The following is a 72,089-nucleotide window of genomic DNA, read 5'->3' as shown; positions in this document are numbered from 1 at the left end:
TGAGAGGAAATAAAAAACAGATAAGAAGGGCAAACCTCTGATTTTACCCGTCTAACAGTATAAGAAGAGATTGAAGATTGAGCTGAGATTAAGGCATCCACAGCAGAATTCTTCCAGACACGGGGATACAGTGTGGCATTAAGGTAATTAAGGTGATGTAATTAAGACGTGCTTGTGACTCAGAATGTAGAACGGCAGCTGTGCAGTGACACATAAGCCCCCCTTCACAGCTTATCACTGATTGTGGCAAGTCCTTGGTTGTGACCTTGCTGTCTCTCTTCCTGCCCACACTGTTGTGAGCTGAAGATGGTTGACAATCAATTCTAGCCATGTGCACTGCAGAGGAAGGCAGCATATGGCAAGACATGATTTACACACAGACACAAGCTCTCCCTGATCTGACCCCTTCAACTCACAAACAAGCACTTACATAAATTATCATGTTCTGCGCTGCTGCAGATATTTCTGGAGAATGTTGGATCCAGCTCTGGTTCACCACAATGATGAAAGCTGCAGTTAATAAAGCATTAGCATTAATAGATAGGTTAACATTTTTTAATCAAGTGTGTCTTCAAGGAATATACATGTAGTTTACAATAAAACAGTTTCTATTTTTTGTAATCATTCCATTGATTATTATTTATTATTTTACTCTAATCAGTAAATATTATTTTAAATATTATTATATAATTATATTATTATTTTAAATGTATTATGTAGAATTATTCTGAATGTAAATGCTAGAGGCCAAAATCCAACTTTCTTATATAAAAACAAAACGAAAAAAAAAAACCCCCAACAAAAAACAAAAAAAAGAGAAGCAACCAAAACCTATATAATCAAGCATACACTATATATTCAACTGCCAAAACCAAATGCATAGTTTCCAAAGTTATAGAGTTTTTTGCGCGTAATTCTTAGCATTTCCTGATTGTGCAGTAGCCCTCCACACATTATAAAGGAATTTTTTAATCAAATGGGGTAGCCAAACGCGTAGTGTACTCTTAGTGTTGGTCCCAAGCCCAGATAAATGGGGATGGTTGCATCAGGAAGGGCTGCTGGCTTAAAATCTTGGCCAAATCGAACTTGCAGATTATAAAGAATGAGATTTTCCACATTGGTTAATGTGGAACAGCAACCGCCTCTGGTGCTGTTGGTCAACTGGGTGCTTGTGAAAACTCTGCTGCTACTAGCCAAAGACTAAGGAAAAGGAGGCATGTTTGGAGGCAGAGAGATAGAAGAAAAAGTAGGAGTGTGGAAGTGAGAATGAGCACTTTAAATGTAGGGATTATGACTGTGATGAGCAAGAACTGGCTGAGATAGGAAGGTAGATGTTTTGCGTGTGTAGTAGACCAGGTGGAAGGAAAGTAAGGCTTCTGGCACCGAAGGTCGATTCAATCTTTTCTACTATGGTGTAGATACGAAAAGAAATGGAGTAGGGGTCATTTTCAAGGAAGAGTTTGTGAATAGTGTTGTGTACACGAAGACTGTCTGACAGGATTGCAAATTTGGAGCTGGGAATCAAAGAGGCGATGTTAAAAGTTGTCGATGTGTATGCCCCACAGGTTGGAAAGAGGACAGAAAGAGGAATTTCGGAGAAAGTTAGATGAAGTTGTAGAGAGTGTCCCTGGGGGGAGAGATTGACGATTGAAGCAGACTTCAATGGACATGTAGGTGAAGAAAGCAGAGGTGATAAGTTGTTGGTAAGTATGATGCTAAGGAAAGAAACCTGGAAGGACAGATAATGCTGGATGTTGTAAAAGGTGGTAAACCCTATGGTGAACATGCACTTTAAGGAGAGGGAGGAGCATAGGATGACGAATAGGAGTGGAGGAAGGTGCATAAAAGTCGACTACTATTTTATGCAGATAATGCATAAAATTGCAAGTTTGTGGCAGAGGAGAATGTAGCTAAGTAGCATCAGATGGTAGTCTGTAGGATGACTTTGGATGATGATTAAGGGGTGAACGTTGAAGAAGAAAGAATGTTGCTTAGAGTTCAGAAAGTTGAAACAGGCTCTGGGTGGTGGTAAAGATTTACCAGATGACTGGAAAAGTACAGCTGTAATGCTAAGGGAAACTTCCAAGAAGGTGTATCCTCATCCGACAGAGGAAAGAGGACAAGGACCAGGCCTTCTCATCCAACGTAAGTGTCTGACCTCACAAATGCACTTTTGGAAGAATGGTCTGACATTACCATAAACACACTCCTAAACCTTGTGGAAAGCCTGAAGAGTTGAAGCTGTTATAGCTGCAAATGGTGGGCTGAGATCATATTAAACCCCATGGATTAAGAAGGGGATATTACTGAAGTTCTTATGGCCTGCATTTGTGGCCTGCATTTGTATAGCGCTTTACTCAGTCCCTAAGGACCCCAAAGCACTTTACTCTACATTCAGTCATTCCAGTCAGTGATGTGCAAAACCGTAATAACAGCACAGGGATTGAGATATGGGAAAGAGTGTCTGAAGCTAGGTTAAGAAGAGAGTTGAAAATCAGTGAGCAGCAGTATGGCTTCTGAGAAAGACCACTACAGATGTGATGCTTTGAGAGCATTGATGGAAAAGTTATGAATATCAGAAGAAGCTGCAGTGTGTCTTTGTAGATCTAGAGCGATCGTTTGATAGAGTGTCAAAAGAGGAGGTATGCACTGGAGAGAAGAGTCAGTAGAAACAAGACAGAATACATGTGTGTGAATGAAAGGGAGACAAGTGTAACAGTGAAACTGCAAGGAGCAGAGGTAATGAAGGTGGATGAGTTTACATACCTGAGGTCAACCATGGAGCGGGTGAAGACAAGTGTAAGGGGTGATTTGTGACAGAAGGATAGGATTTTTAAGATGGTAGTGAGGCCTGTTATGATGTAGGATTTGGAGACAGAGGCAGTTCAGGTTGAGTGGATTGAAAACAAAGTTAGAGAGGCAAGGATGAGATGATTTGGACATGTGCCATGGAGGGATAGTGGATATAGGCCCATTGGACAACAGATGTTGAAGATGGCAGGCAGGAGGGAAAGAGGAAGACCTCAGAGAAGATTCATGGATGTAGTGAAAGAGGACATACAAAGGGTTGTTGTGACTGAAGAAGATACAGGGGATAGGAATGAGATTGAGGTAGATGATCTGCTGTGGTGACCCCTAAAGAGAGCAATCTAAAGAACCGTTTAACCGGTTTGAGACATTTAAATAATATCTTTGAGACTTGAGTTAATAGATGGATGTACTGATGCAGGACTGCATCAGTACAGAAAAAAATGACTGAAAAAAATGCAGAGATTTAATGTTTTGTATGCTGATAATGTGATATATACACTATATATCAGGACCACATTTTCAGTGTGTTATTGATGCCTACATTGATACTGAATCACAAAATCACATTGCAGCAGCTCAACCCCCTTCAACATGTAGACGTGTGGCATGGTTGGTGCAAAGCAGGTCAAACCGAGCATCAAAATGATGAAGAATTGTGGTATGGTTGTTGTGACAAAATGGGCTGGTCTGAATATTTCAGAAACTAATAATTTACTGGGATTTTCCTGCACAACCATCTCTAAAGTTTACAGGGAATAGTCGGAAATAGGAAAATGTATGTGTGGCAGTTCACTGGGTGAAAATACCAAATTGTTGATGTCAGAGGAGAAAGCTGATATCAAAGTATGCTGAACACATTGATCCTTGAAGGAGATGGGCTACAGCAGAAGACCACAGCAGGCGGCACACCTGTCACCTAAGAACAGGAAGCGGAGGCTTTTATGAGCATAGGCTCACCAACAACAGAAGACTGGAAAATGTTGCCATGTCTATTGAGTCTCGATTTCTCATGGAAAATTTAGATGGTAGCATCAGAATTTGGGGTAATCGACTAGAAAGCTTCTATCATACCCACTCAAATCCATTTTATGGCTCTTTGGCTGTTTTTTTTCCTCATCATATTGACTACAAAGGGGAAACAAAGCTTCACGGTCTTTTACAATACATAGTAATGCTTTTAAAGCATAACAAAGATAAAACTTCACAATTCTCCCACATTTTTAACCAACATTAACAAACTTAGTAAAGCTAAGCGTTTCACTACTTTTTTTTACCTTATTTAGTAATAAACACTGTATTTACTCATGATTACTACTGTGCAGGTTCCCTTCCTTAAATACAATTATATATAAAAAAAAATTCTTATTGATAAAATCCAACTAGAACAACTTAACAGAAATATTACCTACTACTAAAATGTAGAAACCTTAAATAATTAAATAATAATTAGTTATTGGTCATAATAATTAGTTGCTCACTGCAACAAAAGCCTTTTCAGGAAAATGATTAGATGCTTGCTTTCATGACCTACCATGAGATGTTGTTTTTTTTTTTTTTTAACTTTTGGTTATATTCTTCTTCCACAATACTCCATAAAGTTTAGTTTTCTAATACCCACAGCAGACCAAGCAAGAGAGCAGTTTAGTTAGTTTCCCATCACCCTTTCCGGCCTCTTGGAGACATTTCGTCTTTAATTCGAACACTTGGAAATAGTGGACGTTCAGCTCACTTTTCACAGAAAGCTTCACCATAATGATATTTTTATTTCCAGAGACATGGCCTAAATGATTTCCTGTGCTAATGCAATGGGCTTGGCCATCCCTAAGGCAACAGTGCTGTGCTCATTAGCGTTTCTTGTCATGAAAGTCGTGAAAAAGGAAAAGCACTGAATAGGGTCGTTAAATACATCATCAAAGAGGTGTGTCTCTGCTCTCGTTATAAGTTAAGATAATGCAAAAAAAATAATAAAAAAAATCCTCGATTGTGGTGGAAAGGAGGGGTTATATGCAGGGAAAACGCTGCTAGTGTTTTTGTGTATTTCTGTTTTTCTATCTAATTACCGAGTCGTAATGACTTTTCCATTTCTAAGGAGGGAATACATTTTTTGCAGCTAATAACACCAGTTGCGTTGGTTTTGTGTGTACAAAATAGTCATTAATCTCAGAGTTTAAAAGCTTTTTAGGTCATCTTTGCACTTTATTTACACTTTTTAAAAATTGATTTAATGAGAGAAATCCAAAAGAAAAAAAAGCCTTTACCTGGAAACACTTTATGACTCTGATTATTGAATACATGTATTTGTCACCATTAGTCACAGCCACATGGGACTAATGAGACACGTGTTCATTTATTACTATAAATGCATTTCTTTGTTGAAATAAATGCCGCAATAAATAAATGCTAATCAAAGGCAAGCTATAAATATTTAATGAATATTATTTCAGTATTCATGAGGGATAATAGCAGCATAAATTCTGTACTGCATCACTTTTACCTATGGCTTAAGTTTTATATACAGACATACATTAAATATCCACTAGAGGGCAATGTGTCCAATGCATTCAATCTGATGTCACAGGTTTCATAAGGGTGACAAACCACACAAAGAGAAATGACAATGAGTCAGTTATTACACCGCGTGCTGATTGGAAGAGTGAAGCACCAGCAAATCTGATCATTACCGTGATATAAATCCGTCTTTCCCTCCACCCCTCACCTCTGTACTTTGACTTGGAGCTATGAAAAAAAAAAAAAACATTATTCTTTTGCGATTTCTCTTTGCGTCACATTTTTGTGCAATTTGTGTGTTTTTTGTTTTTTATATCCTTACTGTTTAACCCCTGCAATGTCGTTTTCCAAATTAAATCCAGCAATGATGCAGCTTGCTGTTAAATATTATAAATAATCAAAATATAAGTGACAATTAAATCTTATTCTTGTTAGATTTCACTCAGTTTTTAGCAATTACCACAGAAAGAATGAATTCTACAGTACAGAAAATACAAAATAGCAATATTTTTTAATTGAGTAATAACCGATATAAAAATGTGTAATAGTGTTATGCTCAACATAAATTTTTTTGTTTGTTTCCAGTAAAAAGCAAGCTGCCTGCCTCCTCTCCCACTATATTTTCCCCCCCCTCTCTCTCTCTGTCCCCTCCATTCCCCCTCCTGCTATCTGTTCCCCCTCCTGTGGGATCATGGGAATTGTGCAAGTAGCGTGGCGTTCCACGCTCTGCCCGCGGCGCTCCAGGAGGAGGCGTGCAGTAATGACCTGCTCCTCAGCTCGCTCGCCATCATCGCCCTCACAATTAATTCCCGCCTCGCGTTCCTCTGTGACGGTGGGGGGTGAGAGTGTGGGCTCCCTCATTAGAGCTCCTTGTAATGTGTCTGGCAGCAGTTCCCATCCTGCCACTTCTGCCCTTCCACTGCTGCTACCATGTTTGTTTTATGGATGCCTGCCTCTGTGCTTTCCTGCCTCACGGAATGACTGATACAGAGTGTAAAAGTGTGCCTGCTCTGTGTTTTTATCCGTCAGTGCTGCAGGAACGTGCAAAGGTATATTTTCAGCAGGTTATTCCAGGTCCATCTATCACCAGAGCCTCTTTACATCACAGTCATGATAATACCTAATGCGCTGCCATACTGTAAGACCCACAGAAACAAGTGGTGACGTTTTCAACGATTGGTGACGCCACGATGGTCTGTAAACTGAACTTTTAAACTGAATGGAACAGAGTCTGACCGGAATTTCAACTCTTGACTATGACCAAGGATGTTTTACAGTTTCATCATACTATAGTCTGCTTCACATGGTTGGCCAGCCGGGATATTTTCCAGGTGGTAATTGTGAAAGTGTGGCAAGCACATAAGGCATAATAAGATGTTTTCACCTCATTCTGTATAGAAATTCAACCTTTGTTGATGAGTGGTTTCTTAACCACTCATCCAGTTCAGGGCCACAGGGTGGCTAGAGCCTATCTCAACTGTCATGGGGCAAAAGGTGAGGTACACCAGGGACAGGTCATCAAACTATCCCCTGACTAACACAGACAGAACAAACATCTACACCCATGCAGGCATACTCCTAAAAAAAACTGGTCTGTGGATTCAAACCCAAGACCTTGCGTTTTGGCAAAAGTGCCAAACGTTCACTTCTGTGCTGCTTCTGTAATGCAGTGTAATGTATAACGTACGTGATTTGTTTTTATTCATGTGCAAGCCACATTTTGATGGCACTAATCTCATGAAAAGTGTGTATTTTAACTGCTTTAACTGCATGAATGGTTTCACTGACAACTTGTTTCTGCCAGTTTAAAAGAAAAATGACAATGTAGAACACAGCCAAAATGTTTCCCTTTTTTAATCTAGAGAAGGACGAGTAAATTCAGAATTAATGAAGCATCCATTTACAAAACAGACAAGGAAAAGTTTAAAATATCTTAGATTTGTTTCATGTCTTAGTTTTAGAAAATATTGTCATCAATCACAGAAAGGCACTGGCGCACTACTTAGCTTAGCCATCTTAAGAGGTGTGGCATGGCAAGTTATTGTTAACGTCTTCATAAGTAAGGAGGCTATAAAACTCTAACCCTAAGCCACAATGTAAAACAATGAAAGAACTGTGCCCAATATCCTGAAAAAAGTTATTTACTTCACTGTTTCAATGTTTAGATTTATACTATATACAACACAAAACATAAAAATTTCAAACATTTATGCATGAAAACTCACTGAATCTCCCCAAATCTGAGGAGTATATAGGATAGAAAACAGGTGTGCTCAGTCCTTCAGACTGATAAGCTCCATCCTGAGCTATTCTACATGTGCATTGTTTCTAACAAGACCTTCGGTGGCGTTTTAACTAGTAGAAACCATTTAAAAATGACTTTCTGATACAATAGAGTTCATATTAAGAATGGATAGGCGACTGTTTGTACACACGCCCTTCTAAAGTAGCACAATCAAAGACGACTTCTCTACACTGTGTCAGGGATAGTTTGGTGAGTTGTGCTCCATGTTCCTTCAATACAGAGCCTATTCACTGTCACGGTTGTTCAAGACTGTTTTGCTGTATTACATTGATTTTTTTCACTGCTATTGTGCAGGAGACAGATTCAGCATCTGCCATTGTGGACTTTGTCAAAGCCAAGGCTGCGGCTCAGAGGTTGAGTCAACACGCAGATAAATAGTGGCTAGTTCTGGTTGACAGTGCTATGAAGTATAAAGAATGAAAGTTGTATTCATTTCACCTCATATAGATGAAATGATCACTGTAATAAGCGGGTTTGTGTGTATGTGTGTGCATGTGTAAGTGTGTCATGTCTCCCAGCGGAGCAATTTTCCTGTCTCTTTTTTGTTTGTTCATTTTTTATTTTAAGCAAAAACATTAACAGTTGTACTTACAGAACTGAGCACTGGGGAAAACTGTGTATGAAAATCTTATTATCCATCCAGATGATGCATGTTGGAGAACATTTAAATATTAACTTAGCAGATGGTAGAAAATCTTACTAGTGATCTATAAGACTGAGCGCACCTCAGTGTCACCCTTCTTATGTCTCCATGTGAACTCACACATCTAGAAAAACAAGCCAGTATTAAAGGTCTAGAAACTCAAAAATGTCATACACAAAGTAAATTTATGTAATTTTGTGTTAATTTTGACAGCATTTTTTTTTTAGTTTTCTAATTATGAGATTAAAAGAAAATTAGACTAAAGGTGGTTTAGTTGACTGAAATTTAAAGCGTACAAAGTTTATCAGGTTTTCACCTGTAAGATTTTCTCCACACAGTTTCCAAAGTGTCCCATTTTCCTTGACATCATATGCGAAATGTAAAGCTGTAGCATTTCTTGTGGAAAACTCAGATGTGCGCATCTAACATCACTGCACTCTTTCCAGAATATATTCATCTTTTTTTTCCCCCCACTTGTTGATATAAGTGTCATAGTTTCATCATAGTTTTTCTCCTAGTGAATTCGTTTTTATTTACTTATGGTCTTGTTTTTGTCGAAAAAAGGTGTTGACAAAAGCATTGGTCAACAAAATTAACACTGATATTCCCTTTTTCATATTCCCTCTCAGCAAGTTTGCTGCATCTGACTTTATGCACAAAACCATGACTACAGTGTTTACTTGCTTTTCAAATAATTAATTAATTTATTTATTGCTTAAAATGATGGATTTAGGAGACTCGGTTCTATAGATCTACTGCCATACTTTAGTTTAAAATGTTGTCGTAGCATTTTGGCCAGCTTTTTCCACTGTAAAGTATCACCAGTGTAATGCTTTTCTCAGCATTGCAGTTCAGTTTCAGTCTGCCCAAGTTCACATTTAAAACATCTCTTTTCTCTGCTCATGGAAATCAGTAATCCAGTGTCTTAAATTATTAGAAAATATTTTGTAAGATAAAAAACATTTTTTACTATACATAAATGTCAACTTTTGAATAGTATGTTCATTCACACTCAGTACTTGGCTCGAATTACTGCATCACTGGCATGGAGATGATCAGCTTGAGGCATTGCTGAGGTCTTATCCAAGTCCAGATTGCTTTGGTAGAAACCTTCAGCTCATTTGTATTTTAGGGACAGATGTTTCTCATCTTCCTCTTGACAATATATCTGTGACGTTCAAGGTTCAGGTTAGGCAAGGTGGCTGACCAAGCTGATCAAGTACAGTAATAATATGGCCAGAAAACCATTTGGTATTAGTTTTGGTTCTGTGGCCAGGTTCTAGGTCCTGCTGAAAAAGAAAATCAGCATCACCATAAAGCTTATCATCGGATGGTTGTGTTAATAGATGGCTGTGTTGACACTGAGCTTGATAAACACAGTGGACCAACTAACCAACACCAGCAAATGACATGGCACCCCAAATCATCACAGACTGCAGAAACTTGTACTGGACTTCAAACATTTTAAATTTTGGGCATCTGCCCTCTTCCTCTCGACTATAGGACCCTGAATTTCCAGTTCTTGTTCTCATTACCCTAGATCTTGCATGGGCTTTTGATGTTTTCTCCAATATCAATGCATTGATATTAGGAATGTGACAGGAATTGTAGCCCCTTAGCTGGAGATGTGTGATGACGCTTGAGGCACTGATTCAGTCCGTTCCTTGTGAAACTCTCTTGAGTTCTTGAATAGACTTTTCTTGACAATCCTTCCAAGGTTGCAGTCATCCCTATTGCTGCTGTACCTTCGCCTATAACTTTTTCCCCTTTCATTCAACTTTTCATTATTTGCTCTAATACAGCAATCTGTGATCAGGCAGCCTTTTCACCAGTGACCTTGTCCTCTAGCTTACGTTCCTTGCACAGGATGTCAGTGATCATCATCTAAACACCTGTCAATTAGCAGTCTTCTCCATGATTGTGGTTATGTGTACTGAACTACATGAAGAGATAAATGGCGTTTGTACAGTTTGACTAATAATTTACTCACCCATAAAATGAAATATTGTTATAATATAAGATTCTATATTTCTGATTTTCATGAGCTGCAAGCTGTAATAATGAAAATGAAAACAAAAAAAGGATTCAGATGTTTCCACTTATCTGTGACGAATAAGACGAATAAGTTGTTTCCATTTCATTAGAGATGCTGAAAAGCAATAAATCATTTTTAAAAAAGTTTATACTACAAAGACAACATATTTTTTTTATATCAAACTATGCTTATTCCTTTTCTTTGTAACAAATTTAAGTTCTAATAACAAATTAGTTACATTGGGTATTTACAAATGATATGTATGGAGATATCATATCTGGATGTATGGTAATTCGGGTGCACTAATGTTACTAGCCAGGTGTACCAGTTGTAATCTTCCAAATCGTGGATATAATTCACGACATACATAAACCAACAATATGACTAACAACACATCTGGTTTTATGATCACTCTACTTGTCTGGCTGGATATGTGGACATAATTAAACGGACAACAGATATAGACTTTATGTTAATAGCTGATGTAAATGTGGTCTTCATATCTATTAATACTTATTTAGGAACAAATACAATGTCAAAGCATTATTATTATTTTTAGAAATATTGTCATTTAATGGTAAAATCACTGCAGCAGTGGCGTCTGTGATATGACAGTGTCAACCAGATGTAGACACTTTAAAAAAGCAAAAAATCTGACAAGTGTGAGTGCACACAAACTGAGTCACATCCAGAATGTGACCTATGGGTTTAACTAGGTGTTTCTAAAAGATATTTGTGTTTGCTAAAGTTGTTTGTTCACCCACGCTGACAGATGAGCAAGGCAACAATGTTTACACACATTAACTCAAAAGTAAAGGCATCCTGACAATTCCTTTTTATGAAAGGCGAAACTCCAAATCACTTGTCAGTGAATGTATTTGTTAAATGTATGTAAGCATGTGCAGATATGAAGTTGGTTTGTTAGGTAGACAAGAAATGTATACATGTTCAGGGTCTGAGAGGGTCAGTGAGTCTGCGGTACTGTGCAAAAGTCTTGACTAGCCCTTCATTTCATTAAATTTTCCTAGGGAAATTTGGAAATGGCTTCAGCAGTTTATTGAAACATGCCAACATACATGGAAATATGGCATATAAAGCAAAAACATATGTTGTACAGTTCTAAGGACCTGAAAGGCAATATTTGGTATGGCCATCTTTACTGTTAAATGTTGTGTAGTCCCTCTTTCTTGTCTCTTTCAGGCTTTCTTGCATTTCTGCATTCATAATTCCATCAGTTTTGACAAGAACAACAACACTGACAACCTCAAACCATGACAGAGCCTCCACCGTGTTTACAAATAGCTATAGACACTGTTGTGCCTCTCTCCTGACCTCCTCGATACATACTGATGATGATTTCAACCAAAAATTTAAAATTCGGCGTCATCATCTTAATTTTCAGATCATTTCTTGTGTAATTTGGCATGCCTCAGTCTTTTCTCCCTATTTCCTTTTTTTAAGAATGGCTTCTTGACAGCCACCCTTCCATTGACACCATTTCTGATGGGCTTCTGAAAACTCAAGACTTTTGCACAATAATTCAATTCAGTTCAGTTCAATTCACTTTTATTTATACAGCGCCAAATCACAACATAAGTCGCCTCACTTTATATTGTAAGGTAGACCCTACAATAACACATACAGAGAAAACCTAACAATCAAATGACCAAGCACGAGCAAGGCAACAGTGGGAAGGAAAAACTCCCTTTTAATAGGAAGAAAACTCTGGCAGAACCAGGCTCAGGTAGAGGTGGCCATCTGCTGCAACCGGTTGGGGTGAGAGAAGCATGCTGTGGAAGACAGGCAGAGATTAATAACAAGTATGATTGAATGCAGAGAGGTCTATTAACACATGTTGACTGAGAAAGGTGACTGAAGAAGAAATACTCAATGCATCATGGGAATCCCCCACCTATTGCAGCATAACTAAGGGAGTATTCAGGGTCACCTGATCCAGCCCTAACTATATGCTTTAGCAAAAAGGAAAGTTTTAAGCTTAATCTTAAAAGTAGCGATAGTGCCTGTCTCCTGAATCCAAACTGGAAGCTAGTTCCATAGAAGAGGGGCCTGAAAACTGAAGGCTCTCCCTCCGATTCTACTTTTAAATACTCTAGGAACAACATGCAAGCCTGCAGTGTGAGAGCGAAGTGCTCTATTGGGGCGATATGGTACTATACCCCACATAGCAAAACTGGTATGGCCTGGATCTGGCCCACACAATGTGCTTACACATGACCCACATACCGCAAAGAATGACGGCCCTTTGGTTGCCCAGATCTGGTTTGCCAGAGGTGGCCCACACATGGGCCAGCACAAGGCCAGCTGCAGACACACTGGTGGTCCTGTGCTAGCCCATATGTGGATTACCTTTGGCAAACCTGATCTGGGCCACCAAAGGGCCGTCATTCTTTGCGGTATGTGGGCCATGTGTAAGTTGTGTGCAGCCACGGGCCAGTTGCAGACACACACCGCTGGCCCTGTGCTGGCCCTGTGCTCGCTTTTCTACTCTCCCGGATTACTTAAAGTGCTCTATACAACATTCCACATTCACCCAATCGCACACTTTCTCTAAACTGAGTGCTTCCTAACTACATTCACATTCTTGACATGCAGACTGGAGGAGCCCGGGATCGAACCACTAACCTTCCAATCAGTAGGTTACCTGCTCTAACTCCGCTTTACCTCCAGTAAACCCTCACTAGGTTTTGAATAAAGTGTACACTCACAAACCTGTCAAACCTGCATGTGAAACATTGGCTACCATAGTTGTATAGTATTGCAACGTGGCATTTGGGTCTTCTAACTAAAATAGGAAAATAGGAACATAAATAGTGGCATCATTGCCAGACCTGGCCCACATCTGGTTGATATGCACTCTGCATTGACAACAGTCAGTCAGAAGTGCCAGCTTGATGCTGGATCCGGGGAAGACCTGTTTTCTATGAGCCTGGGCCTAGAAGTAATAAATGCATAAACTAGTTTTTCAGCATTACTCTGAAACAGGATATTTCTAATTTTAGAGAGGAAGAAAGCAGTCCTCCATATTTGTTTAATATGTGTATTGAAGGACATATCCTGGTCCAAAATGACTCCAAGGTTCCTCACAGTAGAGCCCAAGGTAATGCCATTGAGAGTAAAAATTGTGTTACATACCATATTTCTAAGATTTTCAGGGCCAAGTACAAGAACCTCAGTTTTATCTGAATTTAGAAGCAGAAAATTAGAGGTCATCCAGTTCTTCATGCCTTGAAGACATTCTTGCAGTTTAACTATTTGGTGTGTGTTATCTGACTTCATGGACAGATAAAGTTGGGTGTCATTTGTATAGCAGTGAAACTGTATCCTATCTCTCTAACTTCAGGTCTCAGAACAGAATCGCCAATTACCAGAGTTTGATCCATAAACAGGTTAGACACATGAACAGGTTGGTGGTGTACCAGAGGCTTCTGTTTAGGACTACGCTTCGTCCTCACCGTCACCTAACCATCCTGTTTCCCCAGCTGCAAGGGACAGTCTGCTGGGAGACAGCTAGCGGGGCACCGGCTACAGGGACCAGGCTAGCTACGGGTTTTCGAGGGTGCAAAGCCAAGTCTCCAATTAGGTGATCCATGAAAGTGCAGGGGGGACAGGTGAAGAGGCCATGCTGCTAGCAAGTCGGCTACAAGCTAAGCTAAGATAGCAAAACCCTAAAGAAACAGTAAGTGAATACTTTGACTATACATTAGCGAGTGAATACACAGAGCGTGTGCTTTGGATGAAGCACGTGAAGATTACACAATGAAATAAGAAGTTATGTCTAAGTTTTTAATTAAATTGCTACGCAGATAAGATAAGCTACTCAAAAACACCACTGTGTGTTGGAACAGGAAGTGATACTCTACCGCAGAGAGAGCGAACACCAAGTGACAGCGCCACCTCAGGAAAGACCAGATAAGCAAATGCTAAGCAAAGTTAAAAAAAAGAGAAAATATTTGTATTTTTTTCAAAACTATTTCGCTGTTTCCTCAAAGCAACATCAAAGAGCCAAAGCAGTACATTAGACTGCCTCAAAACCAGTTGTTTTCCTATTTCCACCTCTGAAAATCTATGAAAGTTTCCTGTGGTATCTGGGACAGCATGATGCTTCTGAAGTGAGGCGGCGCTGTCACAAATAGGAACTTGTCATAAATCATAAACCCTATTTGGAAGTTTTGTGTTTTGAACTTGGTTTTTACTTGCTTATTTGTTTGCTTATTTGTTTTTTACTCTTTATTCTAGTTGCTGGCCTGGTTCAAACACTAAAAGCTACTTTGTTAGTTTTAGGAAAATATGTTTTGGGTAAAAAAACAAAAAAAAAAAAATGCTAATTCACAGCATTAAGCCTGCAATTTGAAAAATGGCACTTACCCTTGGGTTTAAAATGTGGTTCCAAGGGATCCTCTATAAACTTCCATATTTGACAAGTTGGGAATGAGAGACCCATCTCACTGTCACCAAAAAACCCCCCAGTGCATCATGGCACCGATGCCAAAGGACAGCTTGTGCTTAATTTGGAGATGCCAGAAGCTTTGACAAAGCTGCAGTATGCAGGAATGAGAACGGGCTGGTTGGAGTGGGTTAACACTGGCACTGGTCTGTAGCTATGCAGTCTCATATGCAGCTGCATGTGATGAACTACGTGTTGTAGCACTTTACGCTCATAACTATTGGTAAAGTATTCTGCAAGTTGTGTTCCTGTGGTTCCTGCCATTTTTAAGAAAGTTCTAAGCTCTAGCTCTAAAGATCTACAGCGTTGACCCCAAATTTTCATTCATGTAGGCTACATGAAGATATTTCTTTCCTCAGGTCTAAGCTGCGTTTTGTGTGGGAGTGATTGTGTGTAGATGCCATCACCTGTAGTAGACTGTGTGCTGGGAGTTTCTTTTCAGCACAATGAGGTGCGCTCTATACACTCCAATTAGCAGGTAATTGCAACGGGAGGTGGAATCGCTCAAATGCAACCCAAGGAAGCAGCGTAAAACAGTTAAATCACAGCAGAAGGCTAATGTGCAAAAGGTGAGGGCATCATATATTAAAGACTGCAGGAGGAAGTGAGGCTGCTTTCTGAATAAATGCTGCCAAGGTTGCTGCTACACTCTGGTGCATCACTGCCAAACCCATAATCTCACACTGTTTATTTTCCCAAGTTGCTCTAGCCCTCTTTTTCTCTTAGTCTCTCTTCACTCTCTTTCCATCTGTGTCTGCATCTTCATGCTTTGAAGGCCTCAAAGGAATGCTGTTTACCTTAACAGTCTGTGGGAGCCCATCAGAAACACCTCCAGAAGTTACAGTCAAGCTCCTCCCTCTTTCTGGTCAGATATTTTATTTCATCTGAGAAACAGTTGTGGCTCTGCTGTGCTGTCCTCACTTGCACACAAACATCATTACACCCTGAAAGCGTTTTGAGCCATCTAAAGCAAGACAGAAGTATAGTGCGTGTCTGAATTAACAAGCTCAGGTATGACGCAGTTACTCGCTTCCTATCATTATGTGGATCATTCCATGTCCACCAAAGCTTAATATTTTTCCTTTCTTGTGAAATATGTTTTGTTTGCATCATTTTCCTAATCTCGCGAGGCAAGAAAAGGAGGATGAATATGAGCGGGGTTCCTGTATGATCACTGCCTTTTTTCCCCCCCTCACAGATGTGAGCACGGAGCTCGGATCACATTGAAACGGATGAATCAATGGATACACACCATCAATCCTCAAACACCCATGTCTTACAACTTCACTCCTGCGTGATTCTGTTCCCATCGACCAAATGCAGGCTACATTTAAATCAGGGGGTCATGGTTATTAATTACTCCTCTGAGTTCAGTGGAAAGCTCAAGGAAACAGGGGGAGGAGCAGATGCATGGGAAGCAATGCCAGCAGCACACAGATAGGAACAAAGGCCTGCCACGAAGGTTCATGCCTCCCACTGCTAGAGACCCATACACTGCCGTGGCTCTGCAGACTGAGAGGTTAAGACCACCTAGGCAGATTTCCCTTGGGGGCTATTATCGCCAGGAAGATGAAATGATTTTCAGAGAGAGGAGCTTCCACACACAGATGCACAGTTTCTGATACCGATCTCACTTCAAGAGAGGTTCTTCTTCTTCTTCTTCTTTTTAAAAGTAACTGTCAATCAAGTCTCATGTCTAAGAACAAAAGCTCTGATTGATCATTATTTTAGGCAAATGTCAAGACAAATTTATTCAGGATTTATCCTTTGCAAAAAAACTAAAACTGTAAAATGCATTTTGTAGTCTCAAAACAGCATGTGGTACAGGGCGGTGTGAAAAGGACACCGCGCTACAGTGATCAAAACAAGGAAAAGAAAACGATTTATAGAAATTGCATAAAACACACATTACGATGAATATGAAGGAGGCTGTGGAAATCTTTTATTTCTTTAATTTTTTCGGTTGTATCTATCGCGGGGCTACACAAAGCCAGGCAGACCTTCAATGGTAGCGATCTATAAGTAAGCAAAGTGGGAAAAGAAACATAACAGCTGGTGTGATTTTTGTTGTGTGTGTTATGTCTCCAGTTTGAATTTGAAGTAATCATTTTTAAAGATTTTTGTGTTTTCTTCATTTACATAAGTTTAAAACTAATGTTACATGCAGAGTGTATTTGAGCATTTACATGGATTCATGATGATCTGTCTGTGAAGAACTCTGAAGCATTCATTTCCTTGGATTTCATTTCATGACTGCAAAGCCTTTACATGCAACATTTACATAACATAACATAACATTATGGCCACCTGCCTAGCATTGTGCTGGTTCCTATTTTTCCTGACCCATTGAGGCATGGACTCCACTAGACCCCCGAAGGTGTGCTGTGGTATCTGTAACAAGATCAACCACCAGATGCCTGATTGGATTGAGATTTGGGAAATTTGGAGGCCAAGTCAACACCTGGAACTTGTTGTTGTGCTCCTCAAACCATTTCTAAATCATTTTTTGCTTCGTGTCAGGGTTCATTATCTTGATGCTAACTGCTGCATCGTCTGTTGGATCGGACCATACAGGCCAGCTTCGCTCTCCATGTGCGTCAGTGAGTCTTGGTTGTCCATGACCCTGTCACTGGTTTGCCAGCGTTCCTTCCTTGGATCACTTCTGCTAAATACTGATCACTGCAGACCAGGAACACGTAACAAGATCTCCAGTTCTGGAGAGACCCAGTCGTCCAGCCATCACAATTTGGCCCTTGACAACTCAAATCCTTGACTTCACCTGTCAGTGGGCGTAATGTTTGTGTATATGAGCAAACATCTGAGTTTATTAATTTGTTGTGCAATAATAACTGACAGAGCAAACGTAGTGGTCAAATTTTTTTTTTCTATTTAGAGATGGAAAAGAGTGAACATATTGGAGGATTTTGATCCTCGTATAAAAGTAGCCTCAGCTTAAAGATGACAGTTGAGTGTGAGACTGTTGATACTAAACTTCACTACTCCAGACCCAAACAAACCAATCTCTGACTTCCTAATCACATATACACGCACACTTAACCACACATATTAACACTTTTGTTGATACACCTACCAATTTTCCTAAACATGCCCATGCACCACTGCTTCTACTCACTGCTGGGACATATTAAGTTTAATACAGTGCTCTGAGGAAGACAATCTCTTGCTTATGCTCCTTATTTACATTCTCTGTCTTCTTTCTCCTAACTCATCACATCAGCTGACTGAGAGTGCACTTTCCTCAGTTAAACCAATCAAATTTTGCCTTAACCTCTGACTGGGAGCCAGTAATTTTACAGCGCTCAGATTTTTTTTAAATGGTCTCTCTGCTGCTGTCAGCTGTTATTTCAGTGTAAGATCGATTCATCCCTCCTCTGTCACTTTTACCTCCAGTTTTTCACACACATGATGCCAAGTTCATAGGTAGTATATACGGTTCTATGTCAGATTAATCCTTCAGGTCTTCAGCATTGCTCCTTTCCCCCACACCACCAGCGCTGAGTGACTTCATCGGTGCATGACTGTATAGCTTGTGGCATAACAACCCCCTTAAAATGATGATGTCACAATAGGATTTTAATATTACAGCTCTCATAACTGTGCACGTCATGCCAAGGCTGTTTTCCTCCTCTAAGTGTGTCGGGAAAGCTCTGGTGCACATCCTTAGTTATTCCAAACAAATCATTGTGCCCATTATGACTGACCAGCAATGACTTCACAGAGGTGAAGGGTTAAAGGTGAAGGTGAAGGTTTGTCAGGTCAGACCTTTTTTAGGCACAAAGGGTTTCTTGTAGACAGAGAGGTTTGTCAGGTACAAAACAAAAACAAAGGAAAGACTTACACCCAAATCAGTTGTTACGTCACGGAGCTACATTAGTAAATTTCAGGTGAGGTGCTTTTATCGTTATAGTTTGTGTTGCATATTCACTGCAATTTCACATTAAACTACAGTAAAACACTCATCTTTACCTTTTTCCTGATCAGTACTTTAAAATGTTGGAATACTCTTAAAGAATTATGTTTGAATTTGAAGAAATGACTTTTATAATCCAAATATAATTTCTGAACAAAGTTTAAAAGATGTTTACATAAAATTGTACAACCCTTATCACAGAAGTTTTTGCTTCTTCCTCGTCCTCTCTATTGCCACCTCTAAACACAGTCATCAAAGCGTCGCCTTTAGCAGCCCATAGGCCTGCGCCGCACAGCTCACCTGGAAGATTATGGCTTAGAAATGTGTCAGTGCAGCTGTCACTGTGTTTACTCACACATAAGCGTGCTTTAAAAGTAGAAGCGACGCAGGGACTGTGTATTCCTCTGCGACATAATGCCATTTTGCAGCGGAGTTGAAATGATTGATCGTCTCACCGATTGACAGAAAATCAGCTGGTAGAAACTCAGATAATGAATCGTATCAACAAAAACACGAGAAAGTTGGTGGTTTGTTTTTCCATTTTTGTCTCAAGTATCAACATTTGTTGTTTTGTTTTTTCTAATGACTGTAAATTGAATATATTTGGGGTTTGGGATCTTTAGTGAAACAAAACAAGAAATAGATGCTGTCACATCAGTCTCTGAATTTCTGATGATTAACTCAGGAAATGTCGTGCAACTTAAGAGAACATGAAAAATGGTAAGATTTTGGCCCTATTATGAATTAAATGAGCGCAATGCACTATTATGGTCTTGCAAGTGATAAATAAGTATTAATAGTTAAAACTTAATTTACTAAAGATGTAAGGCAAGTAAGGCAAGAAAGTGCATATTTAAATTAATATGCACTTACTTATTGACAGCATAATATATTAAAACCTTTTATTAATGACATATTTATAATTGGAGCTGAAGAATTGGTGCCTTTTTAGAGTCTTATCTAGATGCTTGAAGGTATCATCATCAAGCATCTAGAACCAGTTTGTCAGCCTGATTTTCCACAACTTGTTAACTCAGATTTATTGTTATGATTGCCATATTCTATACTGAGTATTTGTTAATGACTTATAAGGAGCACTGTGATTGTAATGATTTTGAGGACCTGAATAAAATAAACTTAGCTGAAAAACTAAGGAAATGTGTGTTCAGTAGATTATTTCTTTGTTGTAACAAAGCTTCTTGGTAATAAATAATGTATTCATAAGATTGTATATAAAATTTATATTTATGTTTGTTTAAGTGTAATACTGAGGGCTTTGGGAGCACTGCAATTTCAAATTCCTGTGTATGATCTCTACATATTGTTTTTGACAATAAAGTTGACTTTGATATTATACTGTTGGCAAACCTGTTTATTTCCCCTTAAATGACATACTCACCCCTTAAATGCTCAACCCGAAAATGCATTTTCGGGTTGAGCAGCAGGGGTGAGTATGTCGCTTGCACCATGAAATACTTGCCAGGAGACCTGCCATGAATGCCCTTTATCATCAGACCTATTTGCTCTGATGTTGGTAACATGTCCGCTGGAACCTGAACATGTGGAGGAACATTATGTTAAGCGATGAGCCCAGAAGACTACCTCTAGTTTGGGAGTGGAGAGGACAGGTGACTGCCTGCATTCCTGAACTCAACCCCACTGACCTCTTGTTGGATCAGCCTGGGTGTGCAGTTCGAGCACAATTTACCAAAAAAAACCCACACTGGCTGATTTTTGCTACAAATGCTGGTGAATGTGATGCCATCCAACAGCAGTGTGTGACCAAGCTGGTGACCAGTATGGGGAGGAGGAGCCAGGCTGTTGTGGCTGTGTACGGTTCTTCCACATGCTGCTGAGGCTCCTGCTTGTTAAATGAATAAATTGTTAAATTCCTAATATGCTTCTGTTTCTTCAAACTTCAATTATCCAATCCAATAAACCAAACAAAAATCGATAGCAAAATAAGCTGTTTAGTAGCTACTGGCAGAGATGATCTGGCAAGTTTGTCATGAGCGTAACCCACAAATGCATTTTCCTTACAAAAAATCAACCAAACACAAATTTCCTAATTTTTGGTGATAAGTTTATATCTTATTCACCTTCTGTTTTATTGAAACAGTAAAGACAAACATTGTGTATTGTATTTGCTTTTTCTCTATAATGCAAAGTAACTTAAAACCAAGAATGTGCTTACAAAGGTGAAGGTCCCATCATAACCCAAGCATCAACATGATCGGACGGGACTGCCACACACTGGGACTCATGGTGTAAAATATGCCAGGCAAGATCCTGTTGTCAACGGGAAGTGTGTAGGCATGGGTGGTGAGCAGGCAGGACTTACAATGTGATGAATCCTGGAGGTCTTGGTAATTATGGCTGTCGATGGACGGGGGGAGGGTTGGTGGAGGCATTTTATCTTAATCACAGCTCAGCTCCATTCAAATTAATTTGACAAGTTACCCCAACTCTTATTAAAAGACGCGTACCCCCCCTCCCCCCTCTCTAAATGTGTCATTATTAAAGAAGTATATTAAAAATATTTTTGTCAAAATAAAGGGGTGAAAGAGGACACCACAAGGGTTGAAGACGCAGATATTTGCCGTAGATATTTTCTCCCTGTAGGGCGCCCTGAGCCATCCATCCCTCCCACCTCCCGAGTGTTTCTATAGTAATTTCCAGCCAATGATCAGTAGGTGTCCACATCCCTGCTTCCTCACCTCAGCACCAATCAGCCACACACAGCGACAGGAGACACGGGCTGAACTGAGACCAGGCAGACACACACAATACAGCCTCCGGATCAAGAAGAGAGGAAACACCTAACCACCTCTGCGATTTCCGCTTCCCCCTTCTCTCTCTTTTTCGTCCGACACCTTTTGGCTTATTTATGCACTTTTCAACCTTTTTTCCCCCCCTAGCGTGTCCAGAAAGTCGATAAAAATGATCCTTTTGTTTTGAGCGTTCTCAGCACACACACATACACACACACACACAGTCTCCCTGTTCTCCTCCGGCAGCCTATGTCTGTGCGTCTTCTCGCGTCTTTGCATTATTTCCCCCCCCGCGTATCCCTTCGCAGTGATGTGCCGTTACACGGTCTCCGGCTGGTAGCATCTTGGGAGCTCTTCTCAACAGGAACCTGGTAGGTGATGCTCTCTCCCTCTCTCCCTTCTTCTCTCTCTCTCGCTCTCTCTCTCAAGCTTTCCCTCTCGCTCCGAGTGTTTGTCCATCCTTATTTTGGCGTCCGGTTGCATGTGTTTTACCCTCCCGTTTTGCTGTCCCGATTTGTGTCCGTGTGGCTGCCAAGTGATCCGGCCAGTGTCAGATTATTTTTATGGGGCTTTTATTCGCACTGTTGCACCGCACTCCCTCTCCGGATTATCTATGCATGACCTTTGATCTGGATGTCTAGCTCAGACCAGGCTGGGTGTAATTAATGGCATCATTGTGCAGCACAGCAGAGGTACAGCTGCTGATCACCGGACGTGTTTTTTTAATTTTATTATTATTTTTTTTACTTTTCTTTCTTCGGTCTCCCTTTCGCACTCTCCACCTTTCTTTGGTTATCTTTCTCCTCTTCCCCTCTTTCTCTCTCTGTCTCTCCAGCTTCGAGTATTGAACATTTCTGTCTCTCTAAACTTTGTTTACAGGCTGAAAATCAATGTCCGTGACTTGATTGCCTTTGGGCTGCGTATTTCGCTCCAGGGGTGAATTGATTAAGTAATAATGACCCTGAGGAGGGCTGATCATTAAGCCAAGGAGGTTTTGTTTACGGGTGGCTGGCGGTTGTTTCAGATGCCACACTGACATTGAACTTCCAGATCTGGAGACTATGGTGGATAAAACTCGTCTTCTCACATTTGCTTCGTGAAAATTAAAAGTGTAAAGTGTACCGAGACCTCAAGAATTGCTGGAAAGAGAGAAAAAAAAAAATCTATATAAAACCCTATGGAACACTATTTAGATTTTATTCTCCTGATAATCTGGTGTCAGGTTAACGGGACAAATGCTTGACTCTTTGGGCATGTTTAGTAGTGGATACACTTTAGTATATTGAGGACTTTGATAATGCCACCCAGTGTGATACCTCTTGTTCTGTGTGTGCATATTTATAATTCATTCTTTTCAAGACAGCTGCTGGGTAGCACCATGGAAGTGATTTGAAATGCTTTAGTGTTCTAGCAATGGATCAGCTTTGGCAATTAAGAGAGAAAGCCCAGAAAAAGGTAATGGAAGTAGGGGAGATGTGTCTAATGGGCTTTTATCTGTGGAAACCAAATCCAGACAGACTGGGGGAGAGAGAGAGTGAGAGAGGAAATGGAGCACCCCCACCCCCCACAAACACACACACACACACACACATGGACGCGTCCCGTCCTGAGGCAGCTGACACTGTAGTTGGTCTGGTCCATGATCTGGTTGGAAATTCACCAGTGGCTATCACTGAGCGCTGTCACAGAGTAAATGTAATAGAGCTGGCCATGAATGAATACCACTTGCTGCTCAGGCTGGTCAGAGTCTTGTTTACAGGGATGGGCCAGCTTTGCAATTACGGCTACTACAGGCGAAAATCGAGAGATTTGAAAATGTTTAACTCTGTAAATCCTCACATCCAAGCCAGATTATTTTTAAGAACCTCCTGCAGGAATGCGATTTTGTGCATGTCTTCACATGACATGAGGCTCTCTTCTAACTTTTCCTAAATAATATGATTTTGGATAGAATATTTAAATTTTCACGTTTTTATTAAATGCACTGCTGCATATCCAGATGTTTGTGTTTATTCTGTGAAGCAGCAGATTGAGTTTTCTTGAAAATATGTAAGAAGACCCTGGCAAGAGAATTTTTTTAAATAAACATGCAAAAGTTTTTCTCTCAATAATAATAATGACATGTTGGTCTGTCACAGCCATCACGTTATTGTCACTTGATGACTTTTTGTGATTATACTGTCAGAGCATAAACACTGTGCCAGAGGATTCTTCACAATATCAGCCTCTCTTTTTCAGAGAAAAGTTGAAATTGAGAAGTGGAAAGTGATCAGGATGAAAGTATTTGTCTCTTTCGTGTGTAACTGTTGTTTTCTTCTCATTTGTTTTGTTTTCTTTTTCTTTTTAGCTCTGGAGGAGACAAACCAGGATGGTAACTCGTTGTTCGTAACCAGCTTCACTTTGACGAAGGCCGCTGTAACCTCAATCTCTTCTCCTAAACACTGACTACCGTTCCTCAGCCATGTCTAACATAAACAATGCACTTTGCATTGAAAATGGACAGAATGCAGATGTGTCTCTGCTACAAAAGGATAATCTTCAGGATGGTGGATTAAGCCAGCTTTTGGATTATAATGCAGAAATGGAAAGGTACAGGTCTTTTGCAAACTTTTATAAAACCAATGGGGCATTTCCACAGACTGCTAAGATTGCCCGCATCACGACGCCCATTTTTCCCAGTGCTAGAATTGGTATGTCCCCTTGGAACTGTGATAACGCCATGCTCTGGGGAAGGAAATCAGCGGCAATAAACCCTAATAGGACCAGCATGCATAGAAATGACTCCCAGAGGCCGGGGAAGCCTGGCGTGCCGCCAGAGACGCTGCAAATGGCAAATAATAATTTCCTCTCTACCTTATCCCCCGAACACTGCAGACCTTTAGCAGGAGAATGCATGAACAAGCTGAAATGCGGCGCTGCTGAAGCAGAGATAATGAATCTCCCAGAACGCGTTGGAACTTTTTCCGCTATTCCGGCTTTAGGGGGCATCTCATTACCTCCCGGGGTCATCGTCATGACAGCCCTTCACTCCCCCGCAGCCTCAGCAGCCGTTACAGACAGTGCGTTTCAAATTGCCAATCTGGCAGACTGCCCACAGAATAATTCCTCAGCATCCAGTGGAAACCCAGCAAAGAAGAAAAGGAAAAGGTGTGGGGTCTGTGCACCCTGCCGGCGGCTAATCAACTGTGGTGTCTGCAGCAGTTGTCGGAACCGCAAAACGGGCCACCAGATCTGCAAATTTAGGAAATGTGAGGAGCTGAAAAAGAAGCCAGGCTCATCGCTGGAGGTGAGAACCGGGGTTCTGCTTCCCCTTCTTTTGTTATTATCCCCTTGCACTCCAAAGCATTAACCTTTTCATCCAGTCACGTTCTAAGCCCTTGAAAATTGTTTCCATGCCCACCCATGCCTGAACATCCCCCCGGTTTCTCAAATCTGCCTACCCGCCTAGCCTAATTGGCAGTAATTAGGGGTGTTTGTGCGGAGCGCAAGCTGAGCTTGGCTCAGACACCCCTAATTGCTGCCAGTCAGGCTGGGGCTGGAACGCATCCGAACAACCCCGAGCTTGGCTCAGCTCCAAGCAGGGCTGGGAAATGGTTTTCAGCAGAGAGCCATCTCTCTCTGCACCCGGTCATTTTAACCAATTATGGAAACCGTCTCTGGATGGGGAGAATCAATATCTCACAAAGCCTCAGCCTCCGACCACCAAGAGATGGCGAGAGTGATGGTAGAGCTGCTGATGGCGTTTCTCAAAACATCCCCCAAGTTTTATTTGGGGAGGGGAATAAAGCACCCAGACTGATCCCTTCACACTTATCCTGTATGAATTGATTGTGCATATCACAGTGGGGTGGAGATAAAGTCATTTTACATTATATTTACGCCATTATGGGAAATTATGCATCAGTCTGGGGCATGATGCATAAAAAAATAATAATAATCTGGTCCACTTAGGAAAGGGAAAAACATATTAGGAATCGGCTTAACTGAGAGCTAGCAAGAGGCTTCATTAGGACACAGGGCTGAATTGTTTTTAAAGATTTGTTTTAATTGATCTATTTACCAGCTGACATTTGATTATCAGGTGCAAAGGCGGAATACGAATGTTGAGTTGCAAATATGGTTCTGATTATCCTGAGGTTATGACTTAACATGCGCCTGTATGGATGAGTTTCCACCAAATGCAGCCCGAGTGCCAGATAATTTGTTCTCTAATCAAGAGATTACACAGGGAGGATAACAAGGTTAATTCTGAAATATTACCTAATCTTTGAGGAAAAACACCATGTATGGATGTATGCTTTGCTAAATCTGAAGTCAAGTCAAGACATCAGTTTGTCTGATTCTTGTTTGGTTCTCACACGTGTTCAGTAATACAATGTTGACTCCACCAATGCCCAAGTCTGTGATGTAACGTTTTATTATTTATCATAAATGTCACTTTTGTTTGCCACATGGAGATTTTCCATCAATTCAGTCACAGCCTGGCAACATTAGCACCTTGTAATCAATTTCTCCAGTCCAGAGCCTCCAAAGCTTTGCTTCTTGGTCAACGACACAGTAATCTACATGTCTGTTTTACTCAACTTAATCCCTTAAACTGATCAGCTGTTACACGCAAGCTCTGAAGGCACACCATCAAAGTTTATTGTTTAAATTCTGCATTATTTCAGAAGTTATAAATTTATTGCATGGCATGTGTATGAAGTGCATGTTTGTGCATTCACCCTTTCTCACCGTTTTCTTTTAGAAAACAGGGTGAACGAATCTCTCAGTGAAGTGGGAGGATTTCAACCTTTTTGGAAGAGAAATCAAGATTTCAATAAATAAATAACTCCATCCATAACAACAGTGGGTGTCTATGAACTGAGATGGTTTGCTCTCAGACAAGTAGAAATATTGTCACAGTGGGGATAAAGACAATGATTTTAAAGGACAGACATTACAAATATATAAAGCGACTGTTTAGCAAAGAGACTTTCGAGGCTTGCATTTTAAATATTTTTTAAATGTTTGGTGGCGTCATGCAGAATCAAATGTGTCAGGTTTGGATGTTTCTCTTAAAACATGCTGAAGCTTAGATTTAGAAAACAGTAGTGGGATCATACTGCACGCATGACTTGTCATACAGTGTACAAGACTCTGCTATTAAGGGGCAAAAAAATTAAGGTTTAAGAGTTTAATTAAATGGGCCATTAAGGAGGTTATTGAGTATGAGCTGGATGTGGATATTGCCGAGGTGTCAGTCTGAAGCTCATCGGATGCTGACTCTATAGATGATGTACTAACAGGTGTTCCAAACAGGTGTCCAGGAAGCTGGGCCCGAGCTCATAATCCATGGGTAGCATCACTTTTTGGAAAACATCCATTTGCAAAGAAGGTTAGAATTACCGAGGGTGTGAAGCCCCACAAACAAATCCTAACTTGGATTTAAAAGCTTTTTCTCTTAGTTCAGTAATTCCTAGTATGGACTTCTCCAGCGCTAATTGTTATTTTTGACTCTGGAACTGTAATTACAGGTGCGCCTTCTGCAGTGTAAATGGGCTTGCATTTAAAGCCATCTCAGAGGTGTGAAGTTGTGCAGTTTTATGTACGTTGGCACTGAGTGGGTGTCTTTTCGCCTTGTTGATGACGCTCGGGGTTCGTTGGGATTTTATTAAAAAGTGTGAGGAGTCAAATGGTGCACGCAATATGTGCAGCATCACATGTTGTAACACGTAGTTGCACTCTGCGTGTCACCTTTTCTTCTTCTTCCTCTTTTTCTCTCGCACACACAAGATGTACGCAAACACACACGCACACACAATCTAGCATCTAACTACGCCGTCACAAACGCACACACTGAACATGAGCCAAGTCTACCTTTTGCCTTGGAAGAGACGATAAGCTACTGGCAGCCAGTTAGATTTGGCTGTCAGTGTTTTCCACATGGGAATCACCCTGAACTAATTATATCTTAAGCAGCGGTGGAAATGCAAATCAGAATTTTACTCACACCCCTGAAATCGGAGAGCCAATTTAATCTAATACCCCCTTTAATTTAGCGCGCTAATGCAAGGCCCTAGAGAATTGCCCTCTGTCACCGCTGTGCTGTTCTGCAGCAGATTCTGCTCTCTGTCTGCTTCGTCTCTGTGCTGCTCTCAGGCTCCAGGATGGATTAGTCTGGCAGAGGAATCTCATCTAACCTAACATTTCCTGAGCAGTTACCTTTGCATAGCTTTAGCTCAGATGGCTCAGAGGTCCTTCATTAACTTTCAAATGCTATACTTGTATGAGGGTAAGCTGCATCTTCACCTCTGTTTACCTCACCTGTCTGTCTCACTCCAGCTCTTATTTCTGCATAGTCTTATTTTAAATTTCTTAATGTTTGTCAGTGAAGATACAGTACAAACTGTGCTGCACCGAACAAAACAATTAAAGTACGTAAAAATGTATATGTATGTATCAATTTCACTCATTGTAGTTATGCTTACTCCCCCCCCCCCCCCCCCCCCCCCCCCCAAATACAGCGTTTGGCCTTGTAGTGAACATAGCTTCATCTTTCTGCTAATAGTTCAGAGTCTCAAAATTACCATTATGTTACCAGGATGCTGCTATAACTCACCTGCTTAGACTGTCAACCCAAACCAAAGGTGCTGCAGAGGCCTGGATGTCAAATAAAGGCCAAAAAAGGCCAAAATTACATCTTATATTACTTACTACTAGAATATTATGTTTGTACATATGTTGTGTATATTTTGGTGTTTTTTGTTTGCTTTCCATTTATTTTAACCCTTCGGGTTTATATCAGAACACTGAGCCCATGTTTGAGAAATATTATCTCTAAGGTGGCGTATAACAAGTGGTTCAAAGATCTAAATACATTCAGTTTATTGGGAATCGTTGGTGCTTCTGTTCAAGATCATGTGGATGTTCATAAACAATTCTGCGTGTGAACTGAATGTGTCTCAGAAAAGCTTTAAAACATTTATTTTTCTGAGAAATCTTTGGACTCTGTCCTTACACTTTATAATTTATCAGTTCAGTTGTCATAGATTTTATTATACATAGCATGGCACTAGACGGTGAAGCAATCCAGGCTGAATCATGACCATCCTGACCAGTTCCTGCGAGATATTCTAGCTATGCTACAAATTCAGCTGTTGAATTTTACATAATTGTTGACGCTGCATTTATAATGTATGGTTTTTTCCCAATGACTCTCACTATTAAAGACCGTAAATCAGTGATTTAATGCCTACCATGCCTTCTGCAAATATATAATTCAACAGAAACTTCCTTTTAATTCCAAATGGAAGTTCAGCTTATTGTGAAGCAGGAAGTATACTGGCAGGAACAATTTTACTTAAAGAGCGCTTCTGTAGGTTTTGTTTTTTTACATTAATAAAATAGTAATGACAAAGAAATCTACTTGAAATAACATCCTGAGAGGCTGCTATTTTAATAGCAACATAACACTGGAGAAAAAAAAGCAGGAAAGGACAAAGCCAAGTCCCGCTGAACAGATTCCTCTTTCAATTAACAAATGTCAAAGGGCAGCATCAAGTCATGTGCAGGAAAACAGCATCCCAGCGTACAGAGATGTTCGCTCGCTCGCTCTCTCCCTCGCTCCCTCCCTCCTTCTGTTCTTTGTGCTGTGTTGATACGACTACATGAAATGGGTGAGATGAAAAGGTGGCATGGCTGCCTGGAAACCTTTAGTATTGTGATAAAAGACAAGGCCCGAAATGGTAGGAAGCAGGACCTTGAGTAAAATAGCTTGGATTCAGCCCCTTAATGAGAGTGCGGGAGCCAAATAAGCAACGGTAGCCAGGTCTAATTTGTTTTAGGTGTGCTCAGAATAGATAAGGACAAATCTGTGGTCTTCAGCCCCCTCCCACCAACCTTTGCCTCCCTGGAGATAACACCGAGTGCTTCCAGTCAATCTCCATGGGCAAAGGAAAGGAGGGAATGAAAAAAAAGCATAGAAAGAAAAAGCCCGAGGGACGCGCAGCCTTTAGATCTGCAGATCTCTAACTTACTGGATTTATTCAAGCTTTAAAACTGCAGATTAATTTGGTCGCAGAGGTCTAAGGGGGGGTGCGAAAGAAAAAAAAGGGAAGGAAAAATGAGACCGTACGCTGCTGCGCATCTCCACCTAAAGGGCAACAGTAAGCTCCTGTCAAGACAATGGGATTTTGCCATCTGAACCACAACGCAGACCGCTTAATTATACACATCTTTCCTGCAAGGTACCCTCAGCTACTTAAGAGCCCGGGCCCCTTTAGTCATTGTCATGCCCTTTTTCCCCAAGATTGGTTGTGCCATGTGGCTTTTCTGTCAGCTTCCATTTGCAGAGAGTAGCTGTCCTCCTCAGGTCTTCGCTGCGCGCGGAAAGGCACAACCGCACAGGACTGTTAAAGAATTCATCGCCGCTGCCACTGTCACCAATTAAGGCCAAAGCGTAATTGGAGGCGTCCGGACGATGCCCTTACATTATGTGGTCTGTCGCCTCCTCTGCCCCTGCTTGATTTAACATCCCTAGTTTGGCGGTAAAAGAGAAGTCGTTGTCATTGTCTTTATTATAGTGAGAGGAGAGCGAGAGAAAGAGAGAGAGAGAGGGAGACGAGGATGGGGGTAAAACAGCGGCTCAGCAGAGGGTGGACAGCGTGAAAGAGCAGGTGCGGGAGGACGTTAATGTGTGGCACTTTAAATTTTAAACAGATGAGAATACATTATTGATGATGACTCTAGCTGAGAAGTTAAAAGGTATCTCGTCATTACTGAGAGCGTGTACCAAAAAGTGTGAGAGAAAAAGTCTTCAGTAATTGCATCAGGGGACTTCACTGAGCGGAGAGCAACAACGTGTTATTATGATGCCGTGTTCTTGACTATTTTTTGCTTTTTTTTGCATAATGCCCTAATTCAGTGGATAAAATGAATGATTAGACATGCTGTTCCTCTGTTCCAGTGAGCTATTCCTCAATACCTATAACCAGCTTCTTTGTGGTTATATCAAACATGTAATAGGTAGCTGTATTATTACATTGTCCTTATAAGGAGAGTGAACTACACAGGAAAATGATCATTTGTGGACTGGAACAGGAGTTCTAACTTAGTGGTTACCTTCTGACAAAAAACAAACCTCACCACATTTAATCACTTTAATCACTCGCCTATACTCTTCATTTTATTTCATTCATTATACATTTCAGTTGTAGTGCAGTTCTGGCCAATGTCACGGTTTCATACTGACTTTGACCTTTTTGTCATTTAAATCCAAATTAAGCACCTTGAAATAAATCTAAGTCAAAGCTAGCAATTTAAACAATTGAGGATGTGTGCAGAAGGAATAAAGATCTAATATTTCTGCAAAAAAAGTCTTTATGACCTTTATGACCAAAGACCTTCTTGCAGCAGAGTAGCCTAAACCTGTCCCTTCACTTTTTTTTCTTTTTTTTTTGAGGCTGAAAGAGCTGCAGCACTGACAAGTTGAAAAGTTGATTCAATCCGCTGTTATCCACTGTGACTTTACAGACATATATAAAATGATGACAAGGACATAGGTGATGATGGTAGCCTGTGACATTGTAAAATTATGTGGCACCACCACAAAAAAACAAAGCCAGTGGAGCTTTGCTTGAATCAGATGAAGGACTCATTCAGGAGATTTCAGTGTGAGATGTCTAGCATGTAGCATTGATCACGGTTACTTTCTTCTTATAACCAGCTTCATATAAAATCTCATTCTTTTTCAGAAAGAGGCATCATGCTGTATTTTAAGTGTACAATTTTGTGTGGTGCTGACCAGTCAGATATGCTAGTAAAAGTTGTGTGTGTAAAAAAGTAGTGTTGAGATACAGGTTAACTGTGTTTTGGCTCAAACCCAATCAGCATAGTCAGATATAACATGCACAAGAGTAGGCCTGAAGCATAAAAGCACTCTTTGAGTTGCATTAATCATCATCACATGACCCGTTACCTGTCTTTTGTTGACACAGAAAGTCTGCAGAATAAATGAGGAACTTGTTCAGTGCTGTGGGTGCAGGATGCACGAGTAAGTATCGCAGACACGCCATGTAACTGTCGTGTATGAGAAGAAGTGTGCTGTAACAAAGAGGTGTTAAAGTTTATGTGTAGTTGGCACAGTTGCACAAAGCTCCAGAAAACCAGACGCTTTCAAGAATTTTGTGTCAGAATTTGTATGAAAATGTATTATAGAGGAAAACGGCATTCAGTTTCCATAAATCTCAAACTTTATTCATAACTGAATATACTGTTACACAGTTTTCACTAACTGAGACTCAGGCTTGTAAGCTTACCTTGTATGTGTCCCTGTATCTAGTGGCTATCGCTAAACATCAGCTATGATAAAATTGTTATTTAATACTTTAATATAAAGTGACAATAACACAGACATGAGCCCTATGGCTGTCCACTTTGTTTGGGTTTCATAGAACATGTCAGTGAATCAGCTCTGTTCACATCCTAAACCTTTAACCATTTCATCTCTTCCCTGTGATCCGTTCATCATCCCTCTGAATACGCTGCACTGTCATTCCAAATACAACGTTCCTTCATTTCCTCAGGATAGAGTAGACAATTTAAATACTAAAGCTATTGACCACGTTACCCTGGTACAAAAACTAAAGACAAGCGACCGTGTAGGAAAAATGACTCCTCAATGGCCTGATCCATGCAAAATAAACTGCCATCTTTAAACCAGTAAATGGCTTGGTTCTATCATCTGTCCAGCATGGCTAACACATGGTAGATCAAACATTTTGACTTTTCCTGGCATCAAAGGCATAAGACACTAAGAGGCAGCCTTTATTAATTACCACTGTGGCTTTGGTTGCCATCCTGATATCAAGGGGTTTTTGTTTGTAGGCCAGTGAATGAGGATCCTGCAAAGAATTATTTCATCTGGAGTACAGATGCTTTCTGTGTAAACAGAGAAGAAGGAAAGTGATATGAATTCACTTAAATGTCGTCTAAGGAGCCTGGAAACAAAAGCATCCGGACTTCTTTTAGTTGCTTGAGGACGTTTCATCCGAGAAGCTTCTTCAGTTCTAGGGTCAAATGGTGGAGAGTCCCAGCTTTAAGCCTGTGGGAGTGTCCCCCCAAGAGGGACAATGGACCCCCCAATGATCCCCTACACGAGCCAAGGTGTGAAAATGAGTGTAGGTAACAATCAGCCAAGGTTTCGGGTGAGCTCACTGTGAAACCTAACCCCAACCTATCATGTCCTGAAGTCAGATGGCCCAGGATGTGAGTGGGCATTAAGGCGTCTTTATATGTCAAACAAATCATATAAGAAATTTCTTAAAGGATCTCTTCTACAATGCCCATCTCATTTGGCCTATACTTCCAGAAATGGAAGCACTACTACTACGGATGTGACCAGAACTGAAACTGCATGGTATTTACCTTTTAGTACCAAAATTCTAATGCAGCAAAAGCACACGAAACACAACAGAAGTGTTTCTGAGGAGACACTAATATGACAGAAACCAACGCATCACACAATTCATACAATATTGTATATACATATTTGGTATTAGCCGTTTACTGTTAGCTTGAAACTTCGTAGATGGTCCATCGCCTTACTGTATCCACATAAAATACTTCCCTTGTCTTGTGTGAGTTATATATTTATTTAATTTGTTTTTATGTGAGATTTTGTGGCATTTTTTTAAATATCCGTTTTGTTTTATTTAACTTCTGCTGTGCTTTGTGTGCGTTTAAAGCATTTTTTCTAGTTGCTAGTGTTTTATTAAGTTGCAGTGCATTTGCCACCGTACAGCTAAATTAGCTATGTTCCATAGGCTAAAATATTTCCAATGGCTAACATTATTTAAATGCTAACGCTAACATGGAAGTGCCTTGAACCCGCATTCTATATGAAGGCCACCAGATGGAAATCGTTGTGGTTGCAAACCAGATTTCTGGTGCTTTCCCGAGTTTTTGGGCTCAGTTACTCGTTTTGGTGTAAACGTTCACCTCAAAGGCTTCCAGTGGCGACACACAAAAACACTGTGTGGCAGTAAATACGTCCAACTTTTACACTTTCTGTGATTATTCCCCCTGGTGACATTAGTAGGTTATTTGGCAGTCATCCTAATATTTCAGTTTGTGTCCTGTCAGCAAACTCTGATGTTAACATTTTGCCACCACCACGTTAGTAATTTAAAATTACTTTTTAATAAAGGAGCTAATAAAGTAAATTGTATCAAATTGGGTATCAAGAATGTCGTAACTCTAACGAGATTCACGCCAACTGCTAAATTTCTGGTATCATAACATATCCAGCTACTGCTACCTTTTCATGCTCTGCGGCGCCTTTTATTTATAACAGTGTTATTTAATTAATCTTCGGCCTCCACAGGAAGTCATTTCCCCTCATTATAACCACTGTGATGTCATAACAGATACTAAAAACTTGTTTGACATAATTAATCCATGAACAGTATTATACTGTGTTCGGTTGTAGGGTTTGTTTCAAACATCGTCAGCTCAAAATCGATTATAGAGAATGGGACATCAAATAAGGTGCATGTTCTTGAGCTATCACGAAACAAACAGTAGGTAAAAACCATAAAAATAGTGTTCATTTGATCCTTTTTTTTATCTTCAATCAATTCAATTGAATTTTATTTATATTGTGCCAAATCACAACAGCATCCAAAAATATGAAGTATTTGAGTTTAATTGTAAGTGGGGGGTTTTGAGACACATTCACATTTTGGTTTGCTGAGTTTGTCTTTTATGATTTCTCTACCGAAAACACAAACCTCAGAATGTCCAGGTTATACAAGTATAGCTGTATGGCTTAAAGCATAAGGATCCAGGATGTTAAAAAAAAAAGCAATGCAGCTGGACAGATGCACTAAAGTGTTTATGCGTATAAGTTAAAAGGCATCAAATGACAGATGGCCTTGTGCCATTCATCCGAGAAAAACTGACGTGAAAGTGAATTTGTGAGTGACACCTTGTGATGGGAGAAATCGGTCAATGTGGTTTAAGCATCTCAGTTTCTGCAAGTCAAATCCGCGCATGCTGCCACCTCCTCTATTGTGGCTCTGCTCTCAGATTATGAATATTTCATGCCGAGCATCTGACACCGTGCCCAGAAAGATATTTCAAGTTTTTTTTCCCTGTCAGAAACCCTGGGGTTAGAGAGTGTCACAGAGGTGTGAAGTCAGTTTCTAGTCCCCAGGCAAAGGATAGGATTTATGATGCACTTGCTGATGACATCAGGTGGATTTTTTTTTTTACCGCTGAGCCCCTTTGTCCTCCATGACTGATAAACCATTGAGCTGTTGACGGTTTTGTGTCACTCCTTAAAAGATCTGTCTGTGGCGTGGTGTTGAGTAGAGAAATGATTTCAATCTGCTCAGAGTGCAAGCTGCGTTTTGACAAACTGTGACCAGTTGCACTGTCTGATCAGCACGGAGCTGGGATGACTAAGCCGGTGGGAGTGTGCTTGGATTAGCCCTGACTTATTACCTGCCCACTAATGATATCTGCCTTGTTTTTATCTTTGTCAACTTTCACAAATCCAGTTTTAACTAAAGCTTCCTTATATAATTCCTCATTTTAGGTTGCTTCAGGTGGAATATTAGTCATTGGACTCTTAACTAGATGACTTTAATCCTCAGAAGGGAGGTTTTCTCCACATGCAGAGACCATCAAACTTTTATTGTATGTGTGTCTCAGCTAAATTCAATTAAACCAAATTAAGTCTTCTTATACATGCAGCCTCGCTGTTTTTTTCAGCAGTATATATAAATGCAGCAGTGCAGCGGTTTCCAACCTTTGTGGCGTGTGACTTCTTAAGTTGGAATTATGCGAGCCCACGCAGAGAATCCTGTGATGGGTATGGCTCAACTCCCAAATCTCAAGCATGCATTGTGCAAACCTGTGCATTAAGGATTGGATTGGTTCTTTCAGCTGTAATGAGGAGGAAGGTTTTAAACAAATGTAAATGTCCTGCATACAGTTATGTAGAGGGAACAACCACAGAAATGCAACCCCTTTGTCTGTGGTTGGTTGAATGCGCCAAACCGAAGCTTGTTTTCTGCTTTCTAGCTTTTTCACAAGCAATAACGTGACTGAATGGAGAAGAAGTACATCGCTGGGTTTGCTTCTTACCACTGTTCCCTGGTTTTTTTGTAATAGCAGGCCTTCATGCGTGCTATGATCACCATTTGAAATTATTTTACCTTGTTTTGTTTTTTTTTCCTCATTCACTTTTGTTTGGAGGAGGCACGAATCAAAGCCGTTCCAAAGCTCTGCTGTCACAGTTCTTTAATCTGAAAAAATTTCAAACTAATACACACATTTTTGTGGCTGTGGCTGTTGTTGTTGTCGTCTGGATATTTCTAATGCAGATCAGTTCACACTAATGTCAACCTGAAATTTTCCACAGACAAAGTAAAAGGAATTTTTGCTTTTACCAAAAAAAAAAAGGATTGCTTTACTATTCACTTCAAATCCTTTGATCACCTCTTGTTGGTTTTTGGACACATTTTAAAATAACAGTAACTTTTCATGTGTTGACTTTTTTGATGCTGTACTAGTTACATTCACTCGGTGCCAACATCTTGCTTAAAAATGTGTAAAAAGAAAAAGCGAAAAAAGGCATGAGCAGCACATTTTACTTACGACAACTGATTATTAAAAAAAAATCAGATTTACTGAAGTGAAATGTATTTTTTCTCGCTGAATTGGATGAACAGATTGATTTGACTCCCAGTTACCTGAGCAAAATTAAAGATTCATCTTCAGCTGTCTGTATTTTCTAATCCTAACCTAAATATTATGTTGATTTGCTGTAAATATGCAGAGCTCTGCGTATGGACCTTCTAAGTTTAAGGGCTCCCACACAGATGCTGTGAAATCTGCTCAAAACAAGAAGGCCTGCTCCTACTTTGCATTTCAATTTAACATTTCAGAGAACTGGCAGCATGTTGCCTCGCTTAGCCCTCGCTTCGTTACACCCACATGGCTTCTCGTCGTGCTAGCTGACGTCTTTCGCTGTTCAAAGGGCTGCAACTTGGCTGAGAAATTGGGGATTTCCATACCAGATCCCTCAGGTATCCACACACTCAAAACGCGTGTCCTGTTCATCTTCTCCTCCTCCCCCGCTCCCATCCTTCAGCGCCTGCCCTTCTCGCTTCTCACACTGCCCTGATTTCCTGTCTTGGAGCTCAATTGACCTCGCCGCTGCATCTCTTTGTTTTGTTTTCCTGAAATCTCAGCAGCACCTGAAAGCCTGTTCACTGTCTCATATATAGGGGTATGCTCACAGACAGGAGTTGGCTTTGTTGGAGCCCTGTATGAAATTGACTTACTTGGGCGAGGGTGCTAAGGTAAAGCTAATTGAAATGGAAGCTAGCATACATAGCTGCGGGAAGTTGATCCTGGCTACGGATGCAGCCTCTGACCTTAAGGTGAGCCCTCGTTTTTTGCGCGGGGTTTTTCTCAGAGGGCTGGCTCAGCCTCCATCTGTGTGGGCATGAATTTTCAGTGCATGATGAAGGGAAGAGGCACGGCATCTGAGAAATGTTTCAGCAGCATAAAGTTGCTCCCGTTTTGCCCTAGATATCTCTCACACAGCATGAGTCCGTTGTGTGTGATGTATTCTGTGATGTAGCGTGAGAGGTTTTAGCAATGGAACAGGTGCTACTGGACAACGTCAGAATACCAAACCTAAATTTTTGGCTTGAAGGCTGAGTTTTTGCAGTCATCCTTATTCTGCATATTCTACAATGCTGACGTCTGAATGAAGAAAATACTGAACTAGCACAAGCTAGCACTTATTGAAGAATTGAAATGAAAAAGTATGGATATATCTAGCCATCATTTAAAGTAACAGATCTGATCAGAGAAACTTTATTAATCCCAGAGGGAAATTAAGTTGTCATAGCCACATATACACAACAGACAACAAAGCAACTGTATAAAACGAAGAGATAAATGCATAAACATAAAAAGACACAAGTATTAACACCAGTGTTTCTGGAATATTAACAGGTATAAGGTGCTGGTAGGTGTGCAAATATATGTCGTGCAGTGAGGTGTGTTTAGTCCGGTTCAGTACGTGTCGGCCTGATCTAATCAGATTAAGTAAAGAGTCTGAGAGCAGTGCCTCCTCTGTCGTTCCTTCAGACATCGAGGTTGAAAGAATCTGGTGCTGGAACTGCTCATCAAATTGTTCAGTGTGTTACAGAGGGGGATGTCTCCATCCATCTATATTCTTCAGTCCTTACCATGCTGTTTTATCCTATCCTTCTTGATATGCCTGTAGGGATGGGGCCCATCCCAGCTGAAATTAAGTAAGATGCGTGTTACACACTGGGCAGGTCACCAGCAGAGCTACCACAAAGACAACTATTCTCTCATCATATCTACACCAATTTAGAATCACCAGTTAATGTGGCCTGCCTGTCTTTGGACTGTAAGAAGATTCAGAAGGTTCAAACCAGCATAAAAGATAAACATTGCCTCTTGGTTTGAAAAGTGAGACCAAAGCAGAGGTTCTTTAAATCTGCATTCATTTTAAAGGCCATCAGATGGCCATAGCTGTGGTTGCAAAGGCTTCCAGTTTATACAAGTTTGTTGGAAATTGTTTTTTCTGACATGACCTCTGTAAATGCTTTCCTGTTATGGGCTCACTTATTTCAGGTCAAACTGTATAAAACATTAAGTTTATTTGGTAAATTTTGGTTATAAGTCTCAGAAAGATCATGATTCATTGATTGAGTGATAATACTTTATTCATCCCGAGGGAAATTGGGTTAATGCTGCCCAATTTCCCTCAGGAAAGTGTTAGGGTTAGACATATCTAGCATATGTTCACTGTCTACGAACTTGCGATTGACAAGTCAGTACACAAAAAGCCAAGATGGTGATGGTGAAAATACTTTTCTCAAGGCTTCAAACCAGAACTTGTGTGAAAGTGTGTGACATCACGACATCTACATCCATCTTTTTTTACTATCAAATCCAAAATCTTCTTTATGTGAAGAACATTGCTAACTACTGGGCCACTGTGCATTTACACAAAACTGATTCACCAATTTTTTCACCAAATTTATCATCAAGTATGAAATCTTGATATCGTGCAGAAATGGGATCAGGATATGTGTTTGAGCATCAAGTCATCAAATAAAGTTCTTGACAGTGATGTAAAATTTTCACTGTTCTTCAAAGCTCACGCCCAACACCACCAAGCACACTGCTCTCAAATGATTATGCCTGGTTGTGGCATGCTAGCTTTACATGGTTACATCAGCACTGGGCCCCATTTTGAGTCATTGTTTTGTTGATGCCATGCAACACTTTCATTACCGTATCAGCATCTAATTTCAACACACATTGCATGTTTTAATGGTCTGAACTCTTTTTATTGTTTTAATAGTCGTCATCAAATAACTTCTAAGTGCATTACAGCCAGAAATACCTTAATTCCTCGTAGCATGGATTCAACAAGAAATAATTGCATCGCAGTTGCTGCAGATTTGTTGGCTGTACATCCATGATCCAAATCTGCTGTTCCACCAAATCACAAAGGTGCTCTGTTGGATTGAGATCCAACAGAGGTGACTGTGGAGGTCATTTGAGTAAAGTGAACTTATTGTCATATTCAAGAAACTAGTTTGTGATCATTTGAGCTTCGTGACACAGCGCGTTGAAAACAGCCATTAGAAGATGGGTACACTCTGGTTTTAAGGGGTGCAGATTCAGACCCTATCATCCATATTTTGCACAGGAGTGACCCCAGGTGTTTTGTTTTGATGTGTTGTGCGTTCATAAATGCTCTTCTGCATACCTCAGCTGTAACAAATGGTTATTTGAGTTACCAGTGGCTTCAGCTTGAAGAAGTCTTGCCATTCACCTCTGTGTTCTGGCATCAACAGGGTATTTTCAGTCTGAGAACTGCCGTTCACTGGATATTTTCTCTTGATTGGCCTATTTTCTGTAACCCTTAGAAATGGTTGTATGGAAAAATCCCTGAAGATCAGCAGATTCTGAAATATTCACACCAGCCCATCTGGCCCAAACAGCCGTACCACATTTCTTCATCATGTTGCTCAGTTTGACCTTCAGAAAGTCATCTTGACATCTTGACCATGTCAACATGGCTAAATGCACTGAGTTGCTGCCATGTGATTGGCTAACTATATATTTGTGTTAATGAGCAGTTGAACAGGTGTACCTAATGAAGTGGTCATTGAGCGTGAACACTAACAGATAGCTATATACTGCTCAAAATAATGAAAAAAACTTAAATCAAACATTGGATTGTGACAAATATTGAAAATATTTGTCGATATATGAGGACAAAATGATGGAAAAACAGTCACTGGAAACAAGAATCATCAAACATTTGAGGGCCGGGTTCAAAACCACATAAAAAAATCAAAGTTCAAATTTGTTTGTGTGATCCTTTACATTTTTTGAGCATTATAAATTAGTTTTTAAAGAATTCAGTTTTTTAAATAACACAACCACTATTTGAATATTTAAAAATGCCACCAATCCGCAGTTTTTGACACTGAAGTTTTCATACTGCGTCTCGTGTGATTTTAGAGATACGTCTACTCACAAGGTGTAGCATGAGAAGCTCGTGAGCAGAGCAGCAGAAGCACATCCAGCCACTCTCTTAAGGCTAGAGAGAGATTGACGTTTTCGTAAATATTGAAATTCAACACTTCCCATCTGTTGTTTTGCCATTGATTGGCAGGAGGACATTTTAAAGGGAAAAACAGGTGAAATGAGTTGAACATTTGCGATTGTGTTTTTAAAACACAATAAATACTGTATATAAACATTTACAAACATATACGGTAAATTTAAACATGTCCTTGTTATACTGATTTTTAAAAAAAGTAGAAGTATTAGCAAAAATCATTTTTTGCAATAGTATTTGTGACAAATCTTAAAAGCGTTGCAAAAAAGACATTTACAGCTGGCTTATCCTTTAAAAGTCAAGGTAGTTATTTGATTTTCATACACTATCAAATAGTGTATGAAAACCTTAGATCCTCTATGTTTATATCAGCTATGGATACTAGTACATCCAAAGATATTTGTTAATTATTGAAGACATGTGATGCCATTAAACTTAAGGCTGAACACCCACTTAAAGAAAAGTCAAGTTGTATCTCTCTTACCATATTTCACAGCTGTTTCTAACTGCCCGTTTCAAAAGAAGGCACGGAAAAAAAATGTAAATTCTCCACTGTGCACTTCACATTGCTTCCTTCATTCTCACATATTCTCGTGAGAATGAAGGAAGTGCTTGAGTTCTGTTTCTGTATCCAAAGTTGACTAACATCTCAAGATTTAAAGGGCGAAATCAGAGTTTCTTTGCTTCGCTACCATCTCTGGTTTGCATCGTTTGAAGCATCCTTTGCTTCCAGTCAAGCCTCCGTCAGCGACGTCACTGGCTCAGCAGGTGTTTTGCCGTTGGCAGCTGATTGAAAACATCTGCCGTGACATCGCTGACTGGGGAGCTTTCAGAGGAGAGCCGCAGTCTCAAGTTCCGCAAACTCTCCTTCGATTTACCTGTTTGACTGTGGGCGTTTTTCATTTTCATCAACATACACTGACTTCCTCGTAAAGAGACACATCGCTGTGCCGCCTCGGGAGCGGTGGGCCTGTTCCATTTCGCTGTCCACTCAATGGCTCCTTCACAGTTTGATAAAAGAAAGGCGTTTTTCTGTTGTTTATTTCCTGAAGCCACTGAGGCCTGGCCTGTCTCTCAGGGCTCGTAAAATATACATCCTACAGGAATACTGCACTGTAATTACATTCGCCCATTAGCATACGGAGGTTTGGAGTCACACTGCACTCAGCCTCCAGCAGCACTTTGCCATATGGTCCGTCTGTGCTTCTCGGGCGATATTTGGCAAGACTCGCGCAGAAGGTCAAATATCAAGTCAGAGGACTGTGCCAGAATTGCATCTATGCTAATTGCTCTCTCTCTTTCCCTGCTTCCTCATCCATCTCATGCTCCTCTGCTCCGCTCCTTCTCTTTCATCCCTCTCTTCCTCTCCCACTGAAGTAAGTAATCTGCTTTAGGATGTTTCTGAGATGGAGATGGATTTGGTTTTCCTTCGTTGCCCCTCAGCCTAATCTCCCCCCTGTGACCACCCCGCCTCTCGCAGGCACAGCTCTTAAGCACACCATCATACATCCCCCTCCACCGCCCCCCCTTTGCCCCCAGTCCATACACGCCTAGTCAGCGAAAAACTCCCAAATTCCTCATTACTCACAAACATCCGCAATACACTTAGCCTGATTTGCTCGAATGGATGCCTAGTGCAAGGCTGGACCTTGAGTTAAAAGATTGTAGCCGCATTTCTGTGTTGGAGTGCTATCACCATTCTGGTGTACTCTGGTTCTTTGTCTGTGTGCCATGAGCATATTCAAGTAGGGTGGTCAACTGAAAACATATGCTGTTTAGAGAGGGAAAAAGGTTATACCATTCTACTTAATTTGCTTCTCTAATTTTGAGCCCTCCTCGTATAATCACGTAAACTGTAGCGCTGAAATGTCTGTGACCAGAAACATTTTTTGATAAACGTCTGCAGGTGGGGACAGCATACCACAGAATTCACAGTTAATCTTTTCTTCTGTTGGTGCATCAATATAAAGGTCCCCGCTCAAGGGTTAGTTTGCACCTGTATGGTCCTATGATAGTCATATAACCAAACATATACGCAAAATTCATAAAACAATGACAGCTGAAATGACAGCTTAACATCCTGAACAAAAATAAGGGCATTTCCTAGCCTGCATTAAAATATTATGTTTTGATGTAACTTATTGAACAACATCTGCAAAACCCAGATTTATGCGTGATGTATTCACATTATTCATGTTATTTTATTATAGTCCCAACTTCTCTGCTTATTGCCGCCGATGCTGAATATAAGAAAGTATTTGTAATATTTGAGGTCTAAGCTCTGTGCCTGCTCATGTTGCAGCGTGGCGATGCGGCACCGGGCGCAGCGGTGTGTGGATACCTAGATGAGTGGTCTGTCCGTGATAGCGGCCTTGGAGAGGTAGTTTTTATAAGCAGCACTGGGTGGCTAGAATATTGGCTACAAGCCCTAAGATGAGATTTCAGCCCCCACCTTCCTAACAGCGGTAACGTTGCAGGTGATGGATTGCTATACCTTCCAGGTCTGAGCTTGGCAACGCCCCAATATTTCTCCAGAATAAAGTGACAGGCAATATATAACACATCAGTTAAGGCTGACTGGATTCCTGAAACCCCACCAACATCACCACCACCACCCAGCCTGGAGATGGTTCTGAGTGTTTTGGATGGATCTCAAAGTCGTCCTTCCTCGACTCTGATGAAAGGACATTTCTTTTGGTTTTAGCCCACCTCACTACCGGGGTTAAAATAATCAAAGCAGACTGTTGTTTTATTTTGAAAGGTTTGTTTTTTCTGACTGTAGTTTGGAGGTGTTAGATGTATTTGGAGCTTGCAAAGGTGCGAGGTGTTTGTAGGTATGAGAAAGACGAGTGTTTGCAATTATACATCTGAATGGATCTGAAAAGTCAGTGTGAAGGAAAAATAAAGCAGAATTAAGAAAAGTTTGTATATTTGTATATGTTTTGTTTGCAGCCTGTTAGAGCTCCATGCGAAGGATTGTGGTCATGAAGTACGGCCTGGTTCCCGGCCCGTATCTTAATAAATAATGGGTATTGTCAGGGTAACATATGGGCCGTGTGTTATAATGAGCATTTGGAAACACATCAGCACACTCCCACAACCTGCCCGATGCCTCTACCTGAAATTCCCTCTTCCCCTCTGTCTTTCTGTCTCCCACATATCTCCATCTCTCTTCCCCCTTTCTATTCATTCTACCTCTTCTCTGATTTTTCTCTCCCTGCCTTTTTTAAAATCTTTCTTGTTCTCTGCTCTGTCATCTGTAGAGTACAAGCAGATTCTTGAGATTTCCTAGAAAGAAAAAGTGAGGGCGGGAAGGCGAGTTTATAGTTGGAGAAAAAAAAAATCCACCCGTAATTGCGGTGAATTAAAAGTTTTATGATGTTGCGCGCGCCTGTGTGTGTGTGAGCCTTGAATGTGTGTTGGTGGGAGTGAGAGGAGTGAAGCGGTCGTGGTGGTGGCGGTGGTGGTGGGGCAGGGGGGGCCTCTGTGACAAGGCTGGCTGGGAGCAGAGAGCTGAGGGTTAGTGCCAGACATGTCTCAAGAGAAACCGGGGCACATTTGCAATCACCCCGAGTTCAAAAGGGTAATTTATTCACAGTCTGTGGTTAAAGTAGGGCTGCTCAGAATGCCAGTGGAATAGTGCTCGGAAGCAGAGCAGTAAAGACACATTATTTTAATTTTTCTCTCTCCTCTTCTCCTCTTTCTTTCTTTCTCTCACTATCTCTCTCCCCTCCTCTTGCTTCCCCCCCCCTCATCGTCCTCTTCATCTCCTGTTGTTGTTTCTGCGAGCCCTGTGTGGCGTCTTTTAACACACGCCGGCGAGCATATTTCACTTTTACACTCATCCGCATTGACGTCTGGGCGCTGATTGAATTTTGAGGCGCTGTGGCGTCTGCCATTATCATCCTCATCGTCTTGAGTGGTTTATCTCTGCCCCCAGCTCAGTGTGACGCCAAGGCTGCAGGGGAGAGGAGGAGCAGCGCAGGGGTGGGCTTGGGGGTGGGGGGGGGGGAGTATTTGTGTGGAAAAGATAGGAATCCTGGATTTTTAACATTCCGGATGGAGATTTTTGTCGCCTTTGCACACATGTGGCTCTGCAGAGGTCGGAGTTCGGCTTGGTTTGGTCCAACTGGTTTGATTTCCACCACCTTGTTTTAATCAGCTGACGATGTGGCTTCAACGTTTACTGCACCTGCCAGGTTCAGTTAAGATCACATGCTGCCCTGAGACCTTACTCTGCCTCACCAGAATCAGCAGAGAATTATTCCACCACATGTCAGTTTTACTGTGTTGTTATCACCCAAAGCCACCAGCAGACAGTCAGAATACCCTGCCTACTGTGCTGGTGTGGTGGGGTTAATTTGAGGTCTGGAGAAACGTCTCTCTCCTCCTTCAGCCAGTTCAATACTCTGTTGTGTGCATTCATTGCCGGAGCGGGAAATTGTCTTTCCCTTCAGTCTGTCGTTGCAGCCAGGTTGTTATGTATGCTCTGCTGCAGAGGCAGCAGCGTTGATGCGAGCTGAGCTGCTGCCACAGCGTCTTGATTTGAGGTGAAACCTTGGCGTTGCTCCCTTGTCCCTGGTGTAGCACTATCAGCTCGTACCTTCTCCTCACCCTGTCTTTATCGCCCTCTCTTTCTCTTGTCTCCATATTCTTGTGTCTCCCCCCCCCCAGCTCTTCCTGCCAGTCGACTTTGAAGGCACATGCAGGTGGGGGACCAGACGACACAGAGCTGTACTAATTGAGCCTTCTTTGTGCCTGGTCACTGCAGTGTGCCGAGGCACGGAGGCCTGGGAGGGAATCCAAGCAGCACTCGAGAGCCCAACTGGATCGATAACGTGGGAACTTAACAAAACAGAGACATGCCGAGTGCCCAGATTAGGGTCATTATTGTCTCTGGTGAGCCGCACTTCCACCAGGGATTAATCAATGTGAGAATATGGGTCAAGATAAACATTCTCACCTCCCGTCTTTTCTTCAGCTCCAAGAGCATCACAGTATAGGCAGAGAGAAAGAACGGGACATGAATGTCCTCCTGTGGATGCGCAGATGTGTTCACAACATCCACAGCATTGTAAAGTTTGTTCAGTCCTCTGAAAGAAATGTTGATATTGTCCAGTCGAGTCACAGAGATCTGTGTTTGTTGTTAAAGTCTGGTGATACGACAGCTGTTAGCAATTAGACGACAGCCACATAAGCGGTCTGCTAAGTTGTCATTAAGCTAATGAAGCCGTAATAATTATTTGTGTCTAAAAGGTTGTTTTTCTTAAAGTCCAGATTGAAGCTGAGAAAACTCTACGAACTACTAGACAGAAACACTAGCAACAAACTTTACCAACTCTGATTAGCAATGGAAACATAAGGCCTGAAGCACGGCACTATGGCGCTTTTGTTTTTTTGTATGTTTGCATTACCGAAGAGAATCTTAAAATATATACTTTTTTTTTTTTTTTTTACATTTTTATCTTTTTTATATAAAAATGGTACTAAGTGTTGAGTATTTTCCTGGTCATCTGTAAAAAAAAATTTTGGGGGGGGGCATTTATGTAGCATTGTGATATTCTTTTTGTCCACTCAGATGTTACACTGCAAGCCACAAAAATTAAGTTCTTTACTTCCATCCTTTTGTCTCAAACGGAAATTTAAAGCAAAACATTGGCTGTAAGTGATGAATGTTCATATCAAGAAAACTAGGAAAAGTACTAATTACTGAGAAGTGTTTATGTCTTGTCTTTTTGGATTTTTTTTTCAAGGGAATGGTTTAGGGAAATCAATCATTTATACTCTCAAATGTTGAACCTATGTTCACATTGCACAGAATCCCAATATAGTGTAAATAAACACTAAATTGATTTTCTACTATATTTTCCAGGGGACTTTTATGCTCAGCGTTACTTTGATTAAACCTTTCATTGTTCTCTAAAAATACATTTTGAAACAAAAATCACATAAAAAAACATGCATTTTTATAAACAGCAAAACTGCTTTCAAAAAATGAAAAAGTGCAATTAATGGACTGCAGCGATACAACAATCAGCTCGTGGCAATTAGGTAAAAAAAAACTAGATGTGTGAACACATCTTGACCCTTAAAAACATGATCACATTTCATTTCCTCCACGTTTAAATTGGTGATGATGGTATCCTGCTGCTCTGGGTTCCACCATTACTCACTCAGAAGGATAATAGTAATTGCTTAATGTGGTGTGAAAAAACGGTAAATGGTTGCTACAGACGAGGAATGCATGCATCTAAATCAGGTGGGGTGATGAGCCAGTACCTGTACGGCTGACTCTGTTTAGGAGATCATAGGAAGAATATCCTAAAATGTAGGAAAAGCCACATCTACTGCATTACACCTGATGAGTGAATATTTGTGATTCACAGCTAGTGTGAATGAGAGCCCAGAGATGTGTTGCACTGGTGTTAATCAATTAGTTCTCACCCCAGCCAGTCAGGGCAGATGGCTATTCTCTATATGCCGGCCCTGTCAGAGGTTTCTTACTATTAAGTTTGGCACCAATACTGCAATGTGTTTGCACAAAGGAAATATATCTGTACCTTACTCTGTACATTGTTTAAAATGCCTTGTGCCAGACATGTCTCAAGAAAACCCAGAGCACATTTGCAATCACCCCGAGTTATTTGGCGCTATATAAATAAACTTTAATTTAATAACATAGGTGGCTCTGAAAAGCCTCATCAGATGATGGGTTTGCAGACTCATCTGTTTATGGCATGTTTATTCATTTTTCATTATAAAGATTATTTATGTGGGTTTCTAAATAAAGTTTGTCTTTTAATTCTAAACTTGTCATAGCAGAAGACATTAAAGTCCTTATTGCAGTGTCAGTGTAGCCATCGTAAGCACTAGTTAAAAAGTTGGGCTTATGACCTTCTCATTGATGTCAGTCAAGTAATAGTTTTGGTTACTTGAAAGTGAAAAGGCTATAATTCGTGCTGGACACACATTGTACACATACATATAAAAAGGATGTCACAGTACAGTACAGTAAATTAGCAGTGAGTACCAATGGAAGTACATGACTCACAATACCAAATTCATACCAAAACAAAATAATTATCTCCTGTACTTAAACATAAAATCCTTTATTATAAAGTTGTTTTAAATCACTGACATTGTGGTGGTAGACAGTTTATTTTAAAAATGTTATGATTACATTTTATTGACAGAACACTGAAAAATGAGGGTGGTTGTCAAGTAGCATGCTACTTTTACTACAAGGTATCGATTATGTACATTAGCTTATGCATGTAAATCACTTTAGCTATTGCTAACATTTTAGCCTACAATGTATCGCTGATTTCACAACAGTGGTCTCAAACAACATGGAAATGTGTATTTCAGGATAATATAGCAACTATAACACTTCAGATATTATCAGTTTGAACCAAAACCAAACCAAACCAACTTGAATTCTTTGAACAGTCTTTAAGGTGCTTCGCTAAACTGGAAGTATTTTCTTGCTTGGTCGGAACAGTGTTGCCAACTTAGCGACTTTGTCGCTATATTTAGCGAGTTTTCAGACCCCCTTAGCGACTTATTTTCTAAAAAGCGACTAGCGACAAATCTGGCGACTTTTTCTGGTATTATTGGAGACTTATTTATGACGACTTTTTGACGTGAAAACGCGTATCGCTCTTACTCTCAACAAGCACCTCACCCGTGCCAAAGCACTCACAGGCGGAGGATAGTCTTCCCCCAGCTGCTATCAGGGCATGAGACGTTCACACCTGTGCATCCAAACGGCAAATGAATCGCGCATGAGCGAAGCCGCTGCTCCCGCACTGACTGTAACGCAGTCAGTTCTTCTTTTACTGTTATGCTGTTTTGTGGATCACAAGGTTTAAAACTACTTATAAACACACACTCTCACGCACAAAGTAACTCCATCAGAGTGCCAATTTCGGGTCACTTTTGCCGGTCCAGGCCTGGATAAAGGAGCAGGGTTGGAATTGTGACATTAAAAAAAATAATTGCTAAAAGAAATTTAATTTGTAGTTCTAAATAATTCTAACTGCATTTAGGACGATTTTTACTCACTTTATGTGTCTCCCACGATGTTATTTCTCTCTCCAACAGTGTAGGTTAGAATTACATTAGCAGAACCAATTATGCAAATTAGGCGATGACGTCATTTGGCGACTTCTAGCGACTTTTAGGACAGCCAATAGCGATTTTCCTTACTGAGGAGTTGGCAACACTGGGTTGGAAAAGCACGATAGCATCATTTGCATGTTGCTTTTTGTGAATTCGTTACCACAGTTTGGAGACTCCCCTTCAAACAGTACTTTCATGCTTGACTTTGCCATTTTCACCAATGAGCGATTAACTCTTTGTTCCACATGTAGTTTTTCTTGTGCGTTATGCCGCCCCCTTCAGTTCTGGAAGAACTGGTGCAAGTACTATCACATTTTCAGAATTTAGGTATGAAAAGAAACCACAAGTGTGGGCTCAGGTGACCTCCCTGCATATATGGGGACTGATATCTGATAATTAAGAAATCTATTGTCTTAGCTCTATTGTTACACATAATGTTGGACAGTGCACTCTACACACATTTAAATGATGTAATTTCTTGTTTATTCTGATATGAAACAAATTGCCAATGTATTGCACTTGTTCTTCAGTCTGATACTAGTGCAACTGGAGTTTTCTTGAATGAAAAATCACTACAGACCAGCATATGCATGCAGTGTCTAATGACATTAAAAGTCAATGTAAACACACTGGCTTTGGTTTTAGTTTAATAAGTTAAGTGAAGTAAAAGCTGTTCAGCTTGTTACTCCACTTGTCACTGAGCAGCCTCTTTGGTGGAGAAAACAAGCTAATTTAGGCTGCTTAAATATCCATTTTGCAATGCACTGCATGACAAATAACAACAGCATTAATCCCGCCTACTGCATTGACTGCATAAATGTTACTCCTCCTGCAGCACTTATCAGGCAAATTCATTGTTTATCGAAAAAAGGAAAAAAAACAGTGTTTTGTGTCATGATGCCAGACAATTAATAATTACAAATGCTTGGAATCCTTTTGGGTAATACAATTTAAATATAAACTATTATCAGCGCCCGTTGTACACTGTAGGTTTTACATGTGGTCAATAACCGGTATAAGCTTGAGAGCATGCGCCTGTCTGGTGCTAACATACTCATCAGCATGCCTTTAAGAAGCTGCCAATGACACTTGGTATTAAAATGTCAAATTGCTCTCCACTCAGACTAAAGTGATTTTAGTTGTGATTATGCACCATTTCCCCCGTCAACAGGGGAAAAAAAAAATCAAAAAAATGTGCTAATTGGTCATGGGGATTGGTTGGAGACTCCAGTATTTTATGTCTCTGACTTCCAAATGAGTTTCGGAAAGAAGAGGCTGTCACTCTGGCGTAGAGGTTTCGGGGAGAAGAAGGAGGGGCGGCTGCTGGCGCGGGCTCAAATTGAAATGATGCACTGTTCCCCCTCACTGCGGCTAGAGCTCACAGTAATTAAATGCCTCATTGTTGCTTCTTGGGAATTTGTATTGAATATTTCATACAGCGTAATGATTATTTGGGTGTGGGTGGGACGTGGATGTAATCACCTTGGCTGGCTCTTTGATGAAATACTTGATTTGGCGGTTGTGCTTTCTGGCCATTTTAAGTGCCCTTCTGGGATTTTTACTTTACTTAATGTCCATGCTGTTTCTAGCCAATTCTACCCAACTGCTCCTTACATTGCGGGTTATTGCCATCTGTGATTTTTGAACATGAATTTTGTTTTGTTTTATTTTCAAGAGGTTGCCAGTGACATCACCATGAAACCTGTGAAATAAAATGTGTCCTTCACATTTTGTCTCCCACAGAGGACGCCGGTCAACAATGGCGAAGCTTTTCGGTGGTTCTTTTAGAAAGAAAGCCGTGGCCACCCCATCCACCAGTTAGGAGGGCAGGTGGGACTCTTGACTCTCTGCCAGGAGCACTTCATGGGTTCACAGAACCCATCACGCCCAAAACATTTGGAGAGGATGAAAGAAGACAACGTGGACAGACAAAAAGATAAATGATAACATAATGGTGTTGTTTTAACTCTGTAATTTCCTTTTCTGTGTAATTATTGTACCTTTTGACAGTATCATAATGTATATTTTTGGTGTCTATGAATGTGTTTTCAGTGTCGTGGCTGTAGGTTCACAGCCAATCCTGTGTAAAGGACTCAAACAGACAATCATACAGTCACCCTGAATCCGTCAAACAGGAAGAGGCCACAAGGATCGAGGATATACAAACCCAACACACTTCACCGCGGAGCAATAATCTATTCTTATGATTATTCTTCAACCTTTTATATATTTTTTTTTACTTCAATTATTATATCAAACTGAGTCCTATTCAGTTTTTTGTTCTTTTTTAATGTAATCCACAATCCACATGCTCATGTTTAGACCGTTGCTGGCAGTGTGATATGTTTGCGAACGATAGCAGCAGCGCTCCCGTGATGGGTTTGTTGATGTGCTTCCTGGTTTGAGTGGACATAGAGCAGAACGGCCCAAATTGTCCTGTGTGGTGAGCTACACTTCTTTAAGCTCTAATTGGGCGTCATTTGATTGTGGCAGCGCCAGATGTTTGAGTCAGACTGCTGTCTGAAGGGTCATATTCTCAAAGAAAATCCTTTTTTTTTCCCTTACAGAACTACATAGGTCATTGTGTCTTTTTCTTTTTCTCCTTTCAGTTTGGATCACTAAAGGTTGTAACTGTCAAAAAGGTAGAAAGTAATGCCAGTAAAGAGTTGTAGGTCATGTTGAAAACATTCAAATTTTGAATTAATTACAGACCACTACACATATTTGACATGCCAGATGTTGTTCTGGAGAGAAGAGATCGATGAAACTCCTCCTTCAGCGTAAACGGCAGTCCCTCCAGCAAAATAACGTTGAGACATTCCAAAAACACGATTATTCAATAAGTTACTCATTGTCTTAAACCCTATTGTTGCATGTATAAATGTGTTTTGGTTTTAAAGATTACTAAGAATTTGTATATTGTTGTTGTGATGCTTTTATGTGTTAAAATAAAAAAAAAAATGACTTCAGTAAAAGAAATGCTGGTAGAACCGTTTTTGTGCAGAAACCATGGACAGAGAGAAAAATAAATGCCCCAATATACAAACATATATAAAAAAGGGAAAAATCAGTAATCACTTTTGATCACCTGATAAGTATTACCTTTCTTGCCTGTTTTTAAAGCCTCAACAGAAATAACAACCTGGAGGAGATGGGAGACATATAACTGCATTGGTTGCCTCCCCGGTCACGTATTCCCTAGAATACTAAAATGTTGCATGAAGAAGAGTGGTTCCCAGAGGCAGCAGACTTTAAAGGACTAGTGAAATCCCATGTGGTTTGTCATGCTGGAATGCACTGGGGGGGAGCACAGGGGTGGAGGGATGCAGGCAAGTAGAAGAAGGGAGGATGGGGAGGTTGGAGGGGGGGAGGCGAAGCGAGACAGGCTCCTGAGATAACTTGAGCAACTGAATGATTGCCGGGTCTTTTGGTTTCTGGGGTAGGTAGGGCGCGGGAATAGGAATGCTGCGGAGGTGGGTGGGGGGCAGACAGCGGGAGGCAAAGGGAGGACATAGGCGCATTTGGACGATAGCTGAGATGGGGGAAGAGGGGTGTCAGTGCAGAGGAGAACGAGCAGAAAAAGGAGGAAATCATCCGGGACTGACTTCTCCCCTGACTGAGCACGCTTGCCATCACCCAAATTGAGCTGCTGACTGTTTAGGGATGGCCTGGAAGATGGCTTGAAGTGCTCTGCAGCAGCAGTGTTGGCGGCAATGTGGCATCTAAGGCGCCCGTTCCCCCCTCACCCGCCCTCGCTGGTCATCAGAGGTTGATAATGTGCACTGGGAGTGCGCCGGCTCGCTCACTCCCTGGACGGTGAGATTAAATAACATCAGAGACACTTCTCTCTAATCCTTCTTTCCCTCCACCTCCTACTCTGCTCGGGAACTAGGATTTAAAGTCTTCAGGCCCAAGTAGGAGCATGTTAGCAAGATAGCAGGGTGGTGGCGATATGTGACAAGCTATCCCATTCTCAGTCATGGGCCGCTTCGTCAGAGCCGCCGACGTCCAAGAGACAGAAGGTGTCCTTGGGTGTCAGTGCTCTGTCTCATGGCAGTGATGAGACTGGGCTGAGTCTTAACAGGTCACATATAGACTCCAGACAAAAACTCTTTGGTGTCACATTTAAACACAGTGGATAGCCTCAAATGTCATTTTTCAACATGTTAAAGGTACTCAATGTAACACAAGCCAACTTAAACCATAACAAGTACCTTTGCTGCCACTCTCACTGTCACCAAACGCATCAAAATGCAAGTGAAGCAAAAGAAAAATCATCTTTAAAAAATCAGTGAGTGAAAACATACAAAACCCCAAAACTTGCAAATAGGACTGAGAAACCTCTGACATCAAGCATCCACCACTCCTTCAGATTTTATTTCTCCAAAAAACAGGGCCATTAGTGTCTCTATCAAACCTTGCCTGTGATGCCAGCAGCTTATTAAAACATGATAGCATTTTTATAGCACATTAGCCTTCGGTCCCCAGTGTAGCACCACATTCTTAAGGAGTGTTAAGACTGGAAGAAACTAACAGCCATAAACCATGGAAAGTCAGCCGACTGAAGTGAAGTACACGCCTGACGTCTCACGGAGGGGACTTCTTCCTCATCTGTTCTGGTTGAAAACACTTTTAAACTGAAAAGAAAGTTCGATCATGTATAGCAAGCAACAGCTTAATCAGATGCCTGTAGCTAACGAGCAAGTTGTTTCATGTCAGATATATTCAATCTGTTTTAAAACAGTAACAATAAGAGGCACAGCACTCACATCCCCCAATGGACGTGATGTGAAGGTTATCATCCTGTTAATACAGGAAAATTAAATCATTCATTGTGAAACATCACATTCTTCTTTTTCTGTATGTTTTGCATCCACATTGTTGGAGAATTATCAATACAACAGTTAACCAGATCCTCTTTAAATAACACTTTCAGTTCATATTGTGCATCAAGATATACTGTAAAAAAGAAAAAAAGAACGATAAAAATCTGTAAAAGCAATACAGTACAATGAATGTTTTAAAATGAATTTCCTTATTTTCTTAACCATCCAAAACCACCCATTTACTATTTATTCAAACGTGCTTTAAAATGGAGAGAACAAAGGATTAATAAATTACCATTTTCCATTTTTTATAGAATTTTCTTTTTACAGTGTAAAGTTTAATGTTTTACAGGAGGCGACCATTTAGGCAGTGCTTGGACCTTGCAGCGCAATCTGAAACAGCAGAAGATGCAATTTCTTCTTAAAAGAAAACTAGAAGTTCACGCTCTTGAAAAGCATTTCACGGTATACAAGTTTCCAGTTTTGCGTAGTCAGACTTAACACGACTTAGCACCGTGAAAAGTGTAAGATCATTTCAGTAAGAAGAAGACAATAAACGTCTGGTTTACATTAATTGACGGTCCCTTAAAGCTTTGGTTCTGATTTATTTCAACTTGGCCATCAAAGTTTAAGCTTTGGCGTTTGTTTCTATTAGCAGTACACAATGTACAAGATCTGCACTTGTGTGAATTTAAAACTAAGGTCTGTTTAATTCTTTCTGACCACCGGAGTCAATGTGAGCATGTGCACATGCACATGAGGTCTAGAAGGAATGCCGGCTGAGTTACACATGTGAAGCGGGTGATGCAAGGAACACAAAAAGGGGTCTTACATGCAACAGCGGTCTCTTTTTCAACTTGCCTTCATGCACAGGATGCATGCATGTTGCAAGCGAGGCCACTGCTTACTGCTTATGTGCAATCCTCCAGATGCTGAACAGCCTCTGCTTGACCAAGAAGCATTAAACCTTTCCAGGTAAGTAGCAACCTGTAATTTCCAGGTACCTGTTGTGTTCTTACCTTGTTAAAGCAGCAGCTATTTCATGAAACCATTTTTCAAAAGCTGGAAATACAAGCTAGTAAAGCTTTAAAAGTTTACTTTCAGTATTTAGTAGCCTTATTTTTCTTAGATTTTTAATATTCTATAAATTTCCTTCTGTGAAACACTTTGTAACCTTGTTAGGAAAAGTGCCTTATAAATCCAATATATAATTTCCAAAATGACAACTAAACCTAACCTAATGCATTAGTGTCTAAAACTACCTAAGCAGTGCAAGCAAAAAAGACAAAACACAAAAAAGAAGCAAAAAAACTTCCTAAAAACTTCCAAATGGGACAAAAGTCAGAAGTTTGTCTCCTGCCAGACAAACTTCTGACTTCACCACCACCTCCCCAACCTTCTAATGCAGACTTTCTTGTTCCTTAACACTTTCCCCGCCAGAGTATTGTTCTGAACTTCCCGGTGACTCATGAATCATTAATCACTCAAGACCTCCAGGATAATTTTTAGAGTTTTACATTTTTAATGCTATTGCATGATGTGAAAAAGGCGATTGCTGGAATATTTCGTCATTGGCAGGGATAGTGTTAAACTGTTCTCTCGCTTTCTATGTATGCAGCGACATCTGGCAAAACATGCTGTGCGTACATGCAGGATGCTTCTTTCTTCTCCTTTCAGCTGCTCCCTTTAGGGGCCGCCGCAGTAATCATTCGTCTCCATCTCATCCTATCCCTTGAATCCTCCTCTGTCACACCAACCTTTTGCATGTCCTTCTTCACTACATCCGCAAATCTTCTCTGAGGTCTTCCTCTTTTTCCCCTGCCTGGCAGCTCCATCCTCGACATCCTGTTGTTCAGTATATCTAGTGTCCCTCCTCTGCACGTGCTCAATCAGCCTTTCCGCTCTAACTTTTTTTTTTTTAAGTTAAACACTGAGGTTTGATTTAAAACCCATAGTAGGCAAACTAAATGAAACATCAGCCATCAGTCTATAATATTTTGTTGTCTGTTCTTCAGACGCAGATCAACTACGCTTTTATGTCCACCAACTCCTGTCAAAGACATCTGGGTCATTGAAGATGATTTTAAATGTGACTTCCTTTAATAGTGTGTCTTCCATCATTGTTGGGAAGAATCATTGAAATTAGCTTCTATTTGTGTTGAAAATGATATCATAGACTTCTCAATTTCACCCGATTGCTTAATTTTTGTTTCCTAATGCTGATAACAGTGGGAAGGCTGGCCTGCAACAATGGGCATTTTACTTCTTCATATTTATTTTTTCGAAGCATGAATTAAAAACCCAATTGCAAAACATTATCCAAGACAAACGCTGCAGCATATGTGGAACTGAAGTCATTTGATAAACTGGATGGCATGAATGTTTAGACAACTAAATATTAATTAAGTGTGGATGTCATTACAGCATCAACATAAACGTTTTACGGGACTGGAGTGATGAAGGGATGAAGATGTAGGATATTCTCACAAGGGCTGCATGGTTGCTGAACTGTACCCGGAATGCTATGAGTGAAGAGGGAGACTGTAAATCACCTGCCATCTAAATAAATACTGACATGTATGCGGGCCCCTCTGATGCCAGTCTTGCCACTGGGTACCGGGGGTTAGTGGGCCAATCAGATGTGCTTACCCTCTCTGTGTCCTCCACAGAAATGCAGAGTGTCTGTGATAATTCCTTCAGGGATTTTGACTGAAAATGCTCCTGCGCTGCACTACTGGCATACTTACATCTTGCCACCAGGAAGAAAAACTTCCAAAGACCTTCCTGAGGTGAGGAAGTGCTAAGAAAGGGCAGCCCTGATTGGAATACTGGATAATAGAAATGAATATGCTATTTCAAGGAAGTCAAAATGAATGCTCTTGATGTTCTAATTTCAAGGTTAGTGCCATCTTTAAAAGCTTTATGGCAGTCGTCAGTGCCTTCAAACATTTCAGGAGTGTTTGTGTAATAAATCCTATAATTTTATTTCCGTCTCCGACTTAAAAGGAAAACTGTACGGCTGCAGATGCTTGCGATGCACGTAGGTACCTTCGCACAATGCACACAGCACTTTCCCACAGTGAGTCACTCGCACGCACACACAGAGGACAGAGAAAGAGACCAAGAGAGAACGACACAAGAGAGCCCCCACCCTTCCTCCTCCTCCTCCCTACCTTGTCTTTCATTATTTATTTACTGTCTGCAGTTTTTCCATCGCACGCATATTGATGCAGAGAAAGCAGGGTGTGAGTGCGTGTCAGAATCATTTCCTGACGAGGGAGACAAGGTGGAAGTAATCAGCAGTGCGCTGATGCAATATGACAGCCCCTAGAACCGCTGGTACACTGTTAAGAGCAGGAGGGAGGAGAAGAAGAAGAAGAAGAAGGAAGGAAAAAAAATCTTCCCCACTGAAGGAAGCGGCAAGATTTGCACAAGCAACATTTGGGTGGAAAGTAGATTTGCAAAGTTCTGAAAGTTTAGGGGAGAAGGAAATCAGATTATGGGGCTGTTTTGTCTCAGTTCATCTCTGAAAATTTCTGCTGAAGTATTACCCAAAAAAAAAAAAAAAATGCAGCAAAAAGGTGGCATTTTGTTTTAAAAACATATTTCACTATAAGCTAAATAAGCTATCCGTTTAAAATAATTTCACTGCCTCCACTTGACTTCACTGCTCTGGTTGCACCCCCAAGGAATTTGAGCAATTGGGAAAAATATGAAGTGACTAAGTGTTGGGTTCTACAAGCATGACTAATATCCGTGTTTTTTTTAGACACACACACACACAATGAAAAGCGTCATAAATAGTTTTATTTCCCTTTTCCAAGGAAATGTAATCAAACGTATTAATACATAAGTTTATCTTAAAAGCCTGGAAAAAATAGCACACAAACAGGATCTGCAGTGAAGCCAGCAGTGTGCACGGCTGACATGATCTCTCTCCGCTAATCTTGTCTGAGTGTTCCTTCTCCTCCCCGCTCTCTCCCTCTCTGAGGCAGGTACAGATTGATTAGTTATCCTGCAGCCATCACCAGGCGCAGTGAGACGGTCGAGCACGCCGGTCCTCCCCCCGTGTAACACACCTGTGCATATCTCCCTCACACATCTGTACATCTCTGTCTCATACATTTCTATCTCTGTCTCTGTCATCACCTTTCTCTGTTTCTCACATGCGTACCGACACCTTCACCCTGCCTTACTCACCCACAGACGCACACTCGCACACCATCTGCTCCTCCTGACAGACACAACACACCCGCGTGCGGTAATTGATGAATGTGAAAGGCGATGCTTTCAGGGTCTCTGTGCGTCTCTTTTTTTACATGCTGACCTGGAAGAGCAAACGGGTGAATACTGTGCTCAAACACACACACACACACACACTGCTGATTGATTGATTGATTGATTGATTGATTGATTGCTACAATCTGTATCATGATTGGTTGGTGACATTTCTCCACATCATGTCAAACCTGTACTGGATTGAGAATGTTGCTGGTGACTGTGGAGGCCATCTGAGTACAGTGAATTCAATTAAACCAGTTTGAGATGATCTGAGCTTTGTGACATTGTGTGTTATCCTGCTGGACGCAGCCATTAGAACATGACAAGGATGCACTTGGTCAGGAGCAATACTCAGGTAGGCTGTGGAGCTAAACAGATACTAAGGGGCCCGAAAGATGTCAAGAAAATATCCCCCACACTGCAACACCACTACCAGCCTTGATACGGGACAAAATGAAGCCATGCTTTTATATTCTAATTCGGTTTTGATCATACTGTCTGAATGCTGCAGAAGAATTCGAGTCTCATCAGACCATCAACATTTTTCCAATCTTCTACCGTTAATTTTGGTGAGTCTGTGCAAATTGTAGCCTTAGTTTCCCGTTCTTACCTGACAGGGCTGGCACTTAGTGTGCTCTTCTGCTGACAGAGCAAATCTGCTTTAAGGTTTAACATGTTATGCATTCAGAGATGCTCTTCTGTATACCTTGGTTGCAACGAAGGTTATTTGAGTTACTGTTACCATACCATCACTTGGAAGCAGCCTAGCCCCACCAGCAACAATGCCTCATTCAGAGTCACTTAAATCATCTTTCTTTCCCATTCTGACACTCAGTTTGAACTTCAGCAGGTCCTCTTAATCATGTGTATACGCCTAAATGTGTTGAGCTGCTGCTGTGTGATTGGCTGAGTAGATATTTGTGTTAAAAAGCAGTTGCTTCTAATAAAGTGTGTTGGTGAGTTTATATACTAGCAGACATACGACCGTACATATTCTGCTAAAAAAAAATAATAAGAAAGACTTAAATCACACACTGGATCTAAATGAATGAAATATCCAAAGTGTTCTCGGATTTATCATTGTAACAGAATTTAGTGTAGTGTAGTGTAGTATATCAATACTTTTGATGACTGCTTTTGCATGCTAGCAAGACCTTGATGATGAAGATGGGACATCAACTCCTGCCATGTCTGGTTTACTAAAACAGGCAGGTTGAACAGATACAGGCTCCAGTAGCACTTTCAGGTTAGCATCTATGCGAAATAACTTTCTCATAGATGCTAACTTTTAATTCAGTTATAACTGCTTTTGTTAAGTTACCTAATATGCTTTTTTTTTTTTTAATTAAGCTGTTTTACTGAGCCCATTTAAAGCTTTAATACAAAAATGTGTATAGTAGGATTTCAACTTCGGTAATGAAAGAATTTCCCAGATATGAGAAAAGGAATCTCTCAACATCTAATTTCATCATCTTCATCTTCATCTTATTGGGACTTACTTGCTTTTTTAGGGAACCCCTAGTGGCCATATAAGGAGCTGCAGGTTTGGGCAAGAGTTGTTTTAACTGTCTTAAAATAAAGTCGATGTTAGCACAGAGCGCTAGCCTTATCAGCTGCTTCTCAGTTAATCCAGAGGATCTTTAGTTCCTCAGATACTAGTACTAGATACTAGAGTGCACGAAATAGACCTCCACTAGTGCTGAAATTTGAAGCAGGGACCAGCACAAAAGGTGTGCTAACTGCTAAAACTACTTGAAGACTCTTGGCTGAGGATTTTGTTTGTTTGTTTGTTTGTTTGTTTGTTTGTTTTGCCTGTTTCTTTGGGGGTTTTTTTTTGGTAACTTTAGTAAACTTGCTGTGTCAGTTATTTTAGTTTAGCTGATGACAGCATAGCTGCTCTTCAGTGTGGACACATGAGAGTTCGAGGTGTAGCCAGCCATTGCATGTCTATATCATTATACAAAGTTTCACAAAATTAAACATTATTTTGAAAAAGTTTTTCGGTAGTTTATTTTCTGACCTTGACCCTTTTCTGCATAAAAGTATGCAATATTTTCCTGTCTCCACATCAGGCTTTTCTTCTTGACCCTAACCCTGACTAAATAAATTTGTTAAATAGATATTCTATTCATATTGTTAATAGACTCATGTAGCGCAGCTTAGTTGTATGGATGATAAAAGGTTATAAGAATCAAGGAAGAAGCATGTCATCAGGATAAAAGGAAATTACCAGTGCACTTTATCTCTAAAGTGGCTTTCATTCTCTTATCTCCCATGTATCACTCATCTTTCAATCCATCCACCGAGGTTTTCATCCATGCATCGACCCCTCTATTCATCATCTACCCATCCATCTATCAGCTGCAGCACCAGTCCTGCCATACATCCGCCTGCCTAGTTTAACCAAGTGATTCAATGAACCCATTACTTCCTCTCAAAAAAACAAAGATGCCACTTGGCCAAAGAGTCATCGCTGCAACATCACACTGTGCAGACACCATAAGCATGTTGCTGCACGAGCCCAATATTGGGAAGAGGAGATGGACAAATGAGGAGAAAGGACAGGGAGGGTCCAAATGTCAGGTCCCATTGAGGTCAGACGGTAGCGGCTACATTTACCATAGCAAACAGAACAGAGGAGCAGAGTACTTCACCTGTCGGTGGGGATTACTCCATTATCACATTTGCCAGTCCCACAGTGTCCCATTCCAACCACTCACAATTCAAAATTCATACACCATGCAGAATAGTGGGTGCTATTAAATGTTAAACTACGGGAAGGTTACAATTATCAGAAAGGTATTGAGTTATTGAGAACTTAACTCTCTGAGTAATCACATGTGAAACTACTGTAGAAGAAGACGACCTGGAACAGAGAAGCACGATTTTTTTCACAATATATTTAAATATATGAGCGAATCTTTAAGGTTTACTTACAGCTTTCATATGAGTTGTATGCATGTAAAGAAATATTTGCTAAAACAACTCATGCAAATATGTTTACAATATTTAATATAAATGGGAAATAAATGAGTAGCTTCTTTGATGGAGGTTCACATCCAACCCCACAATTTTTCCTGATATTTGTCTATATATGAAAATTTATGTGTACACAGAAAACTGTGTACACATAAATAAAGGACAAAACTAAACTGAAACTGATGGGCCAAAGAAAAAATTAAAATAATAATAATAGAGCATCAATTACTGATGATAAAATATAAAAATTCTTAAATATTAATGCAATATAGTGAGAATTAGAATTAAAATTAGCTTTGCATACATAACAATTTCTGTTACTGTTCTTCTCTTGCTAATAAATAAGTTAAGGAAAACAAGGTCAATTACTAGTAAGGTATGTGGAACAGATTCTTAACAGAACAGCGAAGTTTAAAGCAGTTTTTACATTTTTAATGGATGAAGAAATTTTTAACAATATTTTTCCAATCAAAATGTTGTTGAAATGAAATGCCTGCAATACATATTCAAGCAAAATCAGTTATGTGAATTATTAGTTTTAGTAATTGGGTCACCTAGCTTTTTAACACTCCATTGTCATTCACTGTAAAAAGCATGTACTGGTAACCACATCTGATATTTGTCCTTGCAAAAAGGTAAAAAGTAGTCAAAATGGCTACTCGACTAGTTTGCACGTGATTCCATATTTCTTTTCCTAATGACCCACCGTGTATGGCAAAATTAGTTCTTCTGCATTTCAGCACAATTTCTGGACTGTAGCCCTGCAGGTATTGACTGGAGGTGAACTTCGTTGCACTGTACTTTTACCCTGCAGCAATACAGAATGCCAAGGCACTTATAATACCTCTGTGGTTTAGCTAGGCAGCAAATAGAACACTGAAAATGGCACAAAAGACATATCCAGGGTAAAGAGCCATCCCTGGAGAGAAGAGTGACACCAAGGAGTCCCTCTTCTCCTTCTCAGCAGAGTGATTAATAACCTCTGTGCCCCATAATCTCTCCATCATCTATCTATGTAAATGCTCCCGGACCTGCAGCGCCAACACACTTTGACTGATGGCTGTTCCGCAGCACTGGGCTCTCTGAGCTTGTATGTCAGAGCGCATGTGTGTGTGTGTGTGTGTGTGTGTGTGTGTGTGTCGGGGGGGCTTTTTTTTTTGTGCATATACAGGCAGGCATGTGTCTATGTGTGTGAGGTGCTGTGCAGGTTTTTGTGACGGGAATGAAAAAGATGAGCAGACCAGCTCAGCTATAAGCTTACCTCCTGTTTTATCTGCTACAAACACACAAATAAGAAACGAGAGATCAAATTAGATTTGGGCAAACAGTTTAATAAAGTCTTGTTTTAGCTCATTTTTTGGCCGTGGCAGCTTCAATAAATGTGTTAAATTGGATTCATTTGGCGTCTCAAGGTAACATATTACATTTTTACATAAATTATTAGCGTATATTGTTTTAACAAATAAAGGTGTGTCTCAGACGTAAGTGAGTGCTGCCACTGCCCCACTGAAACCAACCAAGAAGTATTTGAGCACCAAGGAAATGAAAACAGGACAATGTCTCTTCATTTCCCAAATATTTCTCAGTGCTGATGATGGTTCACGTGGGAGTTTCAATAACCTATTTTTCACTGACACGTTGCCAGTTCTGCTTTGGTGTCTTTTGAGACTCACCCCACATGTGGAAACAGTTTGGGAACAAACTGTTATGTAGTGTTACTCGCAGAAGTTGGGGTGAGTTTCAAGAGAAGAAAATAATGCACGGAACTGGTTCTAGATCAGGCAGCAGCACCACGTAACTGAAAAAGGGATAAACGTATGCCTTTTTGGAAAACTTTTGGGAAGAACCACTACCTGTCCTTTTCCCCATCGTGTCCGTGCCACCTGTATAGTCACATGCAGCTTTTAATTGCAGAGAAATGAGAGCACAGAGTAGAAAAGCTTTTAGTCTTTGCTTAAACTTATCTTTGTGAAATAAACACTGATTGCATAATCTCTTGTTTGTAGAATAAAGAAACCAAGAATTTAGATTTGCTAAATACAGTCTTTGTTTTCAATGTGCGATTCTGTCTGACACTGAGTACAAAATCTGGCTCCCTGCAAACAAAGGGGCTTGTTTTCCTGTGGAGATGTACACTGCCACTTTAATCATTAGGCATGATGTAAACTCTGTAAACTGTAAGTCCAAGGCACTCCCAGAATTTCACCTCTTTGCAGCAACTTGGTGTTAGATATTTGCACTGCGGTACTTGAAATCACATCATTTTGTCTCTTTCTGGCCAACTTTGTGATTCCGATGCTGTTTTACAAAAGATAAATAGCATTGCAACCACTCCCTGCAACTCCTCCCACTATTACAGTGCTTACACTTCAACTTTGTCAGTACTTTTTGGACTAAAAACAAGCCACTAACGTATCATCCATGCAAAAATAGCTCCACAAATGTCAGTGCAGATCTTTATTTGATACATTTTTTTAATGACTGCTATTTTACAACCCCTAATGTAACAGTTGTGTAAGCCATTTTATTTGATTACATATAATTCCATTAAATATTTTTTGATTGATAATTTTCAATTCAAATAATGAAAGGGAACAAATTTTAACAGCTGCTAAGCTTTGGGCTGTTGAACTAATGATTTTTTACCATTTAAATTTAACAAACGGCTGCTTTAAGGTAATAAGCCAATCCATACTTTCACAAAGTTATTTTGGGATATTGATTTAAAAATGCAGAACCATCAACGTGATTGGCTACAGAGACGTCATGCTCCATTAGAAACAGCATATGACTGAAAATTGGGAGACGAGATTTAAGACTTTTGCATGTGTATTTTTTTAAACGGCTGTCCTGACAATGGGGGATGGTGAGCTCTGATGCAGACCAGGAGGATGCTCTGTGTTTTTTAACCGTCATATCCCTCAGGCTGTTCTGGGCACAAAGACCAATAACAAGAGAGTTATGAAAAGGTCAAAGAGTTACACTGTGTTAATGGGCAACTCACTCTGGGGACAGATGAGGAAAATCAGAGGGGAAATCTGACTTGGCTGCGGTGATTTTTGGGGGCGGTAATGTGTTTATATTTTCTTAAATATATCACTAAATCTCCATATCTTTGCCTCATGTCTCAACTACTGACCTATAAACAACACATCACATTTTGTTTCCTGTTTATTCATAGATAAAATATCTGCACCATCAAAAGATGTTGTGGACCGCTTTCCTTTGCTTCCATTATTATTTCAGCCCACTTGCAGATGTTTGTTGGATGATGCACACATGTGGATTTCTGAGGTTGTTATTGCAACTAACAAGAACCTAACATCTTGACCTAATTCTGGCTTTAAAACTCAATCTCAATAAAAACTCAATAAAGCCATCTCGACTTTGTAATTGATAATTACAGTTGACTTATTGCTGGATAATTACAATGCAACTCCAATGAAAATAGGCATCTATTGATTATATGGCATCATCTGTTACTTTCATAGCATCACACCATCTGCAGTGTATTGGTAAATCTGAGGTGTTATATAAAAAATTATCTTGAGGTCTAGAATATTATTTAAAAATTCAAACTCTTCAATTTTTCTATCACCCATCATCTCTGGGTTTGATGTGGATGCTTTTGGGGAAACTGTAGTTTTAAGAGCTACTTCCTGCAATTAAATTGTAATTTGCTACCACGTGCCCTACTGCACATCTGCCTTTGAGTGTACTGGCTCTACCTCTGCTACCCTCATGACAGCTTTATTATTCACAAATGGCAAACATTCGCAACAGTTGCCAATCTTCCCCGAAATGGACAACCCAGGAAATTTATCTCAAGACCACACCTTGCAATCATTAGAGAGACTAGAAAAAAAACCCCAAAGTGGTACATCTTAGGCTCTACAGGCCACAGTTAGGACGTCAAATGTTAAAGTTAGTGATGGATTTAGCCTTAACACGTATGGCTTGTTTGGAAGGGCTACCAAGAAAAAATCAAAACACAAGACTTCTGGAACAATAACCTTTGAGCAGGTGAGACCAAAGTGGAGATGTTTGGCCATAATGCACAGCACCCTGTTTGACAAAAACAAACACCTCATCACAAATGTCAAGCATGGTGGTGGAGGAGTGACGCACGAGAAAAAGAGGAAGAAAGGCTTGGGGAAAGAGAGACAGGGAGAGAGACTTTGACTTCAGTCAAGCTGAAGTCAAAGTCCAGACTTCAGCTTGACTGAAATGCTGTGGTAGGACCTTAGTGTGTACAATATGTCACGTGTTGTTTTATTCTAAGATTGTATTTACCTAATTTTAAAACCTGGTAAGATGTAGATCATTTTTTATCAACTCCTGATTTATAAAACCTTAAAATTGATTGCTTTCTTTTTACCATGACTGTGAAAAGACAGATGTGGTCAGTGACATCACTCGCTGGTTAGTGCACAAATTATTCCAAACCATCGCAATTTGGGGGCCAATTTGGACATTTTGTGTGACACTACACACTCATGTCATTCAGAAGGTAGGGCTTCCCTGAAGCTTTATAATCCTTTTGACTCTACAAAAGGTTGCCGATAGACGGTGTGGATGCTAAACAAACAAACAGATGCTCTGTGCAGCCATGTTTCTGTGGGACATACTTGATGAAATATCAAGTAACCACTGACGGTCTGTAGGCTATTTTTTACATTTCAAACTGAAAAGCGTTCCCATATTTTGGAACGAATAGTTGACAAAGTGTGAGGTGAAACCAAACAGCCTATGGAAAAGAGGGAAAAGGGACTGGAGTACATTTTGAAAAACAGTAAGTCTCCTTATTTGTATCATCAGGATTTAGTGAGACTGTAAATTGGAGAATAAGACAGCAATATGAAAATTTATTAGTCAACACTGACGCTATTGATGCTTAGATAATGGTACATCCACTTTAGACATTTAGTTATAAAAGCAAATTTTTAAAACTTCTTTTAAAAAAGTGGCAGATACGACCTGGTCCCAGGACAGGGAGCTCCAGGATGAAAGGTTTTACTCATTCAGCCTAATTTACCTTTTAAAATTGTTTGTTTTTGTTTTTTTTACAGTGAAGATCCAGAGGGGTCTTTAAAGCTCCCCTCTGATTTTGCCTTTTACTTTTGCCTAAAAAATAATTATGTTTTGAGGCAGAATCTACAGCTGATGGCGAGGGCTAAACATTTGTTGTCGTCTGTATTAGAAAGACAAGATTAATCCCTGCTGACAGCCCCAATTAAATCATTCACACAACATTTAATTTTTTAAAAATCACATAGAGTTTACAGCTGAATATCAGGGGAACTTTTAGCAGATCACGACTTCCTGTCACTTATCACTCCGAGAACTAAAGTCTGAGTTTCTCTAATGACTTTACAGGAAGAAAAATCCTGGATGCAAACCCCCAAAGGTTATCGTTTTCACATCTTTCATGGGCACAGAGAGATCTGATGATGATTGCCTTGATTTAAATGTAAAAGAAAATGACTCACTCTGGTTTTGCTTATGTGTTTACAAGTAAGTTTCAATTACCGAGTCTCACACGAGAGGAAAGGGGGAGATAAGTATCTACAAACCAGCAACTTTCCCAAAAACCTTCACTGCTTTAACTGAATATCTCAGTACCCAGAGGAGAGTTGGCATCCTGCAGCCCACACTCCAAAGCACCTTTTTCAGTGAGCCACCCTCACACAGCTCTTCAGAGGGGAGACATGTTGTTAATAATTAAGGCTGTGGCTGGAGGCACAGGGAGGCTAAACTTCCTCTAACAAGTGGCTCTCTGACAGCGCAGACATATGGCTCTCGCTTCCCCATATTCTCCTCAGCCCCTCCAGACTTGTGCATTTTACACACGTCCAAGGCGGGGGTGAGAAACCTCCATCCTGACTGCCAAAGAACAATAAATCAAATTCCTAATGGTCGGCAACAATCAGATAATTATGAGTGTGGCCGCGTGGCATGAAAGGGAATTTTCTCCTTCAAATCCAGTTAACCATTTTTGCTTGATTTCCTGCCAGCGTTCACAACATTCGCTACAATAGGCCATTCTGTCTTTTATTTGAAAGCGGCCTCCGAGATGCTGAAAATATAACATTTGTGCCTGCCAAATTTTTCACACAGTCTAGGGGAAAAAACCACCAAGAAAGTGGCTGTTTAAGCAAATTTGTTCCACTGACCATGTTAGCTCCTTTGTACAAAAGATCAGATTTGAGATCTATGACTTAGAGGTTTAGCTGACACTCAGGTGCTTCGATTTCCTTTTTGGGGCTTGCTTTAGTAAATCCCCTTGCAGGATCTGTTAAGCCGCAGCACTGTGCAGAAGTCTCGAGCCACCTATTTTTTTTATATTTTGCTGGGTAATTGGGGAAAGTGGGTAATAGGCGCAGAGAATTATTGAAAGCTGTGCAAACATACATGGGAATACAGTAAATAAAGCAACGACAATTGTATGATCACTTTTATTTTTCGATACAGCCTGAAAGCTCTTAGTTAAGCTTGCTTGTCATTTCTTTAAGTAGTCTTCAGGACTAGTTCTCCAGACGTCTTGAAGAACATTCAAAGCTCTTCTTTGGATGTTGGGTGCCTTTCCTTCTGTTCTCTGCCAAGACAATCTCACACTGCTTCAGTAAAATGATGTCCAGGTTCTAGGGAGGCCAATCCATGACTGATGGTGTTTCATTGTGTGTTTTTCTATCTTTACTGCACTGTTGGCGCAGATGGTATTGGATGTTGGATGAAAACCCAAATGGACAATGCACGTTTTCAGCTTTCACTCCATAACATGCACTCACACGGATTTCAACCCAATTATTGTATAATTTGCCAAACCTCAGCCTTTTCTCTCTGTTTCTTTAAGCATGGCTTCTTGACAGCCACCCTTCCACTGAGACCATTTCTGATGAGGCTTCAGTGAACAGTAGATGGAGTAGCTCAAGGTCCAGATGCATCTATCAGGTCCTGTGTCAGGTCTTTGTAGGTCTTTTGCTTATTTCCTGCTCCTTAAGGACACGACTTTAAGGTACTGATCGTCTGCTGGAGATCGTTTTTAGGCCTGCTACTTCTTTTGTTCCACACTTGTGCAGTTTTCTCAAATTTTTTAAGGACACATTGCACACCATCCCAAGATACACCAGGTTTTTGGCTAATAGTTCTTTGGGAATCACCATGTTGGTGCAGAAATACTGTTTTATGTCCATTTGTGGTATTGTTGCCATTTTTGTAAGAAATTCAGCAAGAGAAATTAATTTCTTGATATGTTGTCTGTTATGTGTCGACACAACATTGTTTCATTCATTGAGTTCAGTGACTGTTTTTATGCTCGAATGACTCAAAGTTTACAATTAGTCTGGTTTTAGGACAGGATTGAAAATGAGAGGAAAAGCAGCCGATGTCCAAAGAAAACCTTTGAAAGACCTCCGGAAAATTTGGAAAAGTATTGCTCAAGACCACTTTAAAAAAAATTACAAGAAAGTGTTGAAACCCACAGTGAATGAGCTGAGAAGCATTCATGTTTCTAGTTCTTTTGACTCGTCTGGAGTTGGACATCTGCACTGAATCAACTCCAACTATGACTTTGCTCTTTAGAGACACGCCCCTCCCTCTGATTTGCATCTTTTAGAAGCAGCAGGGTAATGACGCCTCAAAGCCTTAAAAGACTGTCTAACCAAAGAAGACCAAGGACTGCTTCTACAGTCATCTGACCCCTGAACGTTTATGGAGCAGGTGAATGCTAAGAAGGCTAAGCACGCCTGCTCCTTTGAACAGTGTTAAATCGTACCTGAATAACACGAGTTGTCAGGTTTTGCACAAATTTGTGAGGTGCAGCTCAAGCGCTGCTCTCATTGAGACATGCCAGTGTTATGTTTTTAGAGGTTTCACGTTTTGAAGATTTTAAACATACAATAATAATTTGAGAATTTATTGAAAGACATGCAAAACAGAAGGATATTCATAGGCAGTGCTGGATGTTTGAACCTCACTGAATGGCAAACCCGTAGGCTGTACTACAGTCTGAGTACTGGATGAGTATTGATGTTGTTTATTGACATTTGCATTTACAATGGAAGTAAAAATGACTTTGTCAAATGGTGCACACAAGCCGTACTACTTTTGAGGGCAATGTGAGCATTTGGCCAGTGAGAAGAATCATCGTTCAAGTATTTCCTGCTTCCTCCTCTCTCCTTTTGCTGGATGGGGGAAGAAGGGGGGTACAAATCTTGTTTTGATACTGACGCTGTCAGGGGGCTAGCCGGAGAGGATAGTAAACACTGCCTTTGCAGAACATTTAAAATCAATCCTTCAGCCACAGGCCTCGATACTCCCTTCGCTTCTCTCTCCCCGTCTCTCTTTCCCCGAGCCTTTCTTCCTCTTTTTCTCTCTCCCCTCTCTGTAATGTGTCTGCTGCTCTCTGAGAATAGAGGCGGCACTTAAAAGCAGGGCGTCGAGGCTGAGTTTGGTGACAACAGCGGTGGCTTTTATTATCATGCTGAGATGTGCCCAGCAACGCCCACCATCACCACCAACCTCCAGCAAGCACTCATACCGACTTTCAACATAAACACATGTACACAGCCCCATATGTACACACTCATATCACCTTGATGAGCCAATAATCGTGTCATTAGCCTGTTCGCTTTCAAGGCAGTGGCTCATTTGCAGCCATCCAAGCCGTTACCTTTGCTCATGATGGCCACGAGATTAGTTGAAAATCATTTTGATTCCAGCAGTATTGCTTGATTAAGTCACCATTTGCCAGCCAATAGAAACAGTCAACAAATACCTCTACCCGATGACCGCTGATGCAGGAGCTGAATACCAATGATTGAAAGGCTACATGAATATACACTAACTTATACAAATTTCCTAAAACAAAATCTGGAACTCAAATTAAAAGCACTCGATTGGAGCTGAAAAAATTATGGCTTAGAAAGTTTCACAGTTAAGAATCTGTTATGTGGCCCTCTGCTGCAGTAACCGATCTCTTTCAAGATTCGACATGTGGTGTATTCAGAAACAGTTGTAATAAGTGCTTTGGGTTTTTTCTTTTTAGTTTATTGTCCCTTTGCTATCAGCTCGGAGCAGTCGGGCCTTTCTCCTTTGACCCCTGGCATCAACGAGGCATTTTGGCTGCTCACTGGATGTTTTCTCGTTTTTGGACCAATAGTCTGTGAACCCTAGAGGTGGTTGTGTACCAGCCAGGTATCACCAAATTCACTTACGTTACCTTTGTTCCCTATTATTGTTCTCTATTGAAGATCAGATCGTCTGCATGAGCGTATTGAGCTGTTGCCCCAAAAAATTCGATATTTGTGCTAAAAAGCAGTTGAACAGGTGTACCTAATAAAGTGGCTAGTGAATGTTGTTTAAATGAGACACATTTGAGGATGATATTAAAAATGGTATTTAATCTGCCTCAGGATGAAGTCATTGTATTCTACAGCACAGTCGGCATTAATATTAAGAAGAAGAAAGAGAAGATAGAGACAAAAATTTGTGTCCATGTTCAGTAATTTTCATCAAACAGAAAGATCCGGAAATAAAAGTTTAGCTTTAATACAACCCTGCCTCACATACACTCATATTATTAATTAACAGAATAAATATGCTGTTTTTAAATAAGACCAAATGCAAAATTTTACACCAGGCCAGATTTCTTTCAACATGTCACCCGGGTTTGTCTCTGCATGCACCATTAGAGGACTGACCTCCACTGCAGTGTCGAGCAGCCGGTGAAGAGCATGTGAAATCTGACCCCAGAGAGGGTAAAATGAAACCTGGTCCACAGAGACAGCACTCTCACACTGAGGCTTGTATGTGTTACCCACCGCCTCCTCTGCAGAGCATTTCATTCAATTTCCCTTTAGACACGGGATGACAGAAATTGCAGGGCTTTATTTCAGTGCACCACCATCCATGGAGACTGTCTTGTTGTACAGTCTTCTGTTTGTCAGTTTCATGTGAGCGTTTCCATGCTTTCTTCATCTTTTTGTTTTGAAGAAAACAAAGTGATTGGAAAATGTCATATATCAATGTTTCTTAAGTAGTGTCAGGTAGTGCTGTGCACTGCAGGACCTGAGCAACATAAAGTTACCACTTTAACCTCTATTAATGGAGATTTGTTCAAGGCTAAACAGTGACAAATATGTCGATCCATGACCTGTAATTGCAAAAGCATCCTTTGGGCAATGAAGGTAATTTTTGGTGGAATATAGTGATGACATTTATGGTATCATTTCTCTCTGTCAAATTACCCGTGGCTTGACAGTAAGTGGTGCAATAAAGGCAAAACACCACAAAATATCTTAAGGGCTAATTTTACTGTATTTACATGTGAAAATATTAGGCAACAACACTGGCGCTGATATGTATTTGCAGTATAAAACTGACAGGAAAAATAGGAACATAAACAAGTGCAACATATACCAGTAAAATAAAATTGTAAAAACATGCTTTTGAGAGCAGGGTCAGCTTGTAAATTTGCTTAACCTATTTATCCCTTGAAAATCAAAACGGTCTTTCCACTGTTGACTGACTGCACATTACTCTAGATAGGGGCTGGTGGTGGTGGGGGTAGGAAGAGATTTCTGGTACAAACAGCCATCAAAGATGGGGGTGTGTCATGGGAGTAAAAGAAGCAGCAGCAAGGGCCAGCTTTCATACTTCACGAGCAAGGCTTACAGTGGAAGGTCCCCGAGGAGCAGTGTAGCAAAGACGGACACATTGTACCCTCCACACTGAAGACAGAAAAAGATTGTAAAACCACTGTCAGACAAAATCTGGAAGAGAGTTATGTGGAAATATAACCTGAATTGTTGAAATTATTTTAAAAAAAAACTCACTGTAGATCTTTTGTTTGTTTGGTGTTAAATCAAAGAATTTCTGGTCTTTCTGATCTTTCATTACACCTGAGAAATGCTCATATCCTGATTTGGCTAAAGGAAAGATGGAAGAAACCCCTTTAGAGTCAGCTGCAAAGGTTAAAAATTGTATGTTGAGTGATAAAGTCCTTGGACAATATACTTTTGACAAATCTACATATTTCTACAGCTACATGGTTTCACTCGAATCTGAAACAGACCCACTGGGTATAATTCTGGGTGAAAGTGTTCTGTATATGGACAGCATGAACAGGACCTTAAAGGCTTTTCTGCCCATTAAACATGATCCCAATAAAGTGAAAATGTCTGAATTCATAAAAGACTCTGACAGTTCATTTGACAGGTGTAGAAATGAAACATATTTATGGTTCAAATTTACACAATGACGTTTTACAGATGATAAATACAGAAGTACCAGACATCTTTGTCGAGTATCATTTAACTTGATGCTAAATAAAGATCTGCTGTGGTCCAAGAAAGCATTTTTTTCTGATTCTAGCACAGCTTTAAGTGAATTGTTCATTTGGTTGGTTGGTTGGTTAGTTGGTTGATAAGTCATGTCCATGTGTTGTCCTGTTATAGCACCAAAGAGAACACAACCACTAGAAAACTGTCTCAGATTTAAGAAATGTAGGCCACCCTTTGCAGCTACAACAGCTTCAACTCTTCTGGGAAGGCTTAGAAGTGCGTTTATGGGAATTTTTGACCATTCTTCCTGACGTGCATTTGTGAGGTCAGACTCTGATGTCGGACAAGAACATCAGGCTTGCGGTCTCTACTCTAATTCATCCCGAGTGTGTTCTGTGGGTTTGGGGTCAGGACTCTGTGCAGGCCAGTCAAGTTCTTCCACACCAAACTTGCTCATC

At 40.5% G+C, this 72,089-nt stretch overlaps 1 protein-coding gene across 2 annotated transcripts; it reads left to right on the top strand.

Moving 5' to 3' along the window:
* Nucleotides 1-20,819: 20,819 nt before the first annotated feature.
* Nucleotides 20,820-51,242, top strand: cxxc4 (CXXC finger 4). 2 transcript variants are annotated; one of them, XM_084931509.1, is made up of 3 exons: nt 20,820-21,840; nt 23,817-24,755; nt 50,007-51,242. In XM_084931509.1, the coding sequence occupies exons 2-3, from the start codon at nt 23,931-23,933 to the stop codon at nt 50,049-50,051; spliced, it is 870 nt and encodes a 289-aa protein (XP_084787635.1). In that variant the 5' UTR covers nt 20,820-21,840; nt 23,817-23,930; the 3' UTR covers nt 50,052-51,242. The 2 variants fall into 2 exon arrangements, with proteins under 2 accessions (XP_084787635.1, XP_084787636.1); XM_084931510.1 differs by lacking the exon at nt 20,820-21,840 and adding an exon at nt 21,850-22,161.
* Nucleotides 51,243-72,089: the final 20,847 nt, after the last annotated feature.

This window comes from Perissodus microlepis, chromosome 6 (assembly GCF_051167445.1).
Source record: "Perissodus microlepis isolate ML-2025 ecotype Zambia chromosome 6, ASM5116744v1, whole genome shotgun sequence".
Taxonomy (NCBI): Eukaryota; Metazoa; Chordata; class Actinopteri; order Cichliformes; family Cichlidae; genus Perissodus; species Perissodus microlepis.
This window is presented reverse-complemented; position numbering and strand designations above follow the sequence as displayed.

Bases quoted from the DNA above. Each gene is read 5' to 3' on its own strand.
- cxxc4 (XM_084931509.1), top strand. From the start codon at position 23,931: ATGTCTAACATAAACAATGCACTTTGCATTGAAAATGGACAGAATGCA. The intron at 24,756-50,006 runs GTGAGAACCGGG...TGTCTCCCACAG, and splicing joins AGCCAGGCTCATCGCTGGAG to AGGACGCCGGTCAACAATGG.